Source organism: Monodelphis domestica, chromosome 1 (genome assembly GCF_027887165.1).
Source record: "Monodelphis domestica isolate mMonDom1 chromosome 1, mMonDom1.pri, whole genome shotgun sequence".
Taxonomy (NCBI): Eukaryota; Metazoa; Chordata; class Mammalia; order Didelphimorphia; family Didelphidae; genus Monodelphis; species Monodelphis domestica.
The window spans coordinates 386,622,054-386,694,142 of NC_077227.1; the positions used below are offsets into that span (position 1 = coordinate 386,622,054).

A 72,089-nucleotide genomic window follows, 5' to 3' on the forward strand; every position below is an offset into this window, starting at 1 on the left:
AAAATCCCAAGTTTAAATTCTAGAATAATTTCCTCTTAAAAAACATTACAACTTTTTCTGAATTACTTTTACAAGGTAGTCAGTACAATTTCTGTCCTTATAGAACAAATATTCCCTTTCTGTATCAGGCTGGCTATCAATCACATTTAGACAATTCTCAAATTTACTGAAACCATTATACATTGCAAGGTCTAACAAAACAAACCTCTAACCATGAGTCTTTGTGCTCAATAAAATCTGGCTAACATTTCACATTTAACTGACAGTTACCATAATAAATGAAATACCACTGTACCACATCAAAATCATTAGCAAGTTACATACATCAACCCTTAATTTTAATTTTTTAAGTGAAAAGTCATCTCAAATTGTGGAGTAAAATCTCCCTTTTCTGCTCTGATTTTTTCCTCCCTTTTGCTTCTTTGGGGGCCCATCCAAGTTGGAAGGGGAAAAATCAATGAAAAGGTATTTGCTTTTGTCCTCTGCTGAGGATTTTGGACTGTGGGAAAGAACTTTTAAATCTATTCCCCCCTCCTACTCAGATTTTCTATCTTTTGCTTGGAAGCTTGCTGATGGAGTAAGCATAGTTTCTCCCATGTAGCCTCCCATGCTGGAGTTTGGAAGGTTTGGAATATAGGTGGAGAGAGTGGGGAATGGCCACTATGCAAGTATTCCCCTCTGTGAAACTGCATCTTAAATTATTTTTGCCCCTTCCTTTTAATCTTACAGCTAGCCACACAAAAACAACAAAGGATTCTGATATGTACAGTTGTAAAGATCTAGACCAAGAATGGCTGTAAATCCTCACCCATCCAGGTCCTGCCTGACATAGGGCAGTTGGAAGGTCACGGCTGTTTTTCCCTTAACCTGACTTAAATTCTGGGTATAATGATAAGGGGTGTCCTGCTGGGTATAAGACAATCTAGTTGTGGGAGGGGGCCCTGTTGGGAGAGGGGTATACAGAGGGCTTGATGTGGGCACTGATGATTAAGACAGTGGATATGGAGAAAGGGATGAGGAGGGGGGGAAGTGTACAGGGAAAGGTGAAGAGGGTACAGGGATATGGGTTTCCTATTGACATAGGGGAGTGACTCCTCAGGGTCTTCTTGGAGCACAGGAGGAGGAGGCTTGCTCTTTTCTCCTCAGAGAGGCCTGTGCTTATCTGCTCAGGAGAGTGGGTTGATTAGCAAAGCAGCCTCTGTTTTAGCAGAGTAATTTTGTCCCGTAAGACAAATCTTCAATTTCTTAGGGGTGTCAGTAAGTAAATCAATCCAAATATCAATGTAGGGGGTCCGATCAGGGTGGCCTGGGGTCCCATATACCTTTCTCTGGACCACATAGGCCATGGTGAGATGTGCAGTCCCCTCTGGGGGCCTTTCAATCCCAAATGTGGGCCATTCCAACTCACATAAAGTATGGAGAGTACCAGGGGAAACTTGAATTCCATAATCTGCTGCTGCCTTTTTAAACAGCTGAAAAGTCTTAAGAATATGTTAGTGGGATCTGAGAGTCTGATGATGAGGACCCAGTATGGCAAACCACACAAAGACAAAGACCCAACAGAAATCCGTAAGACACACATTTAGTTATGCATTCATATACCTAAGCCTGATGGTGACATGAAATTCCAAGAGACGACTCAACTTGGAACTGTACTATGGGCTTAATGCTACATCCTGTGGCCCACCTTCACTGGATCCAGATTTCCAGAACAGTACCCTAGAACAAACAGAACTCCAGGGCAAACCAGAACTCTAGAGCAGACCAGAATTCCCAGGCAAAACAGACCAGACCCCCAGAGAAAAACAGACCTGATTTTCAGAACAGATGGTTCCAAAATTTGTCTGGGATCTCAGGATCAGGGGAAGACTCCGGAGAAGGCATCAATCGCTTCCTCATATTTCTGACCCAATACCTCATGGGAGATAAGGATTGTATACTCTCTGAGTCCAGATTCAGAAACACCCCTGAAGGGGATTAGGGTTCAAGACTCCTTCACGGGCTCTGGCCTAGCTGTATACAGTGAGCCCAGAGATATCTCCCCCTCTCAAGCACACACACAGATACACTCTGTCATAGGAGCCCTCTCTGTAGTCCTTACCTCCTGGACCTGGGCCTTGAGATTTCACTGGGGGGGGAGTGGGGGCTTCAATTGAAGTGGTGCACTTCATAAAGTCAGTACAGACACCCAGATGTTCAAATTAATGGAACCAATATTCATTACTGGCCAGGGAAAACCTTCCTAATGAAAGTTGTACTGGACTGAAATTACAATGCAGTTTTTACAGGGTACAAGCAAACAATGTTCATTAATGAGACATAGCCTTGCTGAAGCAAGCAAACCTTATCTAGAAGCTATATGCATCAGTAGCGTGGGGTACAGAACATTCCATTGTATATCTTATCCTAGACTGGCTGCTTATTAGTAAGGGAGTTACTTTCTCATGGATCCTGGCTGTTATGTTGTTTTGATTCTGAGTTGACTGACCTTCACAGGAAAGATTATTTCTGATTTCTATTTTCCCCAGGGAAAAACAGTTTTTTTGGTCAATGACTTAGTTTACCTCACTTCACTCTCTCCCCTTTTCTCTGTTAGCCATTTGACTAGCTCCCCTGGTTTAACTGAATATGTCTCAGAGAGCTACTTAGTCAACCCTCATCTGGTTCCTGAGCTTTAATCCTACATCATGGTCTGTCCACTGGAAACTTAATCATGAATGTCCTACAGCCATCAGCAATTTTACCATATCCCAAACAAAATCTAATCAATATCCTCCAAACCTACCCTGCCTTCAGTTATCCCTTTTTCTATTATCTAGAATGTCACCAAGAGCTGAGATTTCTGGCCATGGACTTATCTATTCTCCAATTTCTTGAAGATGTTAATAAGCTTGAATTGTGTTCATTGTAAAGGCAATGTAAAACTATTCAAAACTATTGTACAATGTTATAATCCCTTCTGGGAGACTTGATTTCATAATGCCTCTCCTTTGAAAAGGAAATTTTTCTGTGAATGGTTGGGCATTTGTCTTGCGTCATGACTTCAGGCAGTGCCCCACATTTTCTCTGTTATCCCTTGGGGCAACTGTCTTGGGTATTTGACCTGATTTTTTAATAAGTGGTAAAAGAGAGTGAACTTTGAAATTGCCAAGACCCCCTCAATTTCCACACCACACAGTAAGTGACTTGCATGAAATCACAGAGCTAGTGAATGTCTCAGGCAGTATTTGAACTTAGGACTTTCCAACCCCAAAAGTACCACCTAGCTTTCTCAGTCTCTATGTGTCTGTCTATGTGCCTCTGTCTCTCTGTCTTTGTACCATTTCTTCTTTTAAGTCATTATTCATATCCATCCTTCCACCACATGTCCCAAATCCAGGTCCTCAGAGGTACAGCTGGCACATGGGTTCAAAGATGAATCCTTTCCCTTACTAGCTGGTGGACTAATTCTCCTCTCTGGTGTCTGTTTTCCCCTATGTAAAGCAGAACTAATCAAACTTCCATTCCCTCTGTCACAGCAGAGTTGTGGATAGTTTCCAGCCTTGAAGCTGTGTTTATGTAGCTAATTCATGAGCATTTAGTCCCTGTACATTAAGCTTTAAAAAACTCCTAGTAGGGCACAACTAATGTCAAATTGGGTTCTGGCTGAAGGACCATCTGGAGGCTATTGGCTCCAATGCGTGGGCAGTGTACCCAAGGGGAAACTTACCTAAGAAGCAGCACAGAGCCATGGAGAGCAGCAGGGATATACTGAGGAGCCTCATGATCAGTCTTTAGCTCTACCTGAAGCTGAAACTGAAAGATTTCATCAGAGAGTAGAAGTCCTGAGTTCAGAGAAAATTGGAAGGCCGCCATATAAAGACCCCCTCAGGAGCTGTGGGCTCCATCTGCTGAATTACATTGTACTCTCAGGTGACCCCCTGCCATAGGCCAAGCCTAACCAGGTCTCCACCCTCTTGTTTGACTTTCCTTATGACAGACATTGTCCATGGCTAAGCAATTTCACTGCCCTGCCCCGACTCAACCCCAACTTCTGTTCCCTCTGTGTGTTTCTAGGATTGTGAGTGACTTACCTCTTCCTGCCTACCTGGGGATTCTAATGAGGAGATTTGTTTATGTCCCCATCCTTAGCCCCCAAACTTCCGTGCCCTGTATATCCCTCTCTCCCTGTGTCCCTCTATTCAGTATTCGCCCTTTATGAATTTGTGTGTGATCCCAGAATCTTACCTGGCATTTTTGTGCCCCAGAGCCTTCCTCATTCTTGCCCCCCGTTCTCTACATCTCCATCCCATGTCTGTAAATGTGTTCTGTTTGTCGGGGTATATGTATGTAGATGTCTATTTATGTGCGTATGTATGCAATTTGTATATTTGCATGTGTGATATCTAAATGGTGAAGTAAAAAGAGAGCTGAGCTTGGAGTCAAGAAGATCTGAATTCAAATCTGGCTTCAGACATTACTAGCTATGTGACCCTGGGTAAACCACTCTACTTCTGTCTGGCTCAGTTTCCTTATCTATCAAACAAGAATAACAATGGTACCTACCTCCCAGGGTTATTATGAGGATTAAATGAGACATTTGTAAAGCACTTTGAACTAGGTCTGGAATATAGTAGAAATTTAATTAATGCTCATTTCCTTCTTTCTTTCCCCCAGCCTTTCATAGAGGGAATCAGAATGATATCTATTTTATCAATAGGTTGAACTAGATTACATAATCTGTACAGTTTCCATATAGATATGACTTTTGGGGATACTAAAAAAAAAACACATGAAATGATGGTAAGACTGCTGTTTGACCTCAGAAAACTTGGGTTCAGATCCTTCCTCTGCTGTTCCTATTTTCTGCGTGAGTGTTAGTGAGTTACTTAGCTTACCCAAACCTTACTTTCCTTATCAATAAATTGGGAGATAGGACAAAAGACTAGAAAAGTTTTGAAATATCTTACAGCTCTGGACCTATGGTTGTAGGTGCCCTCCTTTACTCCTGGTGGGGAAAGAATCTTCTTTTCTCTTTTGAAAGTATGGAATCCTTCCTTTCTCTCATCTTATCTATTTAGCTGCCATGTGTAGCAGTCTACTGCTAAAAGATCTTAGCACCTGAAAGGGAAGTCAGGGACATAGGGAATATGGGTGGGAAGGGTTAAAGATTAAGGCAGGAAGGACATTAGTAGAGAGAATAGACAGAAAGAAAGAGGATTCTTCAGCATCACAGTCAGCCTGTCAGCAACTCCTCCTATGATCAGAGAGTGAGTGACTGTGCTGAACTGCCTTTATTAAGGAAAGTAGCGACTGGTTTGCAGGATGTCAATCAAACAGGTACCACCGCAGAAATATTAGCATCATATTGGCAATCAACAACAAATTAAAAGAATAGATACCAAGACAATGGCAAAGCCAGTGCCCAGAGCAGAAGTTCATTTGAAATTCCTTCTTCCTTCAGAGCACTGGCACCATCTCATTCAGGTATTGAGTGTAGGTCTTTGCAATTACAAAAAAGCTATTGAAATTGATTGCCACCGTTCCAGACTGAAGATCCCAGTAAAGGCTTGATTTCTAAGTTCCACAAAATTTAATACTCAACCAAATTAAGGATTCCAAAATCAATCGTGAAATATTAGAAATATATCTGTAAGTCTGGTCCATGAACACTTTGCTCATTAGTCAACTTTTGAATACATCTTTAACACTTTGATGATTCATTTATATCTGGAATCCTACACCATGAGGGAAATAAGGCAGGAGGTAGTCTTTCTGTTTTATAGATGAGAAGCTGAGGCCCAGAGAGCTGAAATGAAACCCTGAAGGTCAAAAAGTGGTTAGCAGCTGAGTCAGAGCTAAAAATCCTGCTCTCTTCACTCTTTGTCCACAAAGCCATCATGCTGGAGGGTAGGGAGAGAAGAAAGAAATAGATAAGAAGCTATAATCTCTCTCAGAATGACCTTTCATATACATTTCTGATCAAATGGATGATGGGAAATCTCACAATGGAAACATTTGAAACACAAATGAGATACTGGTTTTAGGCCCACTTGGAGATGGGTTTAGTTTTTCTTATCTTCGAAGATACTCATCTCTTGTTCCATGTGACTCCTGATGTGGTGAAGTCTGGCCTCTGACATAGTCCAACCAGAGAGACTAAAAAAAGTGACACCACCAGGATTTTAAGTGATGAATCAAAGAAGTTTGAAATCTCTTGGCTAAGAAGCTATGGGGTGAATGGAGACAGGAGGTGAGCAGGCAAACTCAGATTAACTAGGCAATGTGATTATGTGCTTTTACTCTCTCCAATCCATTTTTACTACCCAATAAATAATTATAAATTAATATTCAGTCTCCAGAGAATCTAATCCTAAAATAAGTGCTGCTTCCTCCCAGATACAATTGCCTTTTGACCAAAGCTGGAAGTTGTGCATCTACAATCCTGGAGTTTCCCCAGATCAGCATTAACTAGAGGAGACCTCTTCCTTGGGTTGGAATTTATTCTCCTTTCCTGGGTAGAAGAATCTCACCACCAGCCCTCTCCTTTAGACTCATTTTCTGTACAAATTCTTGGCCATTATCCTGAATTACCATGTGATAAGGAGGGGAGGGTTGTATCTATTCCCATCATCTAATTTCCATCCCATCATTTTTTATCCCTCCTTCTATCCCTTCATCACCTTTCTAGTTTTCTACTCTAAAAGACCCCTGTGTGACAAGAAACACTGGCAATTTTAATGCTCCAGCATTGGGCTGGCCCCACAAGTGTAAGTTGCTCTTAAATAAGCCTGATTTGCTTCTAAATTTTGGCCTGCCACAGTTCACATTCTTACTCCTATTCTGATGTAGAAAAGAGGGCCTTAGGGATATGGACTATTTAATTTCTTTTTTCCCTTGACTCAAACCTCATTTCTGTGCCCTGGGAATGCTTTTTTATGGTTAAGGGGATTATGCTTATGGACAAAGGATGACTCTCTGCCTCAGGGAACTGAGAGAGATATGTTTTGGAAATAAAAGTGATTGGTTGGAGTCAAGATGGCCACTTAGATGCAGCAAAAGGCCAGACCTCTCTGAAAACCCTTCCACACCAATCAAAAATAAAGTGCTTTGAGCAGACAGAAAACAAAATGTAACAACAGAACAGAGCTGAGGGACCCTCCTGCTTGTTTTAAATTAAAAGGTATGCCCAAAAAAAGTCTGAATTCTTGAACTCTCCAGTTCAAGGGAATAGAAGAAGGAAGGTCCCAGGACCCCTCCCCGACCTACTGTACAGAGTCTCCAGAGGTACCTGGAATCTCTGGGTGGAAAAGGGCTATAGTCTGGAGGGAGTGACTTGCTGGAATAATTGTGTCCAGACTCAGGGTATTGAACATAGGCAGCAGGGAGGAAGCTGGAGGAAGAGCACAGAGAGGGCAGACTAGCCAAAATGCTCCATCTTGTCCCCCCTTTCTTGAGGTTTTGATCTTAGGGCACATCCAGCTCTGCAGATCAACTCTGCCCTGGCTTAATCTTATCAATAGAGCAGATGAGAGACCTTCAGAGGGAAAGGAAGCTCAATCTCCAACACCCCTCCCTCACTGACTCCACTGAGAGTCTTGCTGACTCAGATCACAGGGCAAAGACTATAACTACAAAAGAATACCTTGATAATGGGGAGGGATGGGTGGTAGGGGAGCCTAGCTAGTTTCAGCCTCCATACCTTCAACTACAACATCAGCTTCTTCTGCCAGCTGGGGAAGATTTGACCTCAGAGTTTATTTATAACATCAGTTAACCTAGTCAATCAGCAGAGCAGAGAAGAAGCCCCTTTAGGGCAGAATATCCCCACCCCACAGATCCAGCAAATAATATTCAAAGGAGAAAGATTACAGTCAATGAAAGGGGGGTAAAGAAGGAAAAAAAAATATGAGTAAACAACAGAAAAAGAAAAAGAAAAAGGAAATTACAATTAACAGCTTCTATCCAGGTAATGAACAAAGAGCAAATGGAACAGAGGAGGACCAAAGAACACCTTTAAGTAAAAGCACAGAAATTCCACCAAATTGGATACAAGCTTTGGAAGAACTGAAAATTCAATCAAAAAAACAACCAAGAGAAGGTGAAGACAATTGTGAAAAGAACTTAAAAGGCAAAATAAGTCATCTGGAAACAGAGGCACATGAGCTAAAACAAGAAAATAATGTCTTGAAAGCCAGAATTGACCAACTTGAAAATGAGCAAAGGAGAAAGATGACCTACAAAGAAAACCAGACCAGAAAGGAGAAGGATGACTAAAAAAGCCAGGGATGAAATTCAGTCTTTAAAAATTAACATCCAACAACTAGAAGCAAATGACTTCACATGGCAGAAAGATTCTATAAAACAAAATTAAAACAATGAAAAAAATGATAAAATATGAAACAACTCATTGACAAAACTACAGAATTGGAAAATAGATCCAGAAGACACAAATTAAGAATTATTGGACTACCAGAAGATCATGACAAAAGAAAAAGGTTGGACATGATTCTACAGGAAATTATCCAAGAAAACTGCCCTAACATTCTCAAACAAGAGGGAAAAGTGGTATTTGAATGAATCCATAAATCACATTCTGGATTTAATTCCCAATTCACAATGCACAGGAATGTTATAGGTAAATTTAAGAACTGCCAGACCGAGGAAAAAATATTACAATCTGCTAAGAAGAAGTAATTCAGATATCATGGAACCACAGTTAGGATAACATAGGATATGGCTGCATCTACACTGAAGGACTGGAAGTCATGAAATATGATATTATGGAAATAAAGGTGATGAGAAAATAAAAGGGCAGGTAGATGGTGTGGTGATTAGAACACTGGTGCTAGAATCAAGAAAACCTAAGTTGATATCTAACCTCAGGCACTAGCTGTGTGATCTAAGCAAGTCATTTAATGTGATCTACTTCAGTTTCCTCATCTGAAAAATGAGCTAAGAAAGGAAGTGAAAAACCATTCCAGTATGTTTGGCAAGAATTTCACAAATGGAGTCACAAAATGTCAAAACACAACTGAATTGGTTGAACAGCAACAAAAATAAAAGATATCAATGAAAGTATTTTTTTTGTTATTTCATTTTAAATTTTATTTGGTCAATTTAAAACATTATTCCTTGCTTACAAAAATCTATTTCTCCCTCCCCTGACCCCACCCCAACCATAGCCAACACGCAATTCCACTGAGTATTACATGTTTCCTTGATCAGAGCCCATTTCCATGTTGTTGGGGTTTACATTAGGATGTACATTTATAGTCTATATCCCCAATCATAACCCCTTGACCCATGTAATCAAGCAATTGTTTTTCTTCTGGGTTACTACTCCCATTGTTTTTCCTCTGAATGTGGATAGTGTTCTTTCTCATAAATCCCTCCAGGTTGTTCAAGAACACTGCATTTCCACTAATGGAGAAGTCCGTTACATTCCATTGTACTACAGTGTATCAGTCTCTGTGTACAATGTTTTCCTGGTTCTACTACTTTCCCTCTGCATCACTTCCTGGAGGTTGTTCCAGTTCCCAAGGAATTCCTCTACTTTATTATTCCTTAGTATTCCATCACAAACATATACCACAATTTGTTCAGCCATTCCCCAATTGAAGGGCATCCCCTCATTTTCCAATTTTTGGCCACCACAAACAGTGCAGCTATGAATATTCTTCTGTATGTATTTTTCCTTATTATTTCTTTGGGGTATAAAACCAGCAATGCCATGGCTGGATCAAAGGGGAGACAGTCTTTTACAAGCCTTTGGGCATAGTTCCAAATTGCCCTACAGAATGATTGGACCAATTCACAACTCCACCAGCAATGCATTAATGTCCCAACTTTGCCACATTCCCTCCAGCATTCATTACTTTCCATAGCTGTCATGTTAGCCAGTCTGATAGGTGTAAGATGGTACCTCAGAGTTGTTTTGATGTGCATTTCTCTGATTATAAGAGATTTAGAGCACTTTTGCATGTGCTTATTAATGATTTTGTTTTCTTTGACTGAAAATTGCCTATTCATGTCCCCTGACTATTTATCAATTGGAGAATGGCATGATTTTTTGTACAATTGATTCAGCTCTTTGTAAATTTGAGTAATTAGACCTTTATCAGAGGTTTTGTTATGAAGATTGTTTCCCAATTTTTTGCTTCCCTTCTAATTTTGGTTGCATTGGATTTGTTTGTACAAAACCTTTTTTAATTTGATGTAATAAAAATAATTTATTTTACTTTTTGTGACTCTTTCTAAGTCTTGCTTGGTTTTAAAATCTTTCCATTCCCAAAGGTCTGACAATTTTACTATTCAGTGTTCACATAATTTACTTATAGTTTCCTGATTCAAGTTGAAGTCATTCACCCATTCTGAGTTCATTTTGGTGTAGGGTGTGATGTGTTGATCCAAGCCTAATTTCTCCCACACTGTCTTCCAATTTTCCCAGCAGTTATTATCAAATAGTGGATTTTAGTCACCAAAGTTGGGATATTTGGGCTTGTCATAGACTGTCTTGCTGAGGTCACTTACCCCGAGTCTATTCCACTGATCCTCCTTTCTGTCTCTTAGGCAGTATGAAATTGTTTTGATGACCACTGCTTTACAGTAGAGTTTGAGATATGGTCCTATAAGATCACCTTCCTTCTCATTTTTTTTTTCATTACTTCCCTGGATAAACTTGAACTTTTGTTCTTCCAAATGAATTTTGTTATGTTTTTTTTTCCTAATTCAGTAAAAAAGTTTTTTGCTAGTTTGATGGGTATGGCACTAAATAACTAAATAAGTTTGGGAAGGTGGTCATTTTTATTATGTTATCTCATCCTATCCATAACAGTTAATGTTTTTCCAATTGTTAGATCTAGTTTTAGTTGTGTGGAAAGTGTTTTGTAGTTGTATTCATGTAGTTCCTGTGTTTGTCTTGGCAGATAGATTCCTAAATATTTTATATTGTCTAGGATCATTTTAAATGGTATTTCTCTTTCTAATTCTTGCTGCTGAGATGTGTTGGAGATATATAGAAATGCACATGACTTATGTGGGTTTATTTTGTGTCAAGCAACTTTGCTAAAGTTGTTGATTATTTCGAGTAACTTTTTGGTTGATTCTCTAGGATTCTTTAAGTAGACCATCATGTCATCTGCAATGAATGATAGCTTTGTCTCTTAATTGCCAATTTTAATACCTTCAATTTCCTTTTCTTCCCTAATTGCTACTGCTAGTGTTTCTAGTACAATGTTAAATAATAATGATGATAATGGCCATCCTTGTTTCACTCCTGATCTTATTGGAAATGCATCTAGTTTATCCCCATTGCAGATGATGTTGGCTGATGATTTTAGATAGGTACTATTTATTAATTTTTGGAAAGACCCTTCTGTTCCTATACATTCTAGTGTTTTTAATAAAAATGTATGTTGTATTTTATCAAAGGCTTTTCTGCATCTATTGAGATATTTATGTGATATTTTGGGGGTTTGCTTGTTAATATGGTTAATTATGTGGATGATTTCCTTAATATTAAACCATCCTTGCATTCCTGGTATAAATCACACCTGATCATAGTGAATAACCCTCCTCATCACTTGCTGGAGTCTTTTTGCTAGTATACTATTTAGGATTTTTGCATCTATGTTCATTAAGGAGATTGGTCTGTAGTTTTCTTTCTCCATTTTTGACCTGCCTGGCTTTGGAATAAGTACCATATTTGTGTCATAAAAGGAATTTAGTAGAACTCCCTTTTTTGCTTATTATGTCAAATACTTTGTATAATATTGGGATTAACTGTTCTTTGAATATTTGATAGAATTCACTTGGGAATCCAACAGGCCCTGGGGATTTTTTCTTTCTTAGGGAGTTCTTTGATTGTGTGCTCAATTACTTTCTGACATGGTATTATTTAAAAATTCTATTTCTTAATTGGAAATTAAACAATATGATTCTCCTAGACCAGTTAGCTAAAGAACAAATCGTAGAAACAATTAATAACTTCACTGAAGAAAATGACATGATGAGACATCCTTTCAAAACCTACGGTATGGAGCCAAAGCAGTACTCAGGGGGAAATTTATATCCTTAAGCTCATAGAGTAACAAATTAAGAAGGGTAGAGGTCAATGAATTAGGCATGCAAATTAAAAAATTAGACAGTGAATAAATTAAAAATGCTCAGATGAAGACTAAATTAGAGATCCTAAAACTCAAAGAAGAAATTAATAAAATTAAAGTCAAAGAACTATTGATTTAATAAATAAGACTAGAAGCTAGTACTTTGAAAAACAAAAACAAAAAAAATAGACAAAGTACTAGTCAGTCTAATTAAAAAAAGGAAAGAAATAAACCAAATTGTCAGTATCCAAGATGAAAAAGGAGACCTCACCTCTAATGAAGAGGAAATTAAGGCAATCATTAAAAACTACTATGCTCAATTATATGGCAACAAATATGGCAATCTAGGTGATATGGATGAATGCTTACAAAAATATAAGTTGCCTAGTCTAAAAGAGGAAGAAATAAATTACCTTAACAACCTCATATCAGAAAAAGAAATTGAACAAGCCATCAAAGAAATCCCTAAGAAAAAATCCCCAGGTCCAGATGAATTCACAAATGAATTCTATCAAACATTCAAAGAACAACTAATCCCAATATTAAACAAACTATTTGTGAGAATAAGCCAAGAAGGAGTTCTCCCAAATTCATTTTGCGACACAAACATGGTACTGATCCCAAAGCCAGGCAGGTCAAAAACAGAGAAAGAAAACTATAGACCAATCCCCCTAATGAATATAGATGCAAAAATCTTAAATACCATACTTGCAAAAAGACTCCAGCAAGTCATCACAAGGGTCATCCACTATGATCAGGTGGGATTCATACCAGGAATGCAAGAATGGTTCAATATTAGAAAAACCATCCACATAATTGACCATATCAACAAGCAAACTGACAAAAATCGCATGATTATTTCAATAGATGAAGAAAAAGCCTTTGATAAAATACAACACCCATTCCTATTGAAAACACTAGAAAGTATAGGAATATAAGGGCCTTTCCTAAAAATAATACACAGTATATATCTAAAACAAATATCATCTGCAATGGGGATAAACTAGAAGCCTTCCCAATAAGATTAGGAGTAAAACAAGGATGCCCATTATCACCTCTATTATTTAACATTGTACTAGAAACACTAGCAGTAGCAATTAGGGAAGAAAAAGAAATTAAAGGTATTAAAATTGGCAATGAGGAGACAAAGCTATCACTCTTTGCAGATGATATGATGGTTTACTTAAGGAATCCTAGAGAATCAACCAAAAAGTTACTCGAAATAATCAACAAGTTTAGCAAAGTTGCAGGATACAAAATAAATGCGCATAAGTCATCAGCATTTCTATATATCTCTAACCCTTTTCAGCAGCAAGAATTAGAAAGAGAAATACCATTTAAAATCACCCTAGACAATATAAAATACTTAGGAATCTATCTGCCGAGACAAACACAGGAACTATATGAACACAACTACAAAACACTTTCCACACAGTTAAAACTAGATCTAAACAATTGGAAAAAACATTGATTGCTCATGGGTTAATAAGCTAAAATAATAAAAATGACAATCCTACCCAAATTAATTTACTTATTTAGTGCCATACCCATTGAACTACCAAAAAACTTCTTTACTGAATTAGAAAAAAAAATATATAACTAAGTTCATTTGGAAGAACAAAAGATAAAGGATATCTAGGGAAATCATGAAAAAAAATGCAAATGAAGGAGGCCTTGCAGTCCTAGATCTCAAACTATACTATAAGGCAGTGGTTATCAAAATAATTTGGTACTGGCTAAGAGACAGAAGGGAGGATCAGTGGAATGGACTTTGCGTAAATGATCTCAGCAAGACAGTTTATGACAAACCCAAAGACCCCAGCTTTTGGGACAAAAATCCATTATTTGATAAAATCTGCCTGGAAAATTGGAAGACAGTGTGGGAGAGATTAGGTTTGGATCAACACCTCACACCCTACACCAAAATGAACTCAGAATGGGTGAATGACTTGAACATAAAGAAGGAAACCATAAGTAAATTAGGTGAACACAGAATAGTATACATGTCCTACCTTTGGGAATGGAAAGATTTTAAAACCAAGCAAGACTTAGAAAGAGTCGCAACATGTAAAATAAATAATTTTGACTACATCTAATTAAAAAGTTTTTGTACAAACAAAACCAATGTAACTAAAATCAGAAGGGAAGCAACAAATTGGGAAACAATCTTCATAAAAACCCCTGACAAAGGTTTAATTGCACAAATTTACAAAGAGCTAAATCAATTGTACAAAAAATCAAGTCATTCTCCAATTGATAAATTGGGCAAGGGACATGAACAAGTAGTTCTCAGCCAAAGAAATCAAAACTATTAATAAGCACATGTAAAAGTGTTCTACATCTCTTATAATCAGAGAAATGCAAATCAAAACAACTCTGAGGTATCACCTCACACCTAGCAGATTGGCTAACATGACATCAATGGAAAGTAATGAATGCTGGAGGGGATGTGGCAAAGTAGGGACACTAATTCATTGCTGGTAGAGTTGTGAATTGATCCAACCATTCTGGAGGATAATTTGGAACTATGCCCAAAGGGCAATAAAAGACTGTCTGCCCTTTGACGCAGCCACAACACTGCTGGGTTTGTACCCCAAAGAGAAAATAAGGAAAAAGGCTTGTACAAGAATATTCATAGCAGAGCTCGTTGTGGTGGCCAAAAATTGGAAAATGAGGGAATGCCCTTCAATTGGGGAATGGCTGAACAAATTGTGGTATATTTTTGTGATGGAATACTATTGCGCTCAAAGGAATAATAAAGTAGATTAATTCCATGTGAACTGGAAAGACCTCCAGGAATTTATGCGGAGTGAAAGGAGTAAAACCAAGAGAACATTATACACATAGACTGAGACAATGTGGTACAATCGAATGTAATGGACTTCTCCTTTAGTGTCAATGTAGTGTCCCTGTACAGTCTGCATGGATCTAAAAAACACTATCCACAAGAAGAGGATAAACTGTGGGAGTAAAAACCCTGATGAAAAGCAACTGCTTGACTACAGGAGTGGAGGGGATATGACTGAGGAGAGACTAAATTAACACTCTAAAGCAAATACCAACAACATGGAAATGGGTTTGAATCAAGAACACATGTGATACACAGTGGAATCGCGCATCGGCTATGGGAGAGGTGGGGGGGGAGGGAAGAAACGAAAATGATCTTTGTTCCAATGAATAATGTTTGGAAATAAATATAATAATAAATAAATAAATAAAATAATGTTAAAAAAAAGAAAGAGGACAGCAAAAACAAACAAAAAAAGAAATCCCACTTCCATTAGTGATCTGTGCTGGTCATGACAATGCTAAATACTTTAGGTCACTATTTGTTTCCTTAATTTCTGAGTTCTTTATTACTAATCAGACATTAGTCAAACTAAAATAAATCTATTGCTATATCTTTCAAGAAGTATTATATAATTATTACCTATGTAGGAGAAATGCTTTGTTGGAGGAGAATTTTTAGAGTGGCAATTTGTTCTACTCAACCAAATGTTTGTTTGTTCGTTTTTAAATCATCTGAATAATAAGCAGAGTATGATCCTGTATTCTCTATGTGTTTCAGTCATTTGTGGGAAAAAAAATTGTATTCTGCTATAAGATTTTATTTACAGCAAAAAAAAAAAAAAAGAATTTTTTTCTTCTGTTAATCTAGGCAATTTATATTTTTTGTAAATATTCATCCATATCACCTAGATTGGCATATTTATTGCCATATAATTGAACAAAATAGTTTTTAATGATTGCCTTAATTTCCTCTTCATTGGAGATGAGGTCTCCCTTTTCATCTATGATTCTGTTAATTTGGTTTTCTTCTTTCCTTTTTATTATTAGATTGATCAGTACTTTGTCTATTTTGTCTGTTTTTTCAAAACAGACAGTTTCTAGTCCTATTGATTACTTCAATAGTTGTTTCACTTTATATTTTATTAATTTCTCCCTTAATTTTTAGGATCTCTAATTTAGTTTTCTTCTAGGGGGTTTTAATTTGTTTGCTTTCAAATTTTTTGATTTGCATGTCCAATTCATTGACTTCTGCCCTCCCTAATTTGTTAATATATGAACTCAAGGATATAACTTTCCCCCTGAGTACTGCTTTGGATGCATCCCATAGATTTTGAAAGGATGTCTCATCATTGTCATTTTTTTCAATGAAATTATTAATTGTTTCTATAATTTGTTCCCTAACTAACCGATTTTGGAGAATTATATTATTTACTTTCCAATTAATTTTTCATTTGGCTCTCCCTGTACCCTTACTGATCATTATTTTCATTGCATTATGATCTGACAAGGTTTGCATTTAGAATTTCTGCTTTTCTGCATTTGTTTGCCATATTTTTTATGACCTAGTATGTGGTTAATCTTTGTGAATGTACCATATGCTGCTAAAAAGGTGTATTCCATTTTGTCCTTATTTATTTTTCTCCATATATCTATTAACTTTAAATTTTCTAAGATTTCATTCATATATTTCCCTCTTTCTTATTTATTTTTTATTTAATTTATCTAAATTTCGTAGTGGTAAGTTCAGGTCTCCCACTAGTATAGTTTTACTATGTATTTCCTCCATCAATTCCACTAGTTTCTCTTTTAGAAATTTGGATGCTATAGCATTTAGTGCATACATGTTGATTACTGATATTTCCTCATTGTCTATACGCCCTTTTATCCGGATGTATTTACCTTTCTTATCCCTTTTAATCAGATCTATTTTTACTTTGGCCTTGTCAGATATCATAATTGCGACTCCACCCTTCTTTCTATCAGTTGAGGCCCAATTGGTCTTTTTCCAACCTTTAATTCTACACTTGTGAGTATCTACCCACCTCAGGTGTGTTTCTTGTAGATAACATATGGTAGGATTTTGGATTCTAATCCACTCTCCTATTTGTTTATGTTTTATGGGTGAGTTCATCCCATTCATGTTCAAAGTTATGCTTGTCACTTGTGAATTCCTTAGCATTTTGATATCCTCTTCTAGTTCTGTCCTTTCTTCTTTTACTATATCTTTTTAAACCAGTGGTTTACTTTTACTCAGTCCCTATAATCCCCTCCCTTAATATACTTCCCTTTACGGCCCCTCCTTTTTTGTTCCCTTCTTGTCTTTATAGGGTCGGTTAAGTTTCCTCCCCAGTCTCTTTCCCTCCCTTTTTTACTCCCTCCCCCATCCCCTTAACTTTCCCTTCTCACTTACCCTGTAGGATAAGATAGAATTCAAGACCCCAATGGATCTAGATGCTCTTTCCTCTCAGAATTGATTTCACTGTGAGTAAGGTTTAAGTATTACCTATTAGCACTTTCTTCCTCTCCTTCTTATAAGAGTATTCTTCCCCACCCCTTCCCATGTGTATCTTTGTGTGATAAAGTTTAACCTATTTATTTTATTTCTTCAAGTATCTCTTGGTTCCATCTTCGATTCCCCTCCACCCTTTTTCTTTTTTTACATATCATCGTATAGCCATTCATGCCCCAATCTCTTCCTGTGAGTGATTCTTCTAATTACTATAATAATGAATACAATTTTGAGAGTTAAAAATAAAATTTTCCACATATATTAATATATATAATTTGATCTAATTGTAGCCATTAAAGAAGAGATTTTTAATTAAAAAACATTTTTCCCTTTCCCCTCTCTTTCTTATTTACCTTTTCATGTTTCTCTTGATCTTTGTGTTTGGATATCAAACTTTCCACTTAGTTCTTCTCTTTTCTTTACAAATACTTGGAAATCTTCTATTTTGTTGAATACCCATACTTTCCCCTGGAAGTATATAGTCAATTTTGATGGATAGGTGATTCTTGGTCGTAGACCCAATTCTCTTGCCTTTCTGAATATCATGTTTCAGGCCTTGTGGTCTTTTAGTGTGGAAGCTGCCAGGTCTTGTGTAATCCTGATTGGTGCTCCTCGGTCTCTGAATTGTCTCTTTTGGGCTTCTTTAGAATTTCCTCCTTAGCTTGAAAGCTCTGGAATTTGGCAATTAAATTCCTAGGAGTTGTCTTTTGAGGATTTAATGCAGATGGTATTCTATGAACTCTTTCAATGTCTATTTTTCCCCCTTGTTCATAGAACATCAGCATAGTTTTTTTGAATGATTTCTTGTAGTATGATGTCAAGATTTTTGTTTGGTTCTGTTTTTTCAGCTAGACCAATGATTCTCAAATTGTCTCATTGTGATCTGTTTTCTTGATGTGTCATCTTCTCAGTGAAATATTTTATGTCTTTTTTTTCCATTTTGTCAGTCTTTTGACTTTGCTTTATTAATCCTTGCTGTTTTGAAAGATCATTGGTTTCCAGTTGCCCAAATTTGGTCCTTAAGGTTTGGCTTTCTGTTATAATCTTTTGGTTTTCTGCTTTAATTTTTTGAATTTCCTTTTTGGTTTGGTCTATCCTGTTTTTCTTGGCTTCCAGCTATTTTTCTAATTGGAAGTTTTTGTCTTTCAAACTGTTATTTTCTCTCTGAAGTACTTCCCACTTTTCTTGCCAGAAGGCTTCCATCTTTTGGATAAGCTCCAATTTTAATTCTTCAAGAGTTTGTGGACAATTTTCATTTTTTGAAGATTTTGGCTTTGTTTGAATTTCCTCCTATATTTCCTCCATAGCCTGGGTTTTTCCTCCATAAAATTTTCGAGGGTCAATGCCTTTTTTTTGGTTTTGTTTTTGTTTTTTGGTGGTGGAGGGCAGTTATGGCTCCTGGGCAAAAGTTGACACCACTGTGGAGATTTTTCCTTCCCTTTTTAGTCAGAGATCTGAGTGAGATGGGCAGGCTCTCTCTGTGTGGAGTCAAAGAGCAAGGATTTTGCCTGAGGCAAGCTCTTGAATCTCCACAGTTTCTGTTGTTTGCTGCCCTTCTCTGCACCTCCTTGCCTAGAGTGCCCACAGTCTGCGCTCCCCATACTGCCAGGGTTTCAGGTGTAGTTGTTCTCAGGGGTAGGTTCTTGGTTATTTTAGTCAGCTCCTAAGGATCTAGAGGTGCCCCTTGCTCACTTGCAGATTCTGGTGGGAGCTGGCTCTGACTCAGGTTCTATAGGTGGGGTGGAGGAGGGTAGATCAGCTCTCATTTGGGTGGGAGATTTTTCACCCCCTTATATTGTGGAAATTCCCAAATCCCATATACCTTCAATGTTGTGCCCTACTGTAGAGTCCCTTTGTTATTATGAATTTGGGTTTTTTTTAGTCTTTTAAGGTGGTCTATATCAGGGAATGCTGAGGAGTGGAAGCATCCCATGTCTAGACTGCTGCTATGCTTACCCGTAAGCCAAAAAGTCCAGTATTTCTTTTTTTAGAAAAAGAGGAGTGAAAAGAGAAAATGCCTATTAAATCTTTTGCTCAGAAAGTTTCAAACTGGGAATGGAAATTTTCTTCATACTGCCTTACTTAACTTTAAGGGTTACCTGTGCTAAAGCCAGCTCTAATTAATTGTTACTTTTCAGTGTGAGTACTTACATCTCAGAAATGTGTCATCACTACACATCTGGGTTTGATTTGTTGTTTTGTTCATTGTTTTTGATCTGGAGTCAGAAAGACCTGGGTTCAAAGCCAACCTCAGACAATTAATAGCTGTGTGACCCTGGGTAATTTATTTAATTTTTATTTATCTCAGTTTCCTCATCCATAAAATGGCAATAAGAATAGCAACCTACCTTCCAGGGTTGTTGTGATGACCAAATGAGATAATAATTGAAAAGCCCTTGGCACAGTGCTTGGTACACAGTAAGCAATAAAAATTAAATGTTAACTCTTATTATTAGCTATTATTATTTTTTAGATGTGTGTATGCATGCCTATGCAATCTCTCCATATATTGCCTCTGCCTCACACAAACCTTTTGTTAAACCTTTATTTGACAGCACATACCTGCTTTCAGACTCCAGGGCAAGAGGAAGGAACATTGTGATCCTTCTCTAAATCAGCTTGTTTTATAGAGCTTCAGCAGCACAAAGGATATCACACACCATCAAATCTTGTTGTCTACTTACTTTACAGACTACACCAGCAAAGCAGAAAGAGAAGTCACTCAACCCTCATACCATTAAATCTCAGACTTGGAGGGAGCCTCCAAGGCCTCCAGTCCAACCTTTGCCCAAGCAGAATCCCCTTTCTGAGCATCCCTGAAAGGTGGTCAGAGGAATCTCTGCTTTAAGAACTGAGTCACTGGGAAAGTTAGTACCTGCTGCTGCAGCTCATGACACTTTTTGCATGACTTTCATTGCTAAGAAGTTTCTCCTTGAATGGAGCTGAAAATGGCCCCTCTAAGATGGCTGCTAAGTTTTCCTACTTTCCTACTTCTGTTTAGGGTCCAACACAATAAATCAGATCGCTCACTCAGCTCTCGCATAACAGCCCTTCAAATATTTAGAGACAGTGATCTTATTCTACCTGGAGTTTCTATTATATAAGCAAAATATCCTTACTTCTTTCAACTCTGTCTGATAGGACATGGTCTTCAACCTTCCCAGTATCCTCATTGACTTCCTCTGGACACACTTCAGATTATCAGAATCCTTTAGAAAATATCAGAGCCATAATCATCCTCATTCTGAAACCCATACCTCTATTAATGCAGCTTAAGAATAAATTGTGATAGGTAGTTGGCCCAATTATTAGAATGTCAGGCCTAGAATCAGAAAGTTTCATCTTCATGTATTGGGTTGTGGGGTTCCCTAGTGACCCCAAGTCACTAGAAGGATTCCAGGCCAGAAAGAGTACATAAGGAATTCCTGGGTCCCTGACACCAGATAAGGAGGTCCTCCCACAACATTCACAAACTGAAATCTGAACTCATTTAATAGTTGTAGGATACTAGGCAAGCCACTTCAACCCATCTGCCTTAATTTCTCATCTATAAAATGAGATTCAGAAAGACATGGCAAAGCACTTCAGGATCAGATCCCAAGTAGTGTCACAAAGTGTCAGACATGACTAAAGAACAAGGATACATTAGTCCTTTGGATATAAAGAGAAATTCTGGAGTTCAAATTGCCATCAGAGTCTGGCTTACTCTCCTGAGGGCTAATAAGCTGAGTTACTCCCCTAACTTCAAGCCACCTGAAAGTGGAGATAAAATGGAGGCTGATGAAGATGATATAGAATCTGGTTGTTATTTTGGTGATTTTTCATTGGGTCTAAAGGTAGGAAAAAATTAGGAGACTGGAGAAACCAAACACCCTCATCCCCCTTGCATTTTACATCTTAGAGAGCAGAACAAAGGAACCAACTCCTCTCTCCACTCCACCCTCCAACTTAACAGACTAGAAAAGCATAGGTACTCTTTACCTGAAGCCTGTGACAGCCTTCCATTGAAGAAAGGTAGGCTGGTTGGCAGGCAAAAAAGAAGGAAAGAAGGAAGGAAGGAAGGAAGGAAGTAAAAGGGAGGGAGGGAGGAAAGAACAGAGGAAGGAAAAAAGAGAGAGAGGGAGGAAGGGAGGAAGGAAATTAATTGAATACTTACTATGGGTGTTTTACCCTTCTGTCCAAAAACTTCCATATTTCAGCTAATGGCACCATTATCTCCAAAACTACCAGTTTTAAAACTTTAAGGTCATCTTTACCTCTTCCTCCCTCCCCTTCCTCATACTCTAATAATAAATCACCTGCCAATTCCTATTCACTGTATTTCCATGATTTTTTTTTTTTTGGTGCTGTCTAATTCTCAATGACTCTTTTGGGGATTTCTTGGGAAAGACATTGGAGTGGTTTTGAGCTGGCTTTAATCCATTTTACTGATTAGAAAACTGAGGCAAATAGTTTGGTTACTAGTAAATGTCTGAATCCAGTTTTGAACTCACATCTTCTTGACTCTGGCTCCTATACTCTATCTACTACAACACCCAGCTGCCCATTTTGCTTTTATAACTTATTCTTATAATAATGCCCTACTCTTGTCTTACCCCATAATCCTATCATCTTTTACTAAGGCTATTACAACAAACAGTCTCCTAACTGGTTCCCTGGCCTCTCATCTCTTCCTCTCCACTTATATACTTCTGTCAGCTGTCAAATTATTGTCCTATAACAGAGATATGACTGCCATTCATCATCCCAAAACACATCAATGATTCATTGCCAATGACAAAAAAAAAAACTTCTTAGCTTGGCCTTCAAACCCCTATGCAACTTGACTATAAGTTCTTTGCTAGTTTTGTATTATATTGTTTCCCCTTTAATGGGGAATTGTATCTATGATGTTAATAATAATAATAATATACTAAGCACATTATAAATATTATCTCATTAGATCTTCACAACAATCCTATAAGGTAGGTGTTATTGTTATCCTCCTCTTATAAATGAGGAAACTGAGGTAAACAAAGTAAATGATTTTCTTGAGGTTATACAATTAACGATTACTAGAGGGCAAATTTGAACTGAGGTCTTTATGACTCTTGATTTAGTGCTTTATCCATTGCTGTCTTAATCAAACTTTTGCTAATCTTTCATAGTCTCTCTCTGTTCCATTCTGTTTCCATAAGTTAACACAAGACCGTTATTCATTCTAGGAAATCCATTTCCTCAATTCTTGAAATCATTTTCTACTTTCAGGGCCAACCTCAGCTCCCAGCTTTTCTATGAAGACTTCTATATACTTCCTTTCCCCAGGTAAAAGTTATCTTTCCCTCCTCATTTTAGTAGAGAACCTCCCTAGATCTCTTCATTGCATCTATCATATCCAACCACATTTTGAAATTAGTCCAGTGGACTGAACATCCAATCAGCCAGAAGAGCTGGTTCTAAATACTGGCTCTTAGGAATATGTCCAAGAACAAATCACTCCTCTCTGTTTCTTCATCTGTAAAATGCACTGAGCAATACTTGCACTATCCAGTTTTCAAGGCTACTGTGGGGAAAGTGCTTTGCAGACCATGAAATACCATTGAAATTGAAGTCATTACACACATATGTATACCTGTCCCATGTTCCCTTCCTCATATATAGAGTGATTTGCTTGAAGGTAAGGTTGTATGGTTTTCATTTTTTGATCCCTAGCTAAAATTCTCTCCAGTGTTCCATTGTGACCTAATTTTTCAGGGGTTATTCCTTGGGATCACAAGCTCTGTCAAATTCTCCTTATTTGAGATTTACATATGGATTTAACTACATGCTACTTGCCTGGGGTCTGAGTGCCAAACTGTGGTGGGCACCAGGGTCCCCCAGTATACCCTAAATTCCTAGAGACACCACAGGTCAAAGATTACATTAGGAATGCACCTTGCAGGGCTGGTAGCTGAACAAACATAAGATCCTCCACCTCTAAACTTTGGATGTATTAACACTAGCCTTAAGATAAGGATCTGAGCATGAGGGGATACCTCATGTTTGCATATCAAACACATTAGGTTCTCCCAGATAATTTACCCACTTTTGTGATTCCCACATCTCAAGCATTACTTTTGATCCCAAACATCCCCCAGTTTTTTCAAGATGGGTAACATGATCAAGATGCCAGAAAGGATGTGTAATTGTACTCTGCACCCAGATCTACCTGTATGATCAGGATGTCATAAACATTATGTGTTTATGTTTGAGCCTCTAGATTCAAAGGCACCTATTCTGTTACCTCTTCTCTACTGATTGCCCCACTTGTTTGTTCTCATTAGAGATTTCCCCACTCTCTCTCTCTGACTCTGTTGTGGTAGGTGCTATGGGGGAGGGTTGGTCAGCTCACATTTTGGTAGATATAATTTTACCCCTTTTTAGCATGGAAATGCCCAAATACTGGCTACCTTCAAGGCTGCACCACTTGGCAGAGCCCCTTTACTCAACTGATTTTTATTTTTGTTCTTTTGAGATTCTTTGTAGTTCTAGCTGGTTCTACTAGAACAAAAAAAGGGTATATATCCACTGTCAGGCTGTATTCTATCATCCAAGTACTAGTCTAACCAAGCTCAGAGATGTTCATAACCAGGCAAGTTGCAGAGAGATGAATCTCTCACGTAAGACCACTCTACAAAGTTTTTCAGAGGAAGTGCTGTGTATAAATGGGGGCGGAATGAAAAAGTGTTCTAAATCTCTTATAATCAGAGAAAAACAACTCTGAGGTACCATCTTACACCTATCAGACTGGCTAACATCACAGCAAAGGAAAGTAATGAATGTTGGAGGGGATGTGGCAAAGTTGGGACATTAATGCATTGCTGGTGGAGTTGTGAATTGATCCAACCATTCTGGAGGGCAATTTGGAACTATGCCCAAAGGGCGATAAAAGACTGCCCTTTGATCCAGCCATGGCATTGCTAGGTTTATACCCCAAAGAGATAATAAGAAAAAGTACATATACAAGAATATTCATAGCTGCGCTCTTTGTGGTGGCCAAAAATTGGAAAATGAGGAGATGCCCTTCAATTGGGGAATGGCTGAACAAATTGTGGTATATGTTTGTGATGGAATACTATTGTGCTCAAAGGAATTAAAAAGTGGAGGAATTCCATGGAGACTGGAACAAACTCCAGGAAGTGAGGCAGAGTGAAAGGAGCAGAACCAGGAAAACATTATACATAGAGACTGATACACTGTGGCACAATTGAATATAATGGACTTCTCTACTAGCAACAATGCAGTGATTCAGGATGATTCTGAGGGACGAATGAGAAAGAACACTAACCACATTCAGAGAAAGAACTGTGGGAGCAGAAACAGAAGAAAAACAATTGCTTGATTACATGGTTTGATGGGGATATGATTAGGGATATAGACTCTAAATGATCACTCCATTGGAAATATCAATAATATGGAAACAGGTCTTGATCAAAGACATATGCAAAACCCAGAGGAATTGCTCATTGGCTACAGAAGGGAGATAGGAGGAGGGGAGCAAAAGAACATGAATCATACAATCATGGATCTCATGGGGCTTCTTCTCTTCCACCACATGACTCAGCCCCACATCCTAAAAGATCTTCACTCTCTTCTTTCCCAGTCAGCCACCTGTGTGTGTGTGGGGTGACCCCAACCTCCAAAGGCATTACTTCCACCCCCTGCTCCCACTCCCCACATTGATTGCAGCCCAATAGGCAGCCTTGGGGAAGCCAGATGCAGGGGTGTGTTTCTGTGACTTCAAGAGGTAGTTTTTCTTGGGAACAAGATAGCTGTGAGGTGGCCTAGCCCCCAAACTCAGGGGAAGGGGCATTCACTTTCTGAGTCACCTTCACCCTTGACTTCTTTCTGAGTACAGAGAAAGGTCCCTGTGGTTGCAGGAGACATCTTAGGGAGAGCTGGAAGCATGGTCCCACCCCACCCCTAATGTGGGGGATAACTGTACATATTGGGGGGTGGGGTGGGACATGGCACACAGTTATGTAATTAGAACCTGTTCCCTAGGACTTCAATTGCCAGCATCCCACTTTCCTTCTCACATTATGTGCTAAGGTAGGGAGGATATATGTTTTGTGTAACCATGCCTCTCTTTCTCTCTCTCTGGCTAATCACATTTTGTGGAGGTGATATGAGGTGGGAGGCAGGAGAGATTTATTCATGTGGTTTATTTTTTGTTAGATAATTAGGTTTGAATTTGTATTTCTTTTAGCTTATTCTCCTTCTACTTCAAGTAGATATTAATAAACTTTAAAAAAAACCCTTACATTCTGTCTTGGAGCCAATACTATTTATTGGCTCCAAGGCAGAAGCATGGTAAGGGCTAGACAATGGGGGTTAAGTGATGTGCCCAGGGTCACACAGCTAGGAAGTGTCTGAGGCCAGATTTGAACCTAGAACCTCCCATATCTAGGCTTGGCTCTCAACACACTGAGCCACCCAGCTGCCCCATTAATAAACTTTTAAAAATATAATATTTGGAGTTATCAATATTAATTTAAATCTTACATTTATGGTGACCAGAAGTCTGGAGTTTAGAAACCTCATTCTGCTCTAACTCGTAGAGCAGTTCTTAAAGACATACTAGTTTTAAAAGAGTCTACTGCCCTGATGCTGCTCCTGCTCTTGCTGATGCTGCTACCATTGCCTCCTGCTGCTGTGTAAAGATTAAAATTTAGGGGAGATGGGGAGACTGAGGCAGGTAGAAATTAGTTTCTCTCTGCAAGGAGTATTATATTTTTTTAGAGGTTTATTGAAGATTAAGGATTAAAGAAATTACAGGGTAAGAAACACGTGTCCAGGCCATAGAGTGGCCTAGACACAACCTCACCTACATTATGAAAAAAAGCCAGGCCTGCCCCAAAACCGAAGTCCAAGAGTGAGAAAAGAGACCTCAAAAGCCTTTGAATCAGCTTAAATACCTCCTCGATCTCGGCCCAGGTGAGATTACAAGGCATTCTGGGGAAGTGGAGCAAAGGCTCGTGGGGATTGTAGTCCTGTATTCGAGTCTATTTTTTACAGCTGATTGCCTGCCAGAGAGTCATTTGGAAGTGGAAGAGTGAGATCTAAATACCATTTTCTATATTTAAGCTGAAAGCATCTGGATATAGCCATTGATCACCATGACCTGGCTAGCTGGGTGAATTTTTTTTCTTAGCAACAATTAGCCTCTAACCCTCCTGACTCCTTTTATCTGGGGGCAGAAACCCTGCCCCCAGCCCTCCCAACAAGCAACCATCTCACAGACCAGAATCCCTCAGTGTTGGAGGAAGTTAATAATGTCAGCTCAGGTTTATTGTTATTAAAAGGTATTAATTATTGGGCTGAATTGAGAAAGTTTAGCCTTATCTTACTCCTAGAAGTTTGCTCTCTCTTTAAGGCCTTTCCTAAACCTTTACATGTCTAAAGCACAGAGTTCTAGGTGCCTCTCAACTAGTACTCTAACACTCGCACTTGGTAGCACATTTTCCCTGGTGTTTTTACCTCTGGTGGGAAGGGGAAGGAAAGTTAATCTTCTTAACCTCTTACTTTTACTTCTAGTCAGTACATACTAGGCTAGTGCCACCTACAGACAGAAAATAGATTTGCAGCCAATTTATTAAGTAGAATTGCAAGCACGGCCCAGTTTCCTGCTTATCTCAAACAGCTCCCATTATGGAAGAGCATTACAGAGCTCATAGTTTTGGGTTGTATATTCTTTCTACTGTTCATAGGTGCACTTGTCCTTGTGATTAACTTTAGTAATCCTGAGATTCATGGGGGACATTCATCTCCTTACATCCCTTTGACATTTTGGCCTGCCCCCTGCGACAATACAATATGGGGTTTATTCACATTGTTCTGTGTTATTTATAATGTGTACCCCAAACTACATTTCCCTCAATACTCTTTTTCTGTACATACTTCATTAATTAATTTGGTATTCAGGTTTGATTTCTTCCATGGTGGCACTCTCCCCCCCTCCTCCCCCCCCAAAGTGCTCTCTTTCTTGGACCAGTGTGGAGGAAGGGAGCAGCTTTCTTTCTCTGGCATTACTTTCCCTTTGCTCTGAGTTGATTTTAATAAATAGTATTAAAATAATACTTGGAGTATCAGATATCAATTTTAATCTTTACATCTGGTGGTCTTATGCAGGGATCTGAACTGAGAAATTTTTAAGGACTCCTCTGCTAGGAGTTTTCAAACCCAGGCTGCTGCTGTAGCAACCCCAGCTGGGGCCCATTCTGTGGTTTAAAATTTGCTACTGGTTTGAAGCCAAAGTTGCTTCCCACTGGCAGCCCAACCTCAGGTAAGTGGCAAGGTTGTAGGCTCGCCCCTCCTACCCCATGGATCCCCCCCTCTATTTCATGCTTAGGCACACCCAGATTGACTGGTCCCACAAGTAACACACCCCCATACTTTCTGTTGCTTCAGCCAATCCCTGCTTTTGTTCCAGCTGGTGAGTATAAACCCCAACCCCAGCCAGCTCTCAAGAGAAGTCCTTTCCCCTGCTGGGTAGCTCTTTGCTTTGGCAGTGTAAACCTTAAAATTTCTTAGACTTATGAATGTTGGAAATTTCACCATTGGAAAATTTCATACTTGGAAAAACTTTCCTACTGATAGTAGGAACTCTATTGGAATGTGAAACCCCTTGGCATGGGAGGATCTTTCTCCTCCCTACTTAAGACTACTTTAGGACAGAAACCTTTTGCTAAACAATGGAAAGGGCTTTGACCTATGCTTAAGCATAGAACAGGAAGTTCTTTGAGTCATGATTGATTTTAGAATTGATACAATAGAGATACTTGGAATGACAGAACCAGGTCTTGGAAAATACAATCTCCACCCTACTTAGAGTAACAGGATTTAGGAAGGGCTGCAGCATAGATCAAGATTTAATTATTTGAGAATATGACCTTCAACATACATGTGCAAAACCACAGACCTCTGGGCGGTCCTGGGTTAAACTAGAGCCACCACTGGCACAGGGAAGAAGGTTTTGCTCTGAGCAAGGTGGCTCTGAAGGAGGACTGAGGAGGTTGCTCTGTGGGAGGACCAGGAGAGAAGGCTGGCTCTGAAGGAGGAGAATTCTCTGGAAACATTTCTTGAAAGGAGGCTCTCTTGAATGTGGAGCCTGAGGTTGGCATGAGAAGTCTTACCTAGAGAGATCTTGGGTGAGTGATAAAACCAACTGACTGATTTATTCATTCTTATTCCTTTCTTACTTTATCTCTTTTTCTATTGATTAATCAGTGTATTATAAATTAAATTTCTCTATAAAACCCAGTTGGTTTGGGTATATTCATAAATTGGGAATATATTCCCTGGCGACCATCTTATATTTATATAAAACCAAGACACAGTAGAAAACATATTTCAGTGGTCATAATTTATATATATATATATATATATATATTTCCCTTGCTCCCAAACATTTTAATTATCATAGTTTATGGCTCCCACTCTCTTATCTACAACTATTTAACACTCAAAACTATTTTAAATCTAACAGCAGGGAGGGTCCTAACACTATTTCACCACCCATAGCCCTCACCCAGCACAAAAGGAAAGCCCCTTTTCCCTCCTGGGCAGCTGGTTGCCTTTTAATCTCTATCAGGCTTTTTCCTTTGACAGAGAGGATCCTGGCCCTCTTTCAACAACATGAGCCCCTTCCTTGCTTTACCAAACCTGCCTTATCCCCCCCCTCTCTCTGCCCAGTTTTGTAGTCATATCCTCCATTTTGGTTTCTGGCAGTCCTTAACCACATCTCTTAACCCACAAGATACCCCTAACCCACTCCCCTAACCCCTCCCAGTTTTAGTGCTGCCTCTTGGCCACTAGAGGTCAATATTGAACACTGATTTTCTTTCTAATTTTTTTCTCTCTTTTCTTCTTTTTTTCTCTATTACTTTTTTTTACTTTTCCTGCTTAGCTACAGTGGCTGTTTGCTGCCACTAGAGGGCAGCAACAAATAAATAACTAAATAAATTTCCTTTTTTTTTTTTTACAAATAAAAATCCAATAAAATCATAAAAAGAAAATAAAATAAGCCAAATACCTTCACTTATTCTACCTCCACCCCTTATAATAATAGTTTTAAAAATAAATAAATAAAAATATACATTATTTTTATCAAAATGCTAAGCAGCACAAATGCTACTTTGCATGAAAGTCTCCTGCTTTTTACCCTATTAGAGACATTTAAGATTCTGAATTACCTCCTTCTTCTTATACTCCTAGAATATTTTATTTTTCTAATCTTCAATGTTAAGATGAAAAATACTATTATCTGAGAGATTAAAGCAGAAACGCAGACCGACAGGCAAATTAAATCTGAAAATTCTAAACACTACTTACATGATCTCCTAAAAAATGCTGATCCTATCCAAAACAAATCTGAATTTTGCAAGCTTGTTCCTGATCTACTAAGAGAGGACAATCCCATTTCTTCAGAAATGGAGACGAGACACCCTTCTCCTATATATCAAGTACAGACTCTCTTTTCTTGTACTAAGCAACATTTCTCTCATGCTCTGTAACTCCTGGCTGATCTCAACTCCCCTGATCATTCTTCTAATCCTCCATCCTTTCCTGTCCCTTCTCCTATTCCACTGTACCTGTTCCTACCCATCTTGCCTTGGTATTCACACAATCAACTTCTAAGTAACCACAGCCATCTAATCATTCCTATGAATGACTTTTCCCCTTAAGGGAAGTGCCCAAAATAGGACACAATGGGGATGTGGTAACCCTAAGACACCATATACCTTTCACTCCTCAAGAAATTAGAGAATTGAAATGAAATATCCTTTATTTTGATTATGAACCTATAGTCGTGACCAAGAAGATGGCATATATATGTATATATACATTTATCAATATGATCTGTTCTATCAGTATGTTGAGAATTTGCTCAATGATTTTCTAACAAAATGTGAGAAAAATAAGATCATTTCTCATGTTAACAAGATCCAGGGCTGTGGTGCAGCACACTAGCCATCTCAAGATCCTGAATGGGATTATAACAGTCCTGATGACCAGTTGTAATTGTAGGGAGGCCATTATAACAGCAATGCGAGAATGCTCCAATGATAAGGAAGCATGAACCAAATTTGAAAGTCTTAGACAATCCAATGATGAGACACCATCACAATTCATGGATAAGCTCATTGAACCTGGGGGTTGGTACTAGACCTTGATATTTCTAAAGACAAAGATATTAAGCAAATAAAGTAACACTTTGTCAACAACTCTTGCAGGGTGGTCCTCGATTATTTTAAGATGCGTTGCCCATGGTGGCCTCAGATGGATCTTGAAGAGTTGAGGAGAACTGCTATTTATGTTTCTAAAAGCCATAAAGAAAAACAGGAAGAGACTATGACATTATTATGTCATAGAAACCTTAAAAAAAGAAAACAAAATTTTAAAGGATAAGATTGATAAACAAGACAAAGGGCATCATGCTCAACAAATAGCACTATCCCCTCTCCAAGAACCTAACTATCAGTCCCTTATCTGCCACTTCTGTCAGAAGAAGGGCCACATAATGGTGAACTGTAGGAATTTTTCCTGGGCATTGGGGAACAATATTCACTGGAGAAATTCTTATAGGAACAATTACAGGAATGATAATTATAATGGTGATTTCAGGAATCTTTTATTTTAGGACTTATAATACTAATTCCAGGAACATAAATCAAGTAACTGACAATTCATACAAAATGACCCCACAGCAGTTTGTTTTAATTGGAGCTCATCCCCAAAACTACTGACCCTGATGGGGGAGCCCAAGGAACTACTCAATGATTATGAAGGTGTATGGGGGTGGTTGGAGCACAGGAATCACAAGATGCAACCTTTGATTTTCCAGACTCTGACATCTTACTTCCTGTTGTCCCTATCCACTGACACCCCCATACTGATTAGTCCCATATAATATTAAAGGTTGGTAACACCTATTATGGTTGTCTTTTGGACACTAGAACTTCCTGTTCTGTATTGAAGAGTAAATCTGATTTGAATTGCAGTTTGATTGGCACAGTTAATATTTGGGGGATATCAGGGACACCCCCTAAAGGTTCCCAAGATTTCCCCTAGAATAGTGTCCATAGGATCCCTTACTGTGGAACTCTTTTCTCTCAATGCCTGGCTCCCTTATAAATTTGCTGATGAGAGACCTTTTATACAAGTTCAGGGCCACAATAACTTGTTCTATAATTGGCTCTATAAATGGAATTGCCTGGAGAATCCTTAACTTTACTTCCTGTGCTTCTTTCAGATGCTCATGAAATGAAGGAGACTCCTATTTTGAGATCCCAACTGATATGCCTGAGATCTCTCTGGGTCACACCATCTTCTGATGTTGGCCAATTTAAATTGGCTCTCCCTGTCCAAATTAAAACAAAATCTAGCCCACCTCCTTCCATTCATCAGTACCCTAATTTGAAGGAGGCAACTGATGACATTAAACCTGTAATAAATTCAATGATTGACCATGGCATCATAATTCCCTGTAAATCTGAATACAATACACCCATCCTGCCTGTTAAAAAAACAAAACGGGGGCATGATGATTATGTCTAATCCAAGGACAAACAGATCACAAAGGAGCACAGAACTTGATGTGCAAAGTGCCAAATGAGCGCAAAAAGATAAAAGAAACCAAACCAGTCCTAAGGGGATTGATGACATTATGCACAAAAATCACAATGACTTTATCTGGTGTGAGACTAGAGGTTGAGGCTGTTTAGCATGTGTTAAATGCAGGGCTTCCTTGTACCACACTCTATATCAAGCATGTAACATTGATTTTTCTGGCTCCATTATCCTGAAAAAGCGAAGAAAAGTGTCAAACCAGAGAATTCTATTTCCCATTTGTCTCGAGATCTAATCTCTTTTTCTATTTTCTCTCATGATGTGACAACATACTATAGTCTGGGCTGCTAAATTGGGTTAGTGGTTGATTGTTGTTGTACTCTTATAAGACACAAACAAGAACAACATGGACCTGTGGTGATCTGTGAATTTTTTTCTTTTTTCCTTCTTCCAAGAAACTTTTTTCTTTCATGTTTTCTTTTTATATTCTATATTTCACTCTTTAATTTCTTCGACTTCTTTGATATTTTTTGATAATTGATTTATATGCCTTATGACTTAATCATGTATCCCTGTGTAATTCCTACATGTATCCCTGTATTCTCCTAAGGGTAGGGATGTATTATTATTTTTCTCAGGAGGGATTATGTTATTGTTGTGAACTTTGACTTGAATTTGAGCCTAATTTAGAACTAGAGACTACCTCCCAGATTCGAGAAGGTGACATGAAGATGCCTGCAGAAACCACATGCTGCACCAGAAGATCCATAGTGAACTTTGAGATATGGGAAATTTGAACTTTGGGGAGGAGGGCTTTAAATGCTTTTGTTTTGAATTTACACTTTAATGTCAAAGGGGACTTCCCCCTTAATGGCTTTTTATCAATGCAATTATTTTTGGTTTTGTTCCTTTTCTATTTTCCTCTTATCCCCAAATTATTTTAAATTCCCTTTAAAAAGTGTAATAATTGTCTATACCTCTAGTTCAAGTTATAAGTTAGTTATGTTTTCATGATCTACTGGGGAGACTGGTCTCCCAAAGGATCACAGGGGTTAAGAATGTATTGTTTAGAATGTGTACCCCTAACTACATTTCCCACAGTCCCCTTTTCTTTTTTCTTTATGTGCATCATTGGTTAATTTGGTGTTCAGTTTTTATTTCTTCCGTGCTGGAGCTCCCCCCTCCCACCAGAAGCTCTCTCTGGCTTGTACCGGTGTGGAGGAAGGTAGTGGCTTTCTTTCTCTGGCATTAATTTGCCTTTGATCTAAGTTGATATTAATAAATAATATTAAAATAATATTTGGAGTATCAGTTATTAATTTTAATCTTTACAATGCCCAGTGCAGGTATGGGGAACCGCAGAGGTGTGACCAAAGGGATCTAGATGAATGATGATACTAGGGAAGGGAAGGAACCCTAAAAAATATGGAGGTGAATTTTTATCTTTTCAGACTCCATTACTAACTGTTTCAGTTTTTTCCCCACCAAATAGTGAAGATGCCTCTGTAATGCAGTTATCAGAATTGGAGAAAAGAACTCTTGAATTCAGTGTCTATATCCTGTCACATATATTATATTTGCTGATTGTTTTAAGATTTAATTTTGGTTTTTAACATTCACATATTGCTCTAATCTAATATATTCTATTACACTATGTCACCTTAAGTTACCATTTTTTGGCTATTAGCTATATTTTCTGTTATACTATTTTTATTTGCATAGCCCTACTATCTTTATTTATATTGTCCTATTCTTGGAGTGGAAAAAATATTGTAAAATCACAATGTCAACTTAAACAAATCATTTTCTGTGGCAAAACCATAGGTCCTTATGGATGCTGTGGTTGTCTCCAGATCCACTGAAGTCACATATTGCCTATATAGCCTTTTGTTCCTTTTTGTCTTTGTTTATTGTCACAGAGATGATGATAGATGGACTCCATAAAATTGGTTAATATATATTAATATATATATATACATATATATGTATATATATGTATATATACAACCTTGGGAAAATTTAATGACCTAAAAATTTCAAATTGATTTTAAGGGGTCTTCAGAAATGATTTTCACATATCCAGTAGCACCACTACCTCTGACTGATCATTTGCCTGCCTTTGAGTTCTTTGTAACAAGAGGTAAGGGTCCATTTAGTAGTTGAAGTGCTGTGCTATAATACTGTTGTATTCCCCACTTCTGCATTTATAAAAATGTAATGAATGAGATATATAAAGACATGCCTTTTAAGGCTCTTACAGTCTCTTGCAAGAGTTGGGAAGGTTTTCCTAGGGGACATGGTACCTCTGGATGGCTCCTGAGAGGGAGCATTTCCCAGGAGTCTAGTGACTTCTGGATGGTTATTATATTTGTCACTCTTCAGCTTACTTTACTTTACCCTTCCACCAGAATGTTCTAGATTATTGGTGACATTTTAGACCCAAAAGATTTTCAATCAGCAATACAGAGATTTTTGTTTATTCTGGGCTCTCCTGCCAAATTTTGGAATGGTGACACTAATAGACTTTGTTAAAAATATCTCAGCCAAAGTTGAAAGATTGGCTAGATCTGGAGAATTTGTGACAAATATCCAGGTGATTCAGTGGCTATAAAGACTCATGTGAATCCTATCTATAGTGGGTTTGTTTGCTATTGTCATTAAATGGGCTCTTATGATTTGGAGGTCTTTGGTACTTCTTTGAATGTGCATTACCTATTATACTACTGTTTTATAAAGCTATTCCTTGATGGAAATAATTTGCATTCACATTGTGGATTATAGCCAAGGTAAAAAGGAAATGGATCTTATTTTGGGGGTGAGAAACCTTTGTATTCTGCCTCTCTTTGGGTAACACAGTGTGTTATTGATTGTGAACTATATATTTTTTATTCAAAAGAATGTTATTATTGTTTTTCCTTGTATGTGCAATATGATGCTTGAATTTTCTTTCCTCTCTCATTTTTTGTACTTGAAGCACATGTTACCAGTATTAATTTTTTTTTTATTTTGTACTAATATAAGTTACTATATCCATTAACCCTAATATTAATGCATACCTAAAAACCTTAGACTATGGAAATCTGCCATTGATTATTAAATATTATGGGACTTTGATTAATGATTGTATCTGATTCCAGGAGAAGGGATCACAAAAGGACCATTATACTGCTCCAAGAAGCACAAGGTCAAGGAGACCAACCAATCTCAGTGGGATTGATGAGAATATGTGCCAAGACAGAGGACTTGTTTTAGGGTTCAAGGAAGTGACTGTTTAATGACATCGGATGTAGGATTTCCCCTTACCAGATTCAGACAAAGTACCTTAGTCGAGCTGATGTTGTGGCTCTCCAGGCCCTGAGAGCAAAGGTAAAATCAGATCAGGGAATGATATTTCCCATTTGCTGCTAAAATATAGGCTCTTTTCTGCCTTTCATAGTGTGGCAATTTTCTTTAGTCCTGGATGCTGATTGGATAAGTCCATATTGCTGCAATGGTCCTACAGACTTATTATGGGCTTATTGTTGCTTACTAAAAATTTTTATATATTAATTAATTTTTATTCTTTTTCTTTTCTTCCATTTGTTTTTTTAAAGGTTTTTTTACTTCCTTTTAACAACTGATTCAGATACCTCATAACTGAGCCATGTATCTTGGGTGATCTGTGTGTTTGTCAACACCTTCCTCAGGGGGAATTGTATAATTGCTATAAAATCCTAGGTTTATAAAAATGTTTCTTGTTTGAGAGTAATTTTAGGATAAAAAACTTGCTACCTCTCTGAATCCAGAAAGTGAACTGTTTGGAGAAGGCACCATGAGGATGCTTGTAGAAACCACACACTGCACCAAAATATTCCGAATGAACTTTGAAATATAGTGAAATTGAACTGTGGGGGGTTGTACACTTTTATTTTGAATGTATACTTTTATGCCAAAAGGGACTTCCCCCTTATTGGCTTTTTGTCAAAGTGCTAGCAATCTTTGGTTTTGTTATCTTTCTCTTTTATTTCCCTCCTATCCCCAAATTATTGTAATTTCCCCTTAGAAAATGCAATACAGTATGTACCTCTAGTTGAAGATCTTTAGAGACATAAGTTGGTTATGTGTACTGATTCTATGGGGAACTAGGCATGTAAATCTGGGAGATTTCTACATGCTCATTTCCCATGGGAATCACAGGGGGGATTGGGTAATTAGAACCTACTCCCCATGACTTCATTTCCCAGCATCCCACTTTCCTTCTCACATTATATGCTAAATTAGGGAGGATATACATTTTGTGAAGCCCCACCTCTCTCTCTCTCTCTCTCTCTCTCTCTCTCTCTCTCTCTCTCTCTCTCTCTCTCTCTCTCTGACTGATCACATTTTGTGAAGGTAGTGTGAGGTGAGAGGCAGGAGAGTTTTACTTAGTATTGATTCTAAGACAGAAAAAAGGTTTGTTTGTTTTTTAAAGAAATGTTTTTTCATGCATTCAGTTCAATGTTATTTGATTTTCCCCCCAATGTGCTACTATTTGGAATATTATAGACTTGGGGTTTTAATTAAGAGATTGGTGACTGCGAACAGAAGGAGAGATGCTGCCAGATCACTATTTTAGGCCCAGCTTAGAACTGTGAGCAAAAGTTCCTGCTGGAATTCTGAGGGACTGAAAAGGGTTGGATTTGCCAACTGTCACTGTCTCTGGATCTTACCTTAGTCCTGGAGGCTGGCTTTTTCCTGACTTTTCTGGATTTCCCCTTGAAATCTTGGTAATATAGGATTGAAAGTTGGGAAAGAGAGGACTTGACAGTTTGTCAGTGGATAGAGTGAGAAGATTGATATAAAGAAGAAAAAAGACCTTTTTCTTTGATATCTATAAAACAGCAGAGTGAAGGCAAGGCTTCCCTGACTCAACTTTGCTCAACCTTGACTAGGCTGGCAGTGTAGCAGTGACTGGAAGAACATTTGGAAACAGTATTTTTAAGAATAAAATATATTTTTATAAGGATATAGAGATAGGTTTATATAGTTAGCAATTTGGGTTATAAGATAGAGATAAAGAGAGAAATCAGGTCTGGGTATCCCAAGCAGAAGCAGTCTTCGTGAGAAGCCTTGAGTGGGGAGAGGGTTTAAGTTAGTACCCCATTTTTAGACTTAGGAACCCCTTATCCTTGAACCCTGCTATTATCCTTTCATTCCTTTAACCTTTGAGATATTAAATAGAGTTTTATTTTTGTACATGTCTCCTAGACTTTTTACTGCCAGTCATTTTACTAGACCCCAAATCCTATCAACTGATCACCTTAGCTCACAAGGCCCAACTTTTAACAGACTGTCAGCTGGCCTTTTCTTATCAATGCAACAATTTACGGAGACAAACAATCTGTGTTTCAAAATATTCAAAACACTACCTTTTCAAAAACCCTTGAGATTGGGAGTCCTAATGTTATCCTCCATTGCTTTAATGACTTGTCATCTCATTTCTTGGTCCCACCTCCAACAATACAGATACAATCACTCTATTATTCAAAGACAGTCTTTAAGAGCTGCTGTGTTTTCTCAAAAAAGATCCTGGGAAACTCTGGCCCTTTTAACAGAAAGGACCATGGTGTTAGTAACATAGCAAAGATCTTAGCTCAGGTTTTCTGAATTACCTTCTTTTGTCTCCCCTGTCCAGTATTCCTCACTGTCCCACATTGTCTGATCCATACCCCCACCCCCCTTACAGTAACAGGTCTTCCTAGTTACCAAGCTAGCTCTCTATTAACTATATCATTCTACCTCTCAGACAGAACATATCTGTATCTCTCCCCAAGAAAGACCAAATATTTCACATTTTTCAACTCCTTGTCTAATATATACTGTTTATCCTCAGTTCTTTAAATTAGTATCCATTGGCATAGACTCTAAGATCAATAGGCATTGCTGGGGAATTTTCCATGTCTCTGGGGTTTTAAGGAAAAAAAAATTCTTGAATTGGGTGTCAGCAGACTTGGGATCAGATATCAAATCCTCCTCTGAATGGCCTTGTGTACTTAGGTCAACCATATCTCCTCACTGTGGAGGTCTGTTTATCTTTGTAAAATAGGAAAAATAATCCTTTCTATAATACTTTCACAAGGATGTAACATGAAAGAGTAGGTGGGAAAAGTACATTGCAAACTATAAATTCTCCTTTGCCCAACTTAAAAGATATCTTCCTTTTCCTTTTTCTTTAAATAAGGATATGTTTTCTTTCAGGATAAAGAATAAATATGATACTTTTCTGAACCTAGTATGAAGAGAATCTTCTAGAATTAGAATCTGTCATCTTGACACTGGCAATTCAAGTCAGCATAATAAATTTCATCTAAACAAACATTTAGTGAAGATCTTCATATTGGAAATTATGTCTTCTGAGATGGGTAGCCCTTGCCTAATGAGAATAACATCATAAGATTTAGACCCGAGATTGAATTTAGGAATACTTTAGTCTAACATTGAACCTCCATCACCATTTTAAAGATGAGGACAATGAGTCTCAAAGAAGATGAATGGCTATGGCTACATGAATTGGCTATGGCTACATGGTTTAGAATGAGGACTTGATTTCCAACTACAAATTCAATGCTTTCCCTACTAAATAAGTCTGCCTCCCAGCAAAAGTATTGGATTTTTCATCAGAAAAACCGAGTTCAAATCATGACTTTATTGTTTAATTGTTTAATACTTTGTGACCCTAGGCAAGTTCCTCAGTTATAGATAAGGAAACAGATCATGAATTAATCCCTCCTTGAACCTTAGAGAGCAGTTCCTATTTGAAATTCCACTCTATATTCTAATTGGAATGACACATTAGACTAGATATCATCAATAAAGTCTCTTCCAATTAAAATCCTATGATATCACATGATTTTCAACCACTTCTATATTTGCTCAATATTATTCCCTAAGTCAAGAATTTTCAACCCACATGAACCTTTCCCTCATTTTCTTTACATTTTAAGGCCAAATGTAACTTCAATTTCCCCAGGAAACTTCTTCTAATCTATGAAAAAGTGAATAAAAGTTTTTCAATTGTTCAGATTTCATAAATCATGGCTTTCTCTATATTTGTCTTAATCAATTAATTTGAAGGGCCTATGGCAGTGAAAGTGAACCTTTTAGAGACCTAGTGCTTAAACTGCAACCCTCACATCACATGAGAGACCCCCTGTCTTTCCCCACATAGGGGAGGGAGGAAGTGCTGCCTTTGGGTTGTTGGAAAGAGGGAAAAGACATATGAGAAATATTCTCAGACTCATGGAGAGGAGGAAGAGAGCAGCCCCCTCCAGCAAGCATGCCATAGGTTTACCAAGATGGGTCTATGGGATCAGAGATGAATTCTTATCTAAATTTTATAATTTTCCTCCTATATGGTTTGAAAATTAGCAATACTTAATTTGTATTGAATTCCATTAGCCATAGTTTATTAAAGGTCGATGACATAGACTGCTAAGTTTATAGGGACAGAGCACTAGATTTGCACTCATAGTTCATGAATCTGAAATCTAACATTTTTCTATAAAAGGTGAGGAAACCAAAGTCAACTGAAGCCATGACATATATGAAGTCACAGACAACTAGAGACAGAGGCAGAATTTAATCATCAGGTCTCTTCATTCTCAGAGCTTTATGGCATTATAGAAAAACTGGGTAATTCAAGAAGCTCAACCAAAATGGGGAGTAGACCCAAATATCATGCCATATAAAGATCAGTTTGAAGAACAAGAAATGTTCAACCTGGAGAAGAAAGGACCTTTAGAAAATAGCTATAATCATTGTTTTTAAGTATCTGAAAGTCTAGCATAGACAGCAAATTAGATTTGTTCTACATGGCCCCAGAGGGCAGATGTAGAAACAATGTCAGGATTTTAACTAATAATTAAAAAAAATTGTAACTCAGGTATCTAGCATGGAAATGAGCTACCAGAAAGTTCCCTGTTATGCATGTTATGACAAATCATAAGCTGAAAGAGCATAATCCTGTCTCAGGTATGAAGTTTGGACTACATACCTACTAAAAACACTTCCTGTTCTCAGATTTTAGAATTTTTCTTCAAGGGCATACCTATCAAACTACTAAAAAACTATTTTATAGGACTAGAAAAAATAATAACAAAATTCACTTGGAAAAACAAAAGGTAAAGAATATAAAGGGAACTAATGGAAAAAAATGTGAAGGATGGTGTCCTAGCAGTACCAGATCTAAAAACTGTACTATAAGGCAGTAATCATCCAAACAATCTACTACTGGCTAAAAATTAGAAGGGTGGACCAATGGAATTGACTAGGGGTACATGACCTCAGTAATCTATTGTTTGATAAACCCAAAGATCCCAGATTTTGGGATAAGAACTCACTATTTGACAAAAACTGATGGGAAAATTGGAAAACAGCATGGCAAAAATAGTTTAGATCAATATCTTACACCCTATACCAAGATGAGGCAAAAATGGGTATATGATTTTAAACATAAAGAGTAATGTTATAAGTAACTTAGAGGAATGTAGAATAGTTTACTTGTCATCCCTATGAAGAAGGGAAGAATTTATGACCAAACAATAGATAGTGAGCATAGTAAAAAGGATTAGAAAGGAAGCAACAAACTGGGAAAAATATTTTTATAACAAATTTCACTGATAAAGGTCTCATTTCTAAAACATATAAAGAACTAAGTCAAATTTAGAAGAATCCAAGTCATTTTCTAATTGATAAATGGTCAAAGGAGAGTGTAATAGGATATTTGTTAATTAAGAGTTAATTAGGAAATAGGGTTGATTGCATTAGATAAATATAGTAATTTGAGAATGCTGGATTTCTTTAAGCCAAAATAGAATTTTCAAAGAGGATCATGAGAAATAAAAATAATTTCTCAGAAGTTCTTGTAAAAACCAATTAGACCATAGGACAGCTGGGTAACTCAATGGATTGAGAGCCAGGCCAAGATACAGGAGGTCCTAGGTTCAAATCTGGCCTCAGATGCTTCCCAACTGTGTGACCCTGGGCAAGTCACTTAACCCCCATTGCCTAGACCTTACCACTCTTCTACCTTGGAGCCAATACACATTTTTTTGACGCCAAGACTGAAGGTAAGGGTTTTTATAAAAAAAACAAAACAACACAAAAAAAACAAACAGACCAACAAACTCACTCTTAGTCTATTCTGACTCAAGAAAAGTGATCAAATGTTTTGCTTGGAGAGTTGAAAAGCTGGAGAAGATCTGGTGAATTCTCTACTTGAGAAATATCCAAGTAAGAAGGAAGGAGATTGTGGTGCAACACCACTGCTTTGCTAGTGGTGGCAGAAGAGAGCAAAGCTGTGAAGATTCTGACAAGCTGTCCTTCCCATATAAACAGCAGGAAAGAAATCCAATCTTTCTCATCATGATAAATTATATATATATATATATATATATATATATATATATATATATATTTAGTTTTGAGGTAGAAAGATAGAATTGGGTTAATAGACAGAGAGGAAGATAAGTTCACCTTGATTTTTATCAAGGTGAAGCAGATTCCTGTGAACCAGAAATTGGGGGGGAGGTGATTATAGTTAGAAATTTTAGATTTAGGGTAAATGTTATTCTTGTTTCCTTTCTCCTAAATTTAAATACTTATAATAAAGTATTTTTTTTAACATAAAACTGGGCTGAACCGGAATTTTTCAGACTGCTTGGGAAGTCATCTTTTCCAATGGTTAAACCAACAACCTGTCCACACAGGACACAATTATTGGTAATACCATACCAATACCAATAATTTATAAGGGTTAAGAAACCCTTATAACAATAGGAACAGGACATTTTCAGATTAAGATCACAAAGCTACCAATAACCATGTGAAAAAATGATCTAAATCCCTCTTGAATAGATAAATGCATATTAAAACAACTCTCAAGTACCACCTTACGCCTATCATATTGGCCAATATGATAGAAAAGAAAAAAAATGTTGGAGGGAATGTGACAAAATTAGGACACTAATGCATTGATGGAGTATTGAATTGATCTAGCCATTCTGGAGGACAATGTAGAATTATGCACAAAGGATTATAAAAGAATACCACTACTAGATCTGTATCCCAAAGGAGTTTTGAAAAAATGGGAAAGGACCTGTTTGTGGAAAAATATTTATTTATTTGTTTGTTTGTTTATTTATTTATTTATTGAAGGCTTTTATTGAACTCTTTCCTTTGATCATTTTATAGTGGAGAGCAGTAAATGTAATTTAATTCAATAAGCTTTATCAAGGGACTATTATGTGTTAGGCACTATGATCCATAGATAAATTTATTATTTAAACTCTTACCTTCTTTCTTTCATTTTTTTAAACATTATTTTATTTGGTCATATCCAAATATTATTCATTGGAAACAAAAATCATTTCCTTTTCCTTCCCCCCCCCCACCACCTCTCCCCTAGCCGACACATGATTCCACTGGGTATCACATGTGTTCTTGACTCAAACCCATTTCCATGTTGTTGGTATTTGCATTAGAATGTTCATTTAGAGTCTCTCCTCAGTCATATCCCCTCAACCCCTGTAGTCAAGCAGTTGCTTTTCTTCAGTGTTTTTACTCTCACAGTTTATCCTCTGCTTATGGATAGTGTTTTTTAGACCCCTGCAGATTGTTCAGGGACATTACATTATCCCTAATGGAGAAGTCCATTACCTTCAATTGTACCACAGTGTATCAGTCTCTATGTATAATGATTTCCTTGTTCTGCTCCTTTCAGTCTGCATCACTTCCTGGAGGTTGTTCCAGACTCCATGGAATTCCTCTACTTTATTATTCCTTTTAGCACAATAGTATTCCATCACCAACATATACCACAATTTGTTCAGCCATTCCCCAATTGAAGGGCACCCCCTAATTTTCCCATTTTTGGCCACCACAAAGAGCTCAGCTATAAATATTCTTGTACAAGTCTTTTTCCTTATTATCTCTTTGGGGTACAAGCCCAGCAGTGCTATGGCTGGATCAAATGGCAGGCAGTCTTTTATTGCCCTTTGGGCATAGTTCCAAATTGCCCTCCAGAATGGTTGGATCAATTCACAACTCCACCAGCAATGAATTAGTGTCCCTACTTTGCCACATCCCCTCCAGCATTCATTACTTTCCTTAGCTGTCATGTCAGCCAATCCACTAGCTGTGAGGTGATACCTCAGTTTTTTTTTTAACTTTTTAACTTTTAATTTGGTCATTTCAAAACACTATTCATTGTAAACAAAGATCATTTTCTTTTCTTCCCTCCCCCCTCCCACCACCTCTCCCATAGCCCACGCAGGATTCCATTGGGTATCACATGTGTTCTTGATTCAAACCCATTTCCATGTTGTTGGTATTTGTATTAGAGTGTTCATTTAGAGTCTCTCCTCAGTCATATCCCCTCCACCTCTGTATTCAAGTAGTTGCTTTTCATCGGTGTTTTTACTCCCATGGTTTATCCTCTGCTTATGGATAGTGTTTTTTAGATCCCTGAAGATTGTTCAGGGATATTGCATCGCCACGAATGGAGAAGTCCATTACCTACAATTGTAACACAATGTATCAGTCTCTGTGTACAATGTTTTCCTTGTTCTGCTCATTTCAGTCTGCATCACTTCCTGGAGGTTGTTCCAGACTCCATGGAATTCCTCTACTTTATTATTCCTTTTAGCACAATAGTATTCCATCACCAACATATACCACAATTTGTTCAGCCATTCCCCAATTGAAGGGCACCCCCTAATTTTCCCATTTTTGGCCACCACAAAGAGCTCAGCTATAAATATTCTTGTACAAGTCTTTTTTCCTTATTATCTCTTTGGGGTACAAGCCCAGCAGTGCTATGGCTGGATCAAAGGGCAGATAGTCTTTTATTGCCCTTTGGGTATAATTCCAAATTGCCCTCCAGAATGGTTGGATCAATTCACAACTCCACCAGCAATGAATCAGTGTCCCAACTTTGCCATATCCCCTCCAGCATTCATTACTTTCCATAGCTGTTATGTTAGCCCATCTGCCTGTAGTCTAATAAGACACTAAGTTGTTTTTTTTATTCCTACAGAATTATTTTATAGCCTTTATTCCTTCACCCTGAACTTGTACAATTGATTTAAAAAAAAATTTAAACCCTTACCTTCCATTGTGGAGTCAATACTGGGTATTGGCTCCAAGGCAGAAGAGTGGTATGGGCTAGGCAATGGGGGTTAAGTGACTTGCCCAGAGTCACACAGCTAGGAAGTGGCTGAGGTCAGATTTGAACCTAGGATCTCTTGTCTCTAGACCTGACACTCAATCCCCTGTGCCACCCAGCTACCTCCTTGTACAATTGATTTTTGAACTCAAATGTGAAACTTTAAATTTATCTCTATTAAATATCATCTCACTAAATCTGGCCTATTGTTAGTGTTCAGTTACTCTTGGAGCTGAACCTTGTCACCCAATTGTTAACTTCCTAGATTTTCATCATCTGGTAATCTAATAAGCATACTATCTATGACTATAGCCAAGTCACTTATAGTGACTTAGAAAACTACATATTAACATTATCTATGTCCTATTGTATTTTTATTGATTTTCTTAAATGTTTCTCAATTCTATTTTAATTTGGTTCTAGCTGAAGTCAGCAGCATATTTGACACCTCTGGTGTTCTGCATAGAGCCAAGCACAGAGACCTAGAGCACTTAATTAGAGACCTCCCTCCTTATTGGCATTAATTAATTTACATCTTTAAGTTCAGTCATTCAGTGCTTATTTCACCTAACTTTATTTCTTTTTAGTTTTCTTCTCTTTATTTTGTCTACAAGTATAGAATGAGAAACTTGGTCAAATGTTTCATTGAAATCCAAATGTCCTATATTCGTGGCATTCCCATGATTCAGTAACTGTTTGAAAAAAGGTTAAATGTTTGTTCTTGTTTTGGGTTTTTTTTTTTCATTCATGTCCTATTCTTACTGATCCTGTTTGGAGTTTTCTTGGCAAAGATCCTGGAGTGGTTTGCCATTTTCTAATCTAGCTCATTTTACAGATGAAGAATGGAGGCAAATTGGATTAAATGTCTTGATGATGATCACACAACTAGAATTATTAGAGGCCAGATTGCCAGATTTGCACTCATGAAGATGATTCTTCCTGATTCCAAGCCCAGTGCTCTCTCCACTGAGCCACCCAGCTGCCCCTTGGTTAAATATAGCATGACTCATTCTTTTTTTAAAACCCTTACTTTCTGTCTTAGAATCCATACTAAGTACAGGTTCCAAGACAGAAGAGTATTAAGGACTAGGTAAATAGGATCAAATCACTTGCCCAGTATCACACAGTTAGTGTTTGAGATCAAATTTTAACCCAGGACTCTAATATGACTCATTCTTAATGATGCTATTCCAGTTCTTAGTGATCACTATTTTCCTTCCTTTCTTCTTAAAAATAAATTTGTTTCCAATTAAAAATATTTTTTTCTCTCCTTCCAAACCCCTCTTTAAAAAAAAAGAAAGAAAAACAAAATTGTCATAGCAGGTAAGTCTAAAGAACACTGGAGAAGTGAGCAAGCATTTAAGCCGTGCTCACCAAGTGTCAGGCAGTGTGCTAAGGTTCTGAGATGCAAATACAATTAAAAAAGAGATTATCCTTGCCCTTATGGGCTTTCATACTAAAGGGCAAGACAAAGTATTTAAAGAGGAGGTGGAAAGGAAAATAGTGCAGGATGGGAGGGAACTCACTAATGGGAGAAAGGGACTGCAGACATAGAGAGATGTCCTGGAGTGAGAAACTGGCCTCACTAGCAATGCCCCAAACTAAAATATCAATCTGTACTTTGATTTATTCACCTCTCTTAGTCCTCTGGAATCATGATCCTTGCATGATTGGAGATCTTAACCCTTTAAAAATTTTTCTTTTTTTACATTGATATTCTAGTAGCACCTAAGTGGTTCAATGGATAGAACACTGGGTCTAGAGTCAAGAAGACCTAATTCAAATCTGTTGTCAGATACTTACTACTTGTTTGCCCCTGGCCAAGTCACTTAATTGCTGTTTGCCTCAGTTTTCTCAACTTTAAAATAAGGATAATAATAACACCTACCTCTGAAGTTTATAATGAAAATCAAATGAGATATTTGTAAATAAGAATTAGTATAGTACCCAATGCATAATAGGTGAAACAAAAATATTTTATTTGCTTACTTCCTCTCATTTCTTTTTTGTTGTTGTTGTTGTTAACACTTATTTTCCTAGACTTCCAGGGTTTATACATGCATAATAAATTGATGAAATAAAATACAACTCAATTCTTTTAAGTATATAAAAGACAGTTTTATAAACATTTTAAGATACCTCAACAGTGTATTTTAGAGACCAAGGAGTAATTCAATTCCATTATTCAACTGATAGCTGCATACTGTTATCAGACTACAAGAAAGTTAGTGAGCTAACATTAAGATTACAATGTCTGGACATAGTAAAGATATTATGTCTCCCACCCTAAAATAAAACCAAAGTAAACTACAATAATTAATAGTTCTTTCTTGAATTGTCTAAGGCATTGCAGTATTGATTATACTTCGAAGGGAAAAGAAACCTAAATTTCCTCTTAAATAGCATGTTCATGCCATACATTTTTTTTAAAAAGCGATTTAACAAAAATAAAGAGAACATATCTGAAAATATACATCAGAGGGAATGAAGACATCAAGTATTTTCTCTCAACGCCTTATACAAAATAATTTATTCAGACTAGTCTAGGAAACATGCTTTTGCTCTGTGAATTGGAATGCTTTAGGGCTACTTCTTCCATACACAATGTGTCATCATCTCCTTCAAGAGGTGGCATTTCCTCTGTTATAGCTGCATTGGTTTCTTCAGTTGTTGAATCATCTTCATCAATTCCAACACCAAGTTTGATCATCCTGTAGATCTGATTGGCATGGGTCTTCCAAGCTGAACCCAGAAGACAACAGTGCAGTTTCATACAACAAGATGACCAGATCCTTCACTGATTTATCATTCTTGTCAGCCTCTGCCTTTTGCCTTAGAGTTTCAATAATGGAATGGTCAGGGTTTACCTCCAAGTGTTTCTTTGCTGCCATGTAACCCATTGTTGAGTTGTCTCTTAGTGCCTGAGCCTTCATAATTCTTTCCATATTTGCTGTCCAACCATATGTGCTTGTGACAATGCAGCATGGGGAAGTAACCAATAGATTTGACACAACTACCTTTTCAAGTTTCTTTTCTAGTATATCTTTCATAATTTTGCAGAGGTTTTCAAACTTTACCTTTTTTCTCCTCCTATTTCTTTTTTTCATCTTCATCTTCTGGGAGTTCCAAATCCTCTTTGATAACAGACACCAAAGCCTTGCCTTCAAACTCCTTTAGCTGTTGCACACAGTACTCATCAATAGATCCAATCATATATATTACTTCTAAACCATGCTTCTGAAGATGTTCAACAAATGCTCAATTAGCCTCTTGGTCCTTGGTTTCACCAGTGATATAATAGATATGCTTCTTGTTCTCCTTCCTCCTTGTACAATAGTCCTTAAGAGAAACCACCTCATCACCAGAAGCAGAAGTATAGTATCTTAGCAATTCTGAAAGTTTATTTCAGTTCTGGGAGTCTTTGTGTATTCCAAACTTAATGTTTTTAGAAAACTTCTCATAAAACTTTTTGCAATGCTTCCTAATCACTTTCAGAACCTTGCTTTGTTGCAGCATTTTACATAAAATATTTAGAGGCAGATCTTTAGAGTCCACCACACCTTTAATGAAATTCAGATATTTAGGGATCAGCTGTTCACTGTTATCCATAATGAAAACCCTGTGCTGTTATTCTTTTTCTTTTTCTTTTCAAATAGGTCAAAGGGGGCACGTCGTGGTACAAAGAGAAGGGCTCGGAATTCCAACTGTCCTTCTACTTAGAAGTGTTTCACAGCTAAATGATCTTCCCAGTCATTTGTCAAACTTTTATAGAATTCTCAATATTCCTCATTAGTAATAGCATCAGGATTTCTGGTCCAAATTGGTTTTGTTTTGTTAAGTTCTTCTTGATCAATGCATTTTTCTTTAATTTTCTCCTTTTTCTTCTTGTCACCATCTTTCTTTTCTTCTTATTCATCAGAGCAAACATTTTCTATCTCTGATTTATCCTCAGACTCTTTTTCTTCTTTTTCCCCCTCCTGTTTCTCTTCTTTTTCCTCTGCTTCATCATCACTGACTTCTTTATCCCATTCATTTGCCGCAAAAAGTTTAATTGGATAGCCAATAAATTGAGAGTGCTTCTTCACAATTTCCTTTATTCTTCTTTCCTCCAAGTACTCAGTTTGGTTCTCTTTCAGATGCAGAATTACCTTTGTTCCTCAACTCATAGGTTTACCTATATCAGTCCTACCAGTAAATGATTCTCCTGCTTAAGACTCCCAGGCATACTGTTCATTATCATTATGTTTAGTAATAATGGTCACTTTCTCAACAACCAGATAGGCAGAGTAAAAACCAACACCAAACTGACCAATCATGGAGATATCTGTACAAGCCTGTAATGCATCCACAAAAGCTTTGGTTCCAGACTTTGCTACTGTACCAAGATTGTTGATCAAATCAGCTTTGGCCATTCCAATACCAGTATCCACAATGGTAAGGGTACAATCATTTTTGTTTGGTATGCTACTAATGTTTAGCTCTTTCCCAGAATCTAGTTTACTTGGATCTGTCAAACTCTCATATCTGATTTTGTCCAAGGCATCATATGAATTTGAAATTAGTTCCCTCAAAAAAATCTCTTTATTAGGATAGAATGTATTAATTATTAAAGACATCAATTGAGCAATTTCTGCCTGAAAGACAAAAGTCTCCACTTCCTCTCCCTCCATAGGTTGGTCCTGTGCCTGTGTTTCCTCAGTCATCTTGGCAGAGAGTACAGTAGCCCAAAGGCTTCATCAGGCAGCAAGATGAAGAACAAACTCTTCTTCTCATTTCTTTCAATTAAGACAGTATTCCATTATTTTCATATGCAATATTTTGTTCAGCCATTTTGCAATGGATCAGTGACTTCTCAGTTTCTATTTCTTTGTCACCACAGAGAAAAGCTGCTGAAACTATTTTTGTACTTTTGGATTCTTTTGCTCTTTTTTTATTTCTTTGGTATATAAACCTAGTATCATTTCCTTTCTAAATGCTCACAAACATCCTTTTAATTATTTGCCATATTTATTTTTTATTTTAGAATTTTGTCCAGAATTTGAAGTTAAGATCATTATTCTATAGTTTGAAAACATAAGACTCCTCCTTCTCTGTGCCTTTAACACATAAATAAACATAATAGTCAGGACACTGGTCCACTATGCAACTGCTGCTCTCTGCCATCTTGGAGTTATCACTGGTTTGGGGGTTAGCATTGATAGAAATGGAACACTGTACTTTGAGATACTATGCTTTTCACCAGTTAACAAATATTGCAAAATGGAATGTAGAAAAGTATATACCAGCCTGGTGCTTTCTACCCAGGATATATATATATATATATATATATATATAGATATAGATATAGATATAGATATAGATATATATAGATATATAGATATATAGATATATACACCACCTTGTGCTTTCCTTGTGCCTTCCACCCAACTGATAAGAGGTTCCCAAACATTCCAACATTTTTGCACATTAGTAAACTTCCCAAACACCTCTGAATATTTTATTTGCTTTCTAATATGCCCTGGGAAAATGGCAGTGGTCATTCGTGGTCAATTAATCTGGCCTGATGGAGCTGGCCCGTTCCTGGCTGAACTTCATATCTGTTGCTTCTACAAGGCAAAATCAGGAGACAGTCTCTGTGTGTTGACAAGACGTTTGCACAGACTCTTCACTGTGACACTTGTTTTTGTATTAAATTAACTTCAGTCAGGGAAGTTGCTCAGAGCATGAGCTGTATTTCTCTTTGACTTGTGTTTGTGGTCTCTTTTCTTCATCTATGACAATATTTCATCTGTTGTTTTTACTTATTTTCCTCTTCATTTATCTGCACCTGAAGGCTCTCAATGATGTTTTCTCCTTTCTACCCTGGAATTCATCTAATGAGTATTTCCTTTTATCATGAAAATCAGCTTTCATTGGAGGCAAGGAGGTAAAATCACATATTTCCTATCATCTTAGTGTTATAGGGTATTATAATTGAAACGTCAATGGATTTGGAAACAGAACCAGTTTGAATTTCATCACCTATACTTGGTATGTGATTTTTAGCAAATCACTGAATCTCTCTGATCTTCCATTTGTAAAATGATATGTTAATATAAAACAAGGGCTTTGGTCTGTAAGGTTCCTTCCAATTCTAAACTACTCAAATTTTGTGATTTCACTCCTCTGTAGGTCATGATTTCAAAAAAAAAAAAAAAAACAAGGCAGGTGGAGCAGTGGATTGAGAACTAGGCTTAGAGACAGGAGATCATGGGTACTAATCTAATCACAGACGCTTCCTAGCTCTATGTCCCTGGGCAAGTCACTTAACCTCCAATTGCCTAGCCTACCATTCTTCTACCTTGGAACCAATATACCATATTGATTCTAAGATGGAATATAAGGCCTAAAAAAAAATAAAAAAAGAAAGACAATGCAGCATAGAGTGCCAAGCCTGAAATCAGGAAGCCTGGGTTTAATCTTGCCTTAGTCACTTCCTAGCTTGGCAAGTCACTTAACCCTGTTTGCTCAGCTCTTGTCTTTCACTCTTAGAGTCATTACTAAAACAGAAATAAGGTGTTTTTTCTTCATTTTTTTAAAGAAAGACACTCTGATACAATGTAAAGAATAATGAACAGACAGTCAAAAGAGGTATATTCTACTATTGTACCCAAAGGAATAATAAACTGGAGGAATTCCACGTGAACTGGAACGACCTCCAAGAATTGATGCAGAGTGAAAGGAACAGAACCAGGAGAACATTGTACATAGAGATGGTTACACTGTGGCACAATAGAATGTAATGGACTTTTCTACTAGCAGCAAACCAATGTTCCAGGACAATTCTGAGAGACCTATGAAAAAAGAACACTATCTACATTCAGAGGAAGAACTGTGGGAGTAGAAACACAGAAGAAAAAAACAACTGCTTGATCACATGGATCGATGGGGATAAGATTGGGAATGTAGACTCTAAATGATCACCCTAGTGCAAATATCAATAATATAGAAATTGATCTTAGTAAATGACACATGTAAAACTCAGAGAAATTGTGTGTCAACTACAGGAGAAAGGTTAGGGCAGGGCGGGTGTAAAAATGGAGATTTGAACCCCAGATTTCAATCCCCAGAAGTCTTTGGTACTTCCCAGAATTCCCTACAATCTCACCTGAGTCTCCACCTGGGTGAAATCACAATTTAGTATTTAGCGGACTCTCTGCCTCCCAAGAGTCTCTTCCTCTACTCGGACATTGCAACATGTAGTAAGTAGGCTGTGAATGGGTTAATCAGCCCTAGGCATGTGGTTTATTATTTTGTATCCTTGATTTTTAATGATCTTTAATAAACTTCATAAAATATAATATTTTATTACTAGAAACAAATTTAATTTTTACAAAAATGGCAACCACTAGATTGGATGAGAACTTCTCAAATTTCTTTTTTTTAAAGATAGCCTAATGTTTTTTTAAGCCATGTTTCTCCAGGACTTTTTAGCAAAGCCTCTTGATTTCAGCTCATTCCAGCCATCCACTCCAGACCTTCTTGATTCAGATCGCTTACCTGGTCCTGGCCCTGCCCACCTGGCTCCTGCTCCGGCTCCTGCTCCTGCTCCAGCCCCAGCTCCTCTGGCCTCTGACTAAGATCCCTCATTACCTCAGGCCTAGCCCCAGGACCCAATCTGCTGGTAGCTGCCCTTGTGTCTTCGGAATCAAACACCAGCTGGTAAAAACGGGGCTGTTCTTTCCTTAGGCTATAATTAGCCTCCCCATGGCAGGGGGCAGGGGACTAGGGGGGGGGGAGAAAGAGAAGGAAGAGACTTTTCCAAAGAGGAAGTTACAAGCATGGCTTATGTAAAAGGATATCTTTTGAGTACATTGGTCCTTTTACTTATCTCACCTGAGATTCAGGGGAGAATTTCAGCTCCCCGCAACTCTTTGGCCCAATTTGAGATCCCTAAAACCCACCCTCACTATGGGGGAGTGGCTCAGTGGCTCAGTGGATTGAAAGCCAGGCCTAGAGATGGGAGGTCCTGGGTTATAATATGGCCTCAATCACTTTCTAATTGTGTGACCCTGGGCAAGTCACTTGAACCCCATTGCCTAACCCTTACCAATCTTCTGCCTTCTGATAATAGTCATCTAAATGGATAAAAAACCAAAGAACTTTAAAGAGACTGGAGGTTATATTTTTAAGGCTTTTCAAACCCCAATGTTTTTATAAAATTCTGTATTTTATTGCATTTTGCTGATTGTTTTGTTTAAGATTTAATTTTGTTGGTTTTAGATTCATATATTAATGTATTCAATATTATTCTGTTATGCTGAATCATTTTAATGTACTGGGTTTTAACTACTGTTATATTCTGTTGCTTTTCCCCTATAACTATACTGAACAAATATTATTGAATAAGCCCATATATAAAAACAGCTTTTTCTATTTTTGAATTTGTAAATTGTTACCTAAAGGATGGATAGACTTCATAAAAAAGCAAAAACAAAAAACAAAAAAAAACCTTTACAATTATATAAAAACCTCTGGAAAATTTAATGAGCTAAATATTTCAAATTGATTTTTATGGGTCCTTTAGATATGATTTTAGAATTTTTTAAACAATCTCTGGTCATTTTGCCTGCCCCTAACAGGAGGTAAGGTCCATTTTAGTAGCTGAAGTGAAATACAATTATAATCCCTACCTCCCACATTTATAAAAATGTGAACAGATGGGACATCACAGTCTCATACCAAAGGGGCTGGGAAGTTAATCCTAGGGCATTGTACCCCTCTGGATGACTCTCAAAAGAGGAGCATCTCTCATTTATAACTCTTCAGCTCACTTTACTTCCACCAGAATGATCTCTAAATTTCTTGATGATGTTCTAGACCCAAATAAGTTTTACTTTGTTTAAAAATATGTTTACCAATGTTGAAAGATTTGCTGTGTCTGTAAAGCTTGTAACAAGTATCCATTTTCTTTAAATGTCATACAACAACTTATGTAAACAATGATAGTGGTTTTTGTTTGCTATTGTAATTAATTGGGCTATTGAGAATTTTGGGGATATTGTTACCTACATATTTGTACTACTGTTCTTTATATTAAAAAAAACTGTAACCTTGTAAAAATAGTTTGCTTGTACTTACAGTGGATCATGGCCAGGCATGAACAGGAAATGGATCTCATTTTTGGTGAGAAAGCCTTGTATTCTACATTTCCTTAGCTAACACAGTGTGTAAATGATTATAAGCTATATTTTTGAATTTTAAAACTCTTTTATTTTATTTTTTTTCTTGCATGTGCAATATACTATTTCAGTTTTTTTTATTTTTTCTCTACTTTTTTCTATTTGTAGCACATGTCACCAGTATTAAGATTTTCTTTAACTTTTTTGATTTTTCAGTAATATAAGTTTAAAATATATTTGCTATAACATCAATGCATTCCCCAAAAGCTTGAGACTATAAAAATGATGCCACTAATTGTTTAAAAAAAATTATGGGACTCTGCTTAATGATTCTGTCTGATTCCAGGACAATATATACAAAAGAGCCATTGCACAGGGCCAAAGAAGCACAAAGCTAAACCTGAATTGTGCCAAAAGAGCACACAGGTCAAACAAACAAACAAACAAACAAACAAACAAACAAACAAACAAACAAACAAACAAACAAAAACAATCCAGGAAGGATTGATGCACTTCTAAGCCAATACAAAGGACTTGAACCTAGTGTGAAGACTCGAGGTTGCGACACTTAACATATTTTAAGATGCAGGCCTTCCTTGTATCCACACTCTTTGTGAAAATACTTACAATTATCTCAAATTTGGCTCCTACCTGGCTCCTATAATCTAGTCCCTATTCTGTCTTTCATAATGTGGCAACTTTCTGTAGTACTGGCTGCTGACTGGGTAAATGCATCATTGCTTAGATCATTTTAATTGGGCCCTGATTCAAAGATCTTTTATAGATTTATTTTTCCTTTACTTAGAATTTTTACACATAAGACTTTAATAGTCTATATTTTCACCAAGAAATTTTCTTTTTTATTTGGATTTTTCTGATGTCTTTTTATATCTCTTGCCAATTGATTCATATACCTCTTAACTCAGCCATGCATTCCTAAATGATCCCTGTGTTTTTCAATCACCCTCTTCAGGGGGAGTATGTAAAAATGTAAAGATTATTATTATTTTAAATTGCAAAGTTTAAATTCCTTTTGAGAGTAATTTAGGTTGAGAAACATGCTACCTCTCCGAATCCAGAAACGGAACTGTTTGGATAAGACACCATGAAGATGCCTCCACAGACACAACTGTATACAAGAAGATCAAGAATGAACTTTGGGTGTGGTTGATTGAATATTTACTTGAATGTATACTCTTATGCTAAAAGGGACTGCCCCCAACTGGCTTTTTGTCAATATGCCTAGCAATCATTGGTTTTGTTCTCTTTTCCTTTTACCCACAAATTATTGCATTCTTTAAGTTGATTATGTTTCCATGATACTTTTGGGGAAACTGGTTTCCCAATATGATCATGGGTGGATATGTAAAAAATGGAGATTTGAACCCCAGACTTCAATCCCCAGAAGTCCTTTGTACTTCCCAGAATTCCCTATAATCTCACATGAGTCTCCACCTGGGTGAGATCACAATTTAGTATTTAACGGGTTCTCTGCCTCCCAAAAGTCTCCTCCTCTACTCAGACATTGCAACATGTAGTAAATAAACTGTGAATGGGCTAATCAGCCCTAGGCACATGGTTTATTATTTTGTATCCTTGATTTCTAATAATCTTTAATAAACCTCATAAAATATAATATTTTATTACTATAAACAAATTTAATTTTTACACAGGGAAAGAACATGAATCTTGTGACCATGGAAAAATATTCTAAATTAATTAAATAAAATTTTTTTAAAGAGGTGTATTCTAATCTCTAAGGTCACTAATTGGCTGTATGACTCTGGCCAAGTCATGTCACTTTGTCTCTGCAATTTATATTCTTAGAGATTTCCTAGAGGACTGACAGATGATGTTTCAAATGAATGGTCGGGGTCAGAGGAAGGACTTGAACTGATCCAGAGGTCAGTCTCTAGCCATAAAGCCTTTCTGTCTTTTCCCATTATATTTTCCACAAGAAATCACATAAAGAGCAGTAATCAATCTAATGCATTTATTTAAAACTCAGGTAAGCTAGCCATGCTACCACACTAATAGGGGCTCCAGGATACTTGGGGTCCTCAGCATTTCCCTTGTTTTTTGATGATGAAGGGAACAGCACTATTCCTGGAAGAGAAGTGAAAAGAAATAGCACTGTGAATCACCTTTATTAAAAAAAAAATCTAGAGCCTAAAGGGCTAATAAAAAAAAAAAAAACTCTGCCTAGAAAATCATGAGCAGAACAAGGACAAGGTCAAACAGTGATGGTGAACCTTTTAGAGAAAAGTGCCAGGCCTCACCCCTACCCCCTAGACCAAGTGCCCTGCCTGTCCTCCCCCAGAGACTGCATGCCATGCCCCTCCCTTCATGGAATGCTGGGTGTACCCTGCCTTACCCTGCCCTTTACCCCACATAGGGGAGGGGAGGAAGCACTACCTTTGGGCTGCTGGGCAGAGGGGGTGGGTGAAATAAGGAATGTCCTCAGCAAGAGTAGAGAGGGGATAGGAGTGCTCAAAGCTCTCTGATCCTCTCCAGCTCTGCTGTCTGTGAATCACTCACCTTACCCTTGTGCTCTCCCATTGCCTGCTAGGTAGAAGGGCAGGGTATATGAAAAAACGTCATCAAGCATGGTGAAGGGGGGAGGGGAGCAGCTCTGCCTGAGTCCCTTTGCCTTTCTAGAAATGATCTCTTGGGGAAGGGGATAAGGGGAGGGTGACTAAGTGCCTGCAGAGAGTACTCTGTATACCATCTTTGGCACTTATGCCATAAGTTTGCCATCACTGAGATAGACTATTCGAGTAGGGAGGAACCTAAACACACAGAATGAAAAGTTTGGAAAGGAGTTAAAAAAAAAATAAAGCACATCAGAACACTAGCTATTTCATGGATGACCAGATGTTTTTAATCAGAAACTTCCTGTTTGAAAACAAAATCAGCCTCTTGGCCACTTTTGCTCTTTGCTTCTATTTCTGGGCTTTGGGACCAAACAGAACAAGGAGTGCCTTCTGAATTCAACAGCCCTTCTGGCATCAAAGGCAGTGATTAATATCTTTACTTCTTTTCGATTCTCTGGGTTAAATATCTATGGGCCCTTCAGACAACATTATTGGTTTATGTCTTTCCTCTGAATAAGTTCAAGTGCAACTAGGAGGCATAGTAGATAGAGATAAGGAGCCTAATATCAGTTCAAATTCAGCCTCAGATAGTAGTTATGTGACCATGGGCAAGTCATTTAATCTCTGATTGTCTCAGTTTTCTCATTCACAAAATGGGAAAAATAATAACTGTGTCCTATGGTTGTTGTGAGAATAAAATGAGGTAATAATTATAAAGTGCTTAGCACAGTACCCAGAACATCATAAATGCTATATGGTGTTGACTGTTTCAGTATTGTCCAACTCTTTGGGAACCCATTTGGTGTTTTCTTGGAAAAGTCAATGAAATGGTTTGTCATTTCCTTCTCCAGTTCATTTTCCAGATAGGGAAACTGAGGAAAACTGGGTTAAGTTACATGCCTGGGATTTCATAGCCAGTAAGTGTCTGGAACCAACTTTGAACTTATGTCTTCCTCACCCCATGTCCAGTGCTCTATCTTCTGTGCCATCTAGCTGTCTTTAAATGCTATATAAATATTAACTATTATTATTTTTAAGTACCTTAGCATCCCTCCATTCTTCCTGTCCTCTCTTCCCCTGGAAAACCTAGGTTCCATTGGAATTAAACCCATTGAATGCTAATATTCCTGGTCCCCTTCAGTTTAGTTATCTTCTGTGACTGCCTTTACACTCTCTAGGATCTATTCTTTAAAAAAAAATAATTTAAAATAACACACATGAAACTTAAAAACTTGAAAACTTACTTTCAATGCATAACATATATAACATTTTCCACACCCTGAACTAGGACAATAGACCAGACAATAAAAGTCTAATAAAGGGTTCTTAAACTAGGAAATGTGGACCTTTTAAAATATAATTTGTTGGCTATTTTAACTTCCTTGGTAATCATATATTAGGTTTTGTTTACACCTTTAAAAAGATTCTGTGAAGGGTTCCCCTAGACCAGTGATGAAACCTTTTAGAGAAGGAGTGACAAGCCCCACTGTGCCCCTACCCCCACTGAATGCCAGGCAAATTGCTTCCTACCCTTACTCCACTCAGGGGAGGTAGGAAGCACTCCCATTGGACTGCTTGGCATGAGGGCAGATGATGTAGTCAGACTTAGGGAGAGGGAGAGGCAAGGGGCACAAACATTTTGTTCCCTTCTAGTTATGTGAGCTACGATACACCCCAAACCTAGGAAAAAAAGGAAAACAGCCCCAACTTACAGGAAAACCCCTTATTTATAGGAAAACATAACCCTCAGATTAAGTGACATCATCCTGACACATTTACTCCATCACATTCCAGCCTTCCTAAAGGGGGTATCCTTCAAATTAACCTTTTTAGCAAATAGTCAAGGGCTGAAGTCAGGTTTTAATCAGGATGCTGGGCTGATTGGGTGATTGACAAGCTACCATTGTGTTTTCCAGAGCTTCTAGCCTACCTGTTTTCCCTCAGCCACACACCCCTTAGAATGCAATTTAACAGGCTAGTAAAAGGACTAAGAACCATGATCAAGTAGGATTTATACCAGGGATGCAGGGCTGGTTCAACATTAGGAAAACCATCCACATAATTGACCACATCAACAAGCAAACCAGCAAGAACCACATGATTATCTCAATAGACACAGAAAAAGCATTTGATAAAATACAACACCCATTCCTATTAAAAACACTAAAAAGCATAGGAATAGAAGGGTCTTTCCTAAAAATAATAAACAGTATATATCTAAAACCATCAGATAATATCATCTGCAATGGGGATAAACTAGACGGATTCCCAATAAGATCAGGAGTGAAACAAGGATGCCCATTATCACCTCTACTATTTGACATTGTACTAGAAACACTAGCAGTAGCAAGTAGAAAAGAAAAAGAAATTGAAGGCATTAAAATAGGCAAGGAGGAGACCAAGTTATCACTCTTTGCAGATGACATGATGGTCTACTTTAAGAATCCTAGAGATTCAACCAAAAAGCTAATTGAAATAATCAACAACTTTAGCAAAGTTGCAGGATACAAAATAAACCCACAAAAAAACCCCCATCAGCTTTTCTATATATCTCCAACACAGCTCAGCAGCAAGAACTAGAAAGAGAAATCCCATTCAAAATCACCTTAGACAAAATAAAATACCTAGGAATCTACCTCCTGAGAGAAACACAGGAACTATATGAACACAACTACAAAACACTCTCCACACAACTAAAACTAGACTTGAGCAATTGGAAAAACATTAACTGCTCATGGATAGGACGAGCCAATATAATAAAAATGACCATCCTACCCAAACTTATTTATCTATTTAGTGCCATACCCATTGAACTCCGAAAATACTTCTTCACTGATTTAGAAAAAACCATAACAAAGTTCATTTGGAAGAACAAAAGATCAAGGATATCCAGGGAAATAATGAAAAAAAAAACACATATGATGGGGGCCTTGCAGTCCCTGACCTTAAGCTATATTACAAAGCAGCAGTCATTAAAACAATTTGGTACTGGCTAAGAAACAGAAAGGAAGATCAGTGGAATAGACTGGGGGAAAGCGACCTCAGCAAGACAGTATATGATAAACCCAAAGATCCCAGCTTTTGGGACAAAAATCCACTATTCGATAAAAACTGCTGGGAAAATTGGAAGACAGTGTGGGAGAGACTAGGACTAGATCAACACCTCACACCCTACACCAAGATAAATTCAAATGGGTGAGTGACTTAAACATAAAGAAGGAAACCATAAGTAAATTGGGTAAATACAGAATAGTATACATGTCAGACCTTTGGGAGGGGAAAGACTTTAAAACAAAGCAAGACATAGAAAGAATCACAAAATGTAAAATAAATAATTTTGACTACATCAAACTAAAAAGCTTTTGTACAAACAAAACCAATGTAACTAAAATCAGAAGGGAAACAACAAACTGGGAAAAAATCTTCATAGAAACCTCTGACAAAGGTTTAATTACTCATATTTATAAAGAGCTAAATCAATTGTGCAAAAAATCAAGCCATTCTCCAATTGATAAATGGGCAAGGGACCTAGATAGGCAGTTCTCAGATAAAGAAATCAAAACTATTAATAAGCACATGAAGAAGTGTTCTAAATCTCTTATAATCAGAGAGATGCAAATAAAAACAACTCTGAGGTATCACCTCACACCTAGCATATTGGCTAACATAACAGCAAAGGAAAGTAATGAATGCTGGAGGGGATGTGGCAAAGTAGGGACATTGATTCATTGCTGGTGGAGTTGTGAACTGGTCCAGCCATTCTGCAGGGCAATTTGGAACTATGCACAAAGGGCGATAAAAGAATGTCTACCCTTTGATCCAGCCATAGCACTGCTGGGTCTGTACCCCAAAGAGATAATGGACAAAAGGACTTGTACAAAGGTATTCATGGCTGCACTCTTTGTGGTGGCCAAAAACTGGAAAACGAGGGGATGCCCATCAATTGGGGAATGGCTGAACAAATTGTGGTATATGTTGGTGATGGAATACTATTGTGCTAAAAGGAATAATAAAGTGGAGGAGTTCCATGGAGACTGGAACAACCTCCAGGAAGTGATGCAGAGCGAGAGGAGCAGAACCAGGAGAACATTGTACACAGAGAATAATACACTGTGGTATAATCAAACGTAATGGACTTCTCCATTAGTGGCGGTGTAATGTCCCTGAACAATTTGCAGGGATCTAGGAGAAAAAAACACTATTCATAAGCAAAGGATAAACTATGGGAGTGGCAACAACGAGGAAAAGCAACTGCCTGAATACAGCGGTTGAGGGGACATGACAGAGGAGAGACTCTAAATGAACACTCTAATGCAAATATTATCAGCATAGCAATGGGTTCAAATCAAGAAAACATGTAATGCCCAGTGGATTTACGCATCAGCTATGGGGGGTGGGGGGGAGGAAAAGAAAATGATCTATGTCTTGAGTGAATAATGCTTGGAAATGATCAAATAAAATATATTAAAAAAAAAAGGACTAAGAATGCAAATTAAAGCATCCCAAGATTGCTTGTGAAAGAAAGGGGAGAAGGGAGCTATAGAACAATGAAGAGGCTATAGTCTAGCCTCAGGTTTATAAAACATTCCTGAATCACTAGACTACTGTTTTTAACATTTTAAAAATACAAGCTCAAAAGACGTATCCCCAAATCTGCAAAATGCTTCATATAGTAAAGATATAAGTTGTTTCTGTTTCACTCAAGCCAAAGGTAAGAGACTTCTGAATGGGGCAGGGCAAGCTTTTCCTGCAGGGGATTCTATCTTGAAAAGACCTGTTTGCTAACTCCTACTGGAGAGAGGGGCAGGAGAACAGTCCAACTGTACCTCGCTCCAGTTTTCTAGTTAGGAACTCTGGCCAAATCTGTGCTGCAAGGATGGGAGCACTGGATCCTTGGGGCATTGAGTCCTTGGCATGTGTGCCCACAGAAAGGTCTCTGCATGCTTTCTTTGGTATATATGTCATAGTTTCACCATCATAGCCCTAGACTGTCAGAAAGATTCATGAATTCTTGATCTAGACTTTTAGACAGAGCATCCTTAGGGTTAGTCAGTAAAAACATATATCAGCACCTCTCTTTGGCAATTTGGTGAGGCCTGTAGACCCCATTTCAAAATAATGTTTGTTGTCTTCTTTCATAATTGAAGAAAATAAGAATTTTCAGTTTGAGGCTAGAGAAAATAAAGATGTCATTTTTTTTTCCTGTTCCAAGTTCATGGATCCCTTGAAATGTTTCTACTTACCCATCATTGGTAGGGGGTTTGTGAACTGCAGATCAAGAACTTCTGGAATAGATAAGGTCTAAAACCCCCTCAAGTTCCTAGTTTAAATCACGCTTTAAAATGGCATCCCTGAAAAAATATTATATTAGAACTTACTTGCTTTGCTGACATAGATCACATTCATTGCTATAGGTATGTCCATCCATGCCACAGACAGGGTCATAGTTTTGTGGACATGCAGGAAAATTGGGATCACATTTAGCCTAAAACAGTCATAAAACAAAATAAACATATATCACAGAAGCTCATTTGCTCAGAGCTTTAGTCTGGAGGGATCAATACCAACCATTTCAGCCAGTCAGACTATAAACATTTATAAAGTACCTACTATGTGCCAGGCATTGTACTCAGCCCTGAAGATACAAAGAAAGGTATAAGACAGTTCTTTCCATCAAGGAGTGGAGAGACAAAAACTGTGGCCTATCATGAACAGTCTAATAGGGAAAATAACATACAAACAATTATGTACAAATCACATTATGGGAAATACCCATTGGGAATGGTTTGAGTCTTATAGGCTAGGGGGGGGCTCCTTTCTCTTTCCAATAATCTTTTCTGCCTTTTGTTTGTTTTCATTTTTTATCAACAAGCACATTTTCACAATCACAAAATATACTAAAATGATCTTTTCTTGTGTCATTGGGAAGAATACAATAACTGAAGTTAGCTTTATTAGACAGAATTTCATGGTTTTACAACAGAAGAGCTAAGAGAGATATTAGAAAAAATAATGCAGGACATGGAACTAGAAGGGAACTTAGAACACAGAAAGACAACATCAGAGCTGCAAGAGATTTCAGAACAAAGAATGTAAAAGCTTTTAGACAACCAAGAGCATAAAACACAGACTGTCAAAGTTGAAAGAGACTTCAGAACAGAGAACTTCAAAACATTGACCACAGCAGAAGACAGCTACAAGGAAATCCAGAATAGAGGATATAGGATGTCAAAGAACAGAACACAAAAGCTCAAAGCTGGAAGATACCTCAGTATACAGACATTTCCAAAATGTTAGGGCTACAAGGGATATAAGAATACACAGAATGTTAGAAGTGGAAGGGACCAAGGGCAGCTAGGTAGCTCAGTGGATTGAGACTGTAGTCCCCAATAGTGAGAGTAGGCCCCTAAAAAATCAGAGCCATCAGCTAGCTAGAGCCAGATATATAGCTTCCTCCCCACCCCCAACTCCCAGCATGAGAAATTAATCCAACCCCTTTACAAATATTATAGGTCCTGCCAAGTAAATTACTGATGTTCTGTGAGAACATACAGTATTCTATACAAAACTGGGCCATATGCTGACATGTTGAATTGACATGTTACTTGTGATTTATTATTCTATAGAAAATTCTGTTCAAAGCTACCTAGGTAATCTAAACCCATTGTCTCCATCTTGTAAATCATAACTAACCACTGTCCCTGAAAAAGGTTTACCTAATCCCTTAGGCTACATAATATCCCCTATAAAGTATGTACCCCAAATCATTAAACTTTGTCACTGCCCTGCAAGAGCATGTCTGTGCATCTGATCTGTCAGTCTGGTGGTTCAACTCTCCTATAATCCCAGAATAATTTTTCTCAACCTAGTTCATTGACCCACAAATAATTTGTTGGGCAGAATTTGACAGAGAGCCTGGCCTATGAAGGTCCTAGGTTCAAATCTGTCCTCAGACATTTCCTAGCTGTGTGACCCTGGGTGAGTCACTTAACCATGATTGCCTAGTCTTTACCACTCTTCTACCTTAGAACCAATACAAATTATTGGTTCTAAGGCAGAAGGTAAAGGTTTAAGGAAAAAAAAAATAAAGAAGTGGATGAGACCACAGAACATAGAACACATAGTATGCCAGAGTTTAGGGATTATTGTTGTCCCTTCTCTTCATTTAACACAGAAGGAAACTGAGGCCTAGAGAGAGGAAGTGACTTGCATAAGGATCAAGAATACACTTATGATCTTAGGTCAAAGAATGGTGGAATTGGGATGCCTCAGTGCCCGGTATTGAATGCTGAATGGACTGTGTGAATCAGTGGTCCCCTTCTCCATGGCATGGGAAAAATGTTAAATGACAAAGCAGAAACTTTCCTTACCAGTCGGGGGAATGCTTGAGCTTGAACAGTATCTAGGAAACAAAAATTTTAAAGGTTAGGATTGTCTAGGCTTTATGACAGATACTTAGGGGGTGGGAGAGGGAAAGTAAGGGAGACAGAGGAGTCCAGACTACATCTCTAATATTTCTACCCACCCCTCTGCCTCTGCACTGGTCTTTCCCCAAACCTGAGGCCCCAGAAATGTAGCAAAATGAGATAAAATTTCAGTAGACTAAACAGAGACACAGGCGTTTTTCTAACCATTATTTCAAATCCTTGAATCTGGGAATCAGTTGGGTCTCCAGAAACTCTTTTGTCACAGACAGGAAGAGTCATTTCCCCTCTCTGACACTCCTGATTTATATACTTTTTTTGTTTAATATAATCTTTTAATTTCTTTCTTTTTTGTTGTCAATAAATAATTGTATACAGTTAAGCCATGATTATAAATTCAGCAGAGATAGAAATAAGCTTAAGTTTTCTAGTGAGCAAAAATCTCCTATTGGCCATACTCACACCAACCCCATTAGACAACCAAGAATAGCACTGCCAAATAAAAGAAACAGAGCACTGGGAAAGACACAGACAGTTGTCATGAAGTCATTTCCAAGGTAGTTATCCTTGAGTGCAGTCTGGTATTGGGTGACAGGTGTTTCCACTGTAGTGAGTATGTAACATGTGAATGACTGGATTGGGTTGGCCCTGATCCCTGAAAAAGGTCAGGCCCTTGATTAGCAGTGCCCCTGATGGTCAGCTTAATCAAACAGTAGAAACTGAATTTTTATTTCTTGAAGGTGAAAAAAATGTAAGCTTTTAGCACTTTATCAAAGTACCAAGCACTGCTTGGGATGGAAAATAGTCAAAATGGTAGTCCAAAATCAATCATAGTCCAAACTGATATCAAGAAAACCAGCAGGTATGCATGCATACATATGACCTATTGCAAAATACAAATCTGGGTAGGTAATGAGCCACAATAAGTCAGTAGAGAATAACTGCAAAGTCGTTACTTCTGCTCTTAGTCTGACACCCAAGTAGCTTTGGGGCTTCATGGAAAAAAAGAACAAAAAGATAGAATCATAGTGTAACCCTCCTAAGCTTAGAAAACTGCTAAATATAAGTCAAAGACTCACTATTTCCTTTTTTAACTATTGATGCCTCCCCAGACAGGTTTGCCTTGATTCAGATTGTTATGTCATCCAAGGTAGTCAGCTTAAAATAAAAAAATATGGACATTCCAAGAATTATTGGCCTTCTTATATCAAATGATAAAAGCTAGCTATGGGAGCAAAAGCTGTCAATTTTTTCTCCTGTGGTTCACATATTACTGAGGGCCTCTAGTTTCCTGAAACTCTTGAAAAACATAGTTATACACACATATAAACATACACCAGCACCACAACCAACAACGGCAATAATATCAAATCTTACAATAACTTTAAAATATCATAATCTCCACTAAAATTTTTGGTATAAAATAATCCAAATTTTTCTATTATGCTATAATTCTTTTTTTTTTAATTTGGTCATTTCCAAACATTATTCATTGGAAACAAAGATCATTTTCTTTTCCTCCCCCCCCCCCCCGATTTATACACTATTAATAATGACACTTATGCTCCTTTCTTTGCAAGGTTGTTATAAATAAAATGCTTTAGAAAGAAAAGCATTCCTTCCTAGGAGCATAAGCATGAAGCAGTAATTTATTCTGAACTACTGAATTCGTAAAAGAGGAAACTGAGGCCCAAGGCTACACTTGTAATAAATTGAAGATATAAATCCTAGTTCTCTTGTCTAAATTAAGTTATACTCTTAGCTGCCTTCACTAAAACCTTCCTTTCTTAAGTCATTGAGAACTGACAGTAAAGTTTTTAAAGGGTATCTTAGGAGATCACAAGTTTTGGCAAGTCTTTTCAAGCTGGTAATGCTTTCTGGGTCATCTTGGAAGGTGTGTTTGTGATCTGAGAAATAAATCTATCTAATTCTAGCTAATTTATCTAATAATTATCAGTAGAAGGATTTTCTCCAGGAGATGTATGTTTTTGCCATAATAACTCATGAAACAATTTGTGAAGGAGTCTATATTTGATCCTCGAGGTAACAGAAAACAACTAGACTTTTGAAAACTATTTGAGTAGGGGTTACCTGGTTATACTTCAGCTTTAGGGAAATCATTTTAGGAGCTGGATGGGAGATGGATTAGAGAGATGGGAGTAGGTCAAATATTGCAATAGTCAAATTCAGACTACTTACTTGGTATGGATTCTAAGATAGAAGGTAAAGGTTTAAAAAAATAGTGAAAATGGAGAAGAGTCTGAATAAAGGTGGTGACTATTTGAGTGCAGGTAGGTTCAAGAAACACTAAGGAAGTAGAAATGAGAAGATTTGGTATTGGATATATGAGCTTAATGAGACTAATGAAGTTAATGTGACACCAAAGTTGGAAACTTAAGTAACTGGATGGTGATATTTTTTAAAGTAATATAGATATTTGGGAGAAGGATGTATTTTGGGGAAAAGGATAATTTAATTTCTTTGATCATCCTGATTTAAATATGTCTCTGGGATACTGTAACTTAAGAGAGAACAGAGCTGGATCTTCAAATCTGATAGGCATATGCCTAGCAGTGATATTTGAAACTAAGAAGATTGAAAGGTGACCACATGAGAAGCTATAGAGAGAAAAGAGAAAAGGGTAATTCAAGGAACTTGGAGTGAAGCCCAGACTTGTTGGGCATGACACTGATAGTGATCTTACAAAGTAGACTGAGTCAGATGTGCAAGAGGATAATGAAGAGAGAACAGTGACAGGAAAATCCAGAAATAAATAGGTGGTTAGCTCTTTCATGTACTACACAGTTAAAGAAGGATGAGAATTAAGGAAAAGCTAGTAGATATGGCAAGTAAGACATCATAGGTAACTTGAGAGAAAACAGTTTCAGTTGAGTGATAAGATCAAAAACCAGATTATAGAGGGTTTAGAAGAGAGTCAGAGGACAAAAAACAGAAGAACCACCTGCAGATGATTTTTTTAAAAAATAATTTAGTGGAGAAAGAGAAGAAAATAGAGGGTGACAATAAGTGGGGATGATTCAGGGAGGGTTTAGTTGGTTTTTTTTTTTTTTAATTTTAAGAGTAGAGGAAGGTGGATACCTTTGTAGGCAGAGTCACAAAGCTGAGAACCAAAAGGGAGCTCAACAAACATCTAGTCAAATCCATACGGGAAGCAATATATACATTAACTTACTTGATAAATGGATATCCAGCTACTGCTTGAAGACCTCCAAGGAGGAAAATCCATCACTTCTTAAGGTCATTCCACTAATGGATAACTTTCATGGTTAGGAAAATTTTCCTCTCTTTTCTTTTCTCAATTTTTCCTCTCAAAGTCCAAACTTCCTACTTTTTAAATTCTAAGCTTTGCTACTGCCTTTACCATGAGATTTGGAGACAGAATATTGACTAAATGCCTATGATTAAGCCTCTTTTCTAGGACAGTCACTATGACAAGTAATGTTGAATTATATGATTTCCTAGAATTAGAGGATTTTTAAATTCTCAAATCAAACAATCCTGGATTTCTAAAACCACTAGATCTGTGAATCAAGAGTCTAAGAAACTACATTCCTGAATATTAGAATGTTACTATTGGATTTATAATCAATCCTAGAATTTGGGAAGTGACGTAGAAGGCCCATATCATGGACAATTAAAGTAAATGAGGATATTAACCCTGGAGAAGAGATTTTAGCAACACTATCACAGGATCTTCAACTTGGAAAAAACTTCAGTTACTGACTCATCTAATGATGATGTGAACAGGTAGAGTCATCAGAAAATGCCCGAAAACTAGTCTTCTGACTTTATTTGAACCCTTCATTGCTGAAGAGAGAAGGAAGGAGTTTGGTACTTGTTAGGGAATGAATATAGTCAGGGTTTCAATAGATGGAAGGAGCTACTTCCAGGAGTGGCTAGTCCCATAGTTAGATCAGTAAAATTTAGGGAATTTCCCCTGATATCAAGCATTTACCTCTTTGTAACCTACACTTATTGCTTCTAATTCTACTCTCTTAGACAAAGCAGAAAAAGTTCAATCCTTTAAAATATTTGAACACAGCCATCATGTCTTTCCTAAGTCTTTTCTTCTCCAGATTTCATTTAAAAAATCCTAATATGTCATAATACCACAGTCCTTTACTATCTTGGTCTATCTTCTATAGATTTCCCCCAGTCCCTCCTTAAATGTGGTTTCTAGAGCTAAATGCAGTAATTTATTATATTGTTTGTTCAGGGCAGAGGACAATGGAATTATAACCTTCCTAGACATGAATACATTCTTCAGTGAATGCAGTGTAAGGAATCATTAGCTTGTTTTAGGCTACTTTACTGGACAGTTAACTCATATTGAGTTAGTCCACTAACACCCTCACAGCTTTTAAAGATGAGTTGTAGTCTAATCACACCCAAATCTTGTACTTGTTAGTTTGATTTTTTTTCAATTATGTATAAGATTCTACTTGCATATTTGTTAATGTTTGATCTCATTCAATTTGGCCTGATGTCCTAGCCTGGCAAGATTTTCCTGAAACCTGACTATTTCCCAGTGTGTTTGCTCTCCCTGCCAGCTTTTTTTTCATCTGCAAATTTGATGAGTATGCCATCTCAATCTTTATCCAAGTCATTGATAAAATGATCAGCTAGCACAAGATGAAGCACAGTTCCCTGGAGCTTTCCACTAGAGACTTCATTCCAAGTTAATTATTATTAAAACAAGAATGATTGGAGTAACAATGGGAAATCTGATGGATCTGGAGTCCAGGGATCAGTCTTCAAAAGTCCTATGATCTGCCATTTGCTCCTTTTGGAATGGTTGTTAGGTCATTTAGACCCTTCAGTCATGGGCTCTTCCCTCTCCTTATTTGTAAAAGGAAGGAATTGGATTGATATCCTCTGAGGTTTCTTCCAGCTTTAAATCTATTATCCCATGATGTTTCCTTGGTTCTATCCAACAAAACAGTTCTGAAGCCACTCATCATACTCTTAGGTGGCTTGAGACTCCCAGTCTTGCCCATAAGCATAACATGAAATTCTTTGTCTAATATTTTCCTATAATCAAAGGCAGTGTGTATTTGTAGCATTTTCTAAACTAATTAGATTAGTTACCTTGTTGAAAAGGGAGATGAATTTTGTTTGACATGGCTTTATTTTAGGAAATTATGCTGGCTCTCAATGAGCATTTGTTGCCACATTAAAAAGACTTTAGACTTGGGCAAGTTCAGTGGATTGAAAAGGAAGCCTAAATGTGGGAGGTCTTTGGTTCTAATTTGTACTCAGACACTTCCTGGCTGTGACCCTAGGCAAGTCACTTAATCTACATTGTCTAGCTCTTACTGCTCTTCTGCCATAGAACCAATATACAGTATTTGATCTGAAGACACAACTTAAAGTTTAAAAAAGAGAAAGATTGGATATATTTGATTTGACCCCAAGGAGCAGAATAGCTATGGAGGGAGAGGGAGAGGGAAATTGTTTGTGCTGAGTATAAGAGCTTTCTATTAAGGAAATATATAAAAATGAAACCCTGGGAATCACTGAGATCCTTATCGTTGGCATTCTTCAAATAGAGATTGAGTGATTCTCTCTCAGGTAATCTGTGAAAAGGATTCTTGCCCTGGGACGGAATAGTCCCCAATGTAATCTGAAGTCTTATCTTTCAGTTCTTTATGTTTTTATGGATTTTTTCTAGGGGAAAGTGTTTAGCTTTGAAACTCCATCTCATTAAGGGTACGCCCTCAAACCATGAAGGTCCTTAACTCTTTGAAAACTTACAATGCTACAGGGTGATTTTATATTCTAATAGTCAAGAAAATGAGAGTACAAATTCCACCTCTGACACTTCCTGTCTGTGTGACCTTGTGCAACCGCATATAACCATCTTGTGCTTTATTTTTCTCTTTGGTAAAAATGAAGAGTGTTGGACTTAATGATTTCTAAGGTCCCCTTCAGCTTTAAATCAGTGATCTTTTGATTCTATAACATTCTATGTATGATCAAATTCTGAATAGAATTCTATTAGAATCCTTGTTAGAAGCTGACCCCTGAAATTTTGATGTTAGTGTGTATAAAGCCCTTCCTCACAACAATCTCATGAAATAAGTGGAAAAATGATTATTATTCTAAGATATGGATCAGGAAACTGAGGCTCAGAGAGATTAATTACCTTTCCTATTATCTCATAGCTAATAATTAGATTCAAATTTCCAAATTCAGTACCCCATCCTTAATGTTCAGAGCTCTTTCTACTCCATCTCAGCTTATCCTTGAATCTGTCTTCAAAATACAAAAGTAACAGATTGTGTATACAAGGGTTTTCTTGTGGGAAGCAGGAAATCCGCTTCCACATTCTGGTCTAGTCACCAGCTAAATGTCCCTGTTCAATTCAGGTAACTCCACTTTCCTCTGTAAAAATTTAAACAATTGCTAAAGGATTTACCTACAGATTGATTAGTTTCACATGAGATCTTAAATAATAAAAAATAATAGCAAGCAATTATGTAGCACTTAAAGATTTTCAAAACTCATTAAATATTATTTCATTCTATCTTCATAACATCTTTGTGAATTGGGAGTTATTCTTGTCCACATATGGGACATCTACGGGGCAGAATGTATAGTGTCAGGCTTGGATTCAGAAAAACTCATCTTGCAAATTTCAAATTTGGCCTCAGGCATGACTGAGCTTTGTGATTCAGGCCAATTCACTGAACCTTGCTTGTCTCAACTGTTCATGTGTATAATGAACTTGAGAAAGAAATGGCAAATCACTCCATGATCTTTGCCAAGAAAACCTCAAATGGAGTCATGAAAAGTCAGAAACAACTGACATGAATGAACAACAACAAATTATCCCCATTTTACAGATGAGGAAACTGGTTGAAAGATGGTAAGTGACTTGCATGAGATCACAGAGCTAGTGAATGTCTCAGGCAGTATTTGAACTTAGGTTTTTCCGATTCCAAAAGTACCACCTTGCCCTCTTGGTCTCTTTGTATCTGTCTGTCTGTCTGTCTGTCTGACTGTTTCTCCCTGTCTTTGTACCATTTTTTTTTCTTTTAAGTGATCATTCACATCCATCCTTCCATTTAGTGCAATAATCCTGTCTATGATTAGGACATCAGGGTCTTTTCCACATATCCCAAATCCAGGTCCTCAGAGGTACAGCTGGCACATGGGTTCAAAGATGGATCCTTTCCCTTACAAACTGGTGGGCTAATTCCCTTCTCTGGTGTCTGTTTTCCCCTATGTAAAGTAGGACTAATTATACTCCCATTCCCTTTCATACAGCAGAGTTGTGGAGGAAGCTTCCAGCCTCAGGAACTGTCTTTATGAGGCTGATTCACCTGCATTTAGTCTCTGTACATTAAACTTCAAAAAACTTCCAATAGGGTGCAGCTAATGTCAAATTGAGTTCTGGCTGAAGGGCCATCTGAGGGCTACTGACTCCAAGGCATGGGCAGTGTACCCAAGGGGAAACTTACCCATGAAGCAGCACAGAGCCACAGAGAGCAGCAGGAATATGCCGAGGAGCCTCATGATCAGCCTTCTTTAGCTCTACCTAAAGCTGCAACTGAAAGGTTTCAACAGAGTAGATGTCTTGAGTTCAGAGGAGCTTGGGAGGCTGCCATATATAGTCCCCACAGGACCTGTGGATGCCACCTGCTGACTTACATCATGTCCTCAGGTGACCCAATGCCATAGGCCAGCCCCAACCGGATCTTCATCCTCTTGTCTGACTTGCCTTGAGATAGACATTGTCTATGGCCAAGCAATTTCACTGCCCTGCCCCCACTCAGCCCCAACTTCTGTTCCCTCTGTGTGTTTCTAGGATTGTGGGTGACTTACCTCTTCCTGCCCGCCTGAGGATTCTAGTGAGGAGATATGTTTACGTCTCCATCCTTAGCCCCCAAGCTTCCCTGCCCTGTATATCCCTCTCTCCCTTTATCCCTCTTGTGTTTTTGTCTCTCTATTCAGGCTTGTCTTTTATGAATTTGTATGTGACCCCAGAATCTTACCTGGGTTGTTTGTGCTCCAGATTTTTCCTCGTTCTTGTCTCATTCTCTAGATCTCTATCCCATGTGTGTCAGCAGTCAGTTTGTTAGAGTATATGTACATGGTCATATGTTTATGTGCATATGTACATATATATGCGATTTGTATATTTGCACATGTTATATTTAGGTGGTGAAGTAAAAAGGGAGCCGAGTGGAATCAAGAAGATCTGAATTCAAATCTGGCTCCAGACATTACTAGCTATGTGATCCCCCCCCCCAACTTCTACTTCTGTATGCCTTAGTTTCCTTAACTATCAAACAAGAATAACAATGGTACCTACCTCCCGGGGTTATTGTGAGGATTGAATGAGACATTTATAAAGCACTTTGAACTTGCTCTGGAACATAGTAGAAATTTAATGAATGCTTGTTTCCTCCCCTCCCCCCCAGACTTTCATAAAGGGAATCAGTATGTTATCTATTCTATCAATAGGTTGAATTGGACTAGATAATTTCTACAGCTTCCATATTGATCTGACTTTTTAGGGTACTAAGAACACATGAGATGATGGTAAGACTGTTGTTTGACCTCAGAGAAGTTGGGTTGAGATTCTACCTCTGTTGTTTCTGATTTTCCTATGTGAGCTGGAGTGAGTTATTTAGCCTAGCCAAACCTTAGTTTCCCAATTGATAAATTGGGATATGGGCTAGAAGACTAGAAAAGCTTTGAAATATCTTCCAGCTCTGGACATATTGCC

At 37.6% G+C, this 72,089-nt stretch overlaps 1 pseudogene; it reads right to left on the minus strand.

The window, feature by feature from the left end:
• Positions 1-46,563: 46,563 nt before the first annotated feature.
• Positions 46,564-48,886, minus strand: LOC100031647 (heat shock protein HSP 90-alpha-like; annotated as a pseudogene).
• Positions 48,887-72,089: the final 23,203 nt, after the last annotated feature.